We start from the raw sequence: 72,089 nt of genomic DNA on the forward strand, positions 1-72,089 counted from the left end.
GTTGAAGAGAGAAGGAGAGAGGAAGAGGTCATGGATTCCAATCCCTCCCACTAACATTCTAACAAAACTAACAACTAAAATTTGCAAATAAAATAAAAACTTTAGACTACATCTGAAAATTGATATCAGAATACCTGCTCTTTATTGGCAGACCGGCTTGTATCAGACAAGTCCTGTAATTATATAATGCAAGATAACTTGATTTGAGTAACTATTAATGATTATACAAAAAAAAAATGAACAACTATAATAAGAAAGTAGAAAGCTTACTTGAATAGAGTCAATCTTATCCTTTAGGGATGCAATTTCTTTTTCAAAAATCTCCTTACTTTGCAATTCATGGTCCTTCTTCTCAATGCTGGATTCTTTCATAGTTAATGAAGAATAGTCATCAAAACCACAAATACAAATATGCATGCATAGGAAAAAGGCAATAAAAGACAGAAGAATGAACAAATAGAGCAAATCATTAAGAAGCATGGTTATCCCACAAGTATATTATCATCCACCTTGTCTTTCACTAGCTTATATAACAGAGGCCAGAGGTACCTGAGTATACAACTTTTAGTGAAATATTTGAGTTTCAATGAACTCAAATTGCATTAAAGATATACGTCCCTTAGTTTCTACATTGGAACTTCAATATCATAAAAATTAGTAACATTTTCACGGTACAGGGGACGACAATCACTTTGTATGGAATCATTCATTGAAAGTCCCTAAAATGTCATGTAACTAAACCAGACCAACATTCCATTTCAAGCGAGAGAATCATATAAAAAAAATATTTTGAAAAAAGTGATTAAGATTATAAAATTGTTCAAAAACATATAATATGAACATTCTATGTTCCCTCGTTTTCATTTCCACAGAACAAGACAAACACAAGAACCAAGTTGTCGCAAAAATCTATTTTTCTACATTTTTTTTTAAAATTGCTCAAACTTGTCAACTTATCTAAAAAAATGTGAATGGTTTAAAAAAGTGATAGTATTTTTTTCAGAAAAAACTTAAACAAATGAAGTTTGGAATTTTAAAGCAAAAGAAAAAAACCCATCTATTAAAATCTTCATCTTTCCCTATCAATTTTCATTTTTTGTTGCATGTGACAATTTTGTAGTCTCAGACATTCAAACCAACACATAGAAGTAGAATATATAAGAAATGAGAGAATGCATGCGCGTTTTCATTAGAAAATCATCTAATAGAGAAACCTTTGACTTGAGTTGATCGAGCTGCCATTGTTGGTATAGAGCAATAATGATGAACAAGGAGAGAACAAGAGTCAAGATGAAGAATGATAAATCATTTGGACTCAAGAGAAGAATGAGAGAGTCAGATTATACTTGAAGTCCCCGCCCAGTCCAATATTCTATGCTGCAAGTGCAAAGTTGTGCATTCAACCATGCCTGCTTAGGAACTTGAACAAACCTATGGTTTAGCCTCCTAGGCTCTTATTTGTCTATTTAAAATTAGTTTTATTTTGACAATTAATGTAAGAAAAGTTAATATTGAAGATTGGATTGATTATAGCCTTATAGGAATAAAATTCTAATTTTAATTAAAAAATAATAGTATATTGATATATTTAATATATTGCTACTAACTTTTATCTTAATCTCAATAAATTTACAAAGCCTAACAATAAAGTCACGATTCGTACAATATTTATTTTTTCATAATTATTGATAAAAACTAACAAATTTTTGAATGCTACTAACAAGTAATTTCAAGACACTAATTAGAAAATTAATAAATAAAAATTTATATAGAGATACGAAAAGAATCTTGTTAAGTTTTTTAATTTTTGATATCTTACCCAATGTCTTAATACTAATCGTTAGTGAATTAAAGCGTTTTTGTGGATTGTTGCAAAGGGTGGGCTAAAGACTAATGTAAAATGTGAGAAATGCGGTTTTACTTCAGATAATCTTTGTAGCAGATGTGGATCTCATGCAGAAACTAACTGAGGTCCATCTGCAGAGGGATTGTTCTATTGCGACCGAACTTTAACATTATCTCACTAAGGGAAAATTGCCTCATGACTTCTTCTCAGGTCATATTTTAAGCTGGTTTTCATCTAATTTGATTTCAAATGTTGATATTAAAATTATGGACTGACACATTTGGTTTGGTGTTACTCTATGGAGTATATGGAGATTGAGAAATACGAAAGTTTTTTAGGGTGTGCAGCCTAGTTTGCAAGCTGCTTGTTGTCAAATTGGTAATTTAGTCGATGGAATTAAGGAAAGTAATAGAAATAATTTTACCCATAGGCATGTATGTTTTGATTATAAGCAAATTGGATGGACAACTTTAGAGGAAGGTTGGGTTAGAGTTAATGTAGATGGGTCTGTTAGAATGGGTGGTTGCCAAGTCTCATGTGGGAGAGTTTTTAGAAATGAGGATGGTTTGTGGATGGAAGGATTCGTGTCCAATTTAGAAGTATGTAATGTACTTATGGCTGAGTTAAATGCTATCTTGATGTGGCTTGGCAGAGGAATGTGTCAAAGTTGTGGATTGAAACAGATTCAGCCATGAGTCTTGATTTGATTTCAAAACCTCTATTGGTAACTCATCATTATACACCCTTGCTGCGAAAAGTACAACAGTTCCAAGTTAAGGATCACTCACACGTATAGAGAAGGTAATTGTGTTGCGGATTGGCTTGCAAGATTAAGACATACTCTCCCAATGGGTTTTCACTTGTTGGATCAACCTCCAAAGTTTTTCATTTATTGTGGACAGGTTTTTTTGGGTATTTTGTTTCTGGGTAAAGTGCGGTTGTAATTTGACTTAGACCCCTTATATTAAAAAAACTATTACTTGTTAGTAGTTAGTATTTTTAATAAAAATTTAAACTTAAATTATAAACATTTTTCTTTTGAAATGAATTTACAGTTTTTACGTTGTATTTAGTTTATATATATATAAAATAGGTTTTAGTGTGAACAAATAGTGGTAAATTTTCAATTTATACTAAAGTATTGAGTATATATTTTTTGTAATGTTATTTTATCTTTGTTTGTTTGAATCAAGAAAGGAAATTTTAAAATTCGAGTTGAAGAGAAAAAAAATAATTGAATTCTAATATCTCAAAATCATTTATCTCTCTTTTTTTCTTCTTTATTTTATCTTCAATCAAATAAAATAATTTCTATAACTAAATTTGCTTTTTTTTTTCTTTTTCCCCTTTTTTATTTCTATTTAACCAAACAAATCATTAGAAAAAAAGTTAAAAATAGATTTTTCATATTGAAAATAATATTGATTATATTAAAAATAAAAATAAATATAATACTTTATTTTTAAATAAGACCAGTGATAACTGGGATCCTGAGTGCATTAGATAAGAAATTAAAAATAAAAATTTTCCATTAAAAAAATGTTATAAATTGCTACTTAAACTTAAACTTAAAATCAATTTCTTTTTTTTTTATATTTATTCAAAATTTAAAAATAGTTAAATAAATAAAAAATATCATATTAAAATATATAAATTTAATTTTGATATATTAAAATTAATAGTATACTATAATCGACCTCAAATTATTGAAAAACTAAATAATGCTTCACTTAATTGGACCATCCCCGGACCCCGGTAAAAGAACGTGGAGCTGATTTCATTGTGATACACACTATTTACTTTGGGCCTTGTTATTGGGCTTGGGAAAGCCCGTTCTCAGTTGGGTAATTAGGTGAGATTGTTGAATTTATTCGGGTCAAATAGTTTAACGGGTTAACCCGCAATGAACCCTTTAAAAATAATAAAAACAAAATGAAGGGTTTTAGAATTAGGGCTTTTTCAGTTTTCCTCTTCTGAATCCACCGCCACTGCAGCGTGGACGGAATCGGAGTGCAGCCATATCAGCAGCAGCAGAAGTCCTGTAAGTGCAAAGCCACACCTTCCAAACTCACATTTTAATTCCAATTGCGTCGATAATATAGTTAGAACAATGTTATATCGATTTTCTTAATGCTTTCATCATTGTATTTTTATACATTTTCGAATGTTATAATCGAGATTAGATTGATCCTAAGTAGGATAAAAGGATTATATACTGTTGTAACGCAGAGGAAAACACTTGGCTACTGATAGCTTTAATAGAACCACAGTTTGCAGTAGAAGCTTCATGAAGATGCACTCTTTATTGTTGTTAATTTTCTGTGCTTTTTAGGGTTCTGAGAAGTAGTGTTTTTTGGCAGTTCAAGGGATTCATTCTATTGGAAGTTAATTGTTCACTAATTAATAGTTTCTATTGCATATGATAGTGATCTAATACATGTTGACCCTGTCGTATTCTTTGATTCCCTAGGTTATTCAACTGATGAGATTTCTGCTTGCGGTAGTTTAATTTGATGATAGGAGTAGGACCTAAGAATATGTATCTCAATTTTTAAATAATATTTTATACGTTCCTCATTATTGTTTTCTGTTTTGGACCTTTTTCTTCTTCTTTTCTAGTGAAGTGCTGCTCTAGTTTGAGGCACAATGAGATTGGAGAAATGCTGGTTTTGCTCTTCAACCATATACCCTGGACATGGAATCCAGTTTGTTCGTAATGATGCAAAGGTACAAATGAAGTTCACTCCTTGCTAACTTTGGAATAATCTTCAATTCATCATAAAGAATTTCTTCTTTTATGAAAGATTAAATATTTAAAAAGTTAGTCGGACCTTCCCCTGGTCCTTTTCTGTAAATGCTACTTCAGAATTAGTAATTATGTAATTGATTGTTCTTGTTGGATCAGTTGAGATTTACTGTTTTAAAGTGGTGGCTCAGGTTCCTCATGATTCTTTATTTTTTTGTTTTGCAGATTTTTCGGTTTTGTAGATCTAAATGCCACAAGAACTTTAAAATGAAGAGAAATCCTCGTAAGGTAAAATGGACCAAGGCATATCGTCGAGTGCATGGAAAGGATATGACACAGGTAATTACTTGGATATCAGATACCTGCTTAATTTAATTGCCTTGATTTGGGCAAACTTCACAGCTGTTATATTTTTGTTTTAGGACTCAACTTTTGAGTTTGAGAGAAAGAGAAACAGGCCTGAAAGATATGACAGGAATCTTGCGGAGAATGTCCTCAAGGCCATTCCTAAGATTGATAAGATCAGAGTCTCGAGGGAGGAGAGACACCATAAGAACAGGTCCTCTTTGACTTAACTTGTATATATGTATATTGAAAAGGTTTACTTCGTATTTTCTTTTGGCCTTTTACTGAAATTTTGTAAAAACTTCAATAGGATGAAAGGCAAAAAGGAAAAATTGCTGAAGGAGGCAGTGAAGGAGTTGGAGCAGGGCATCAGTTTGGTCAAAGCTCCTTCTGTGCTTCAACAGGATCCATCTCTCACTTTACCAAAGATCAAAGTCAAGGTTTCCCAACAGCAATCAGAGGAGAATCATGCCATGGAAGAGTAATTCTAACAATGCTGCACTTAATTTTTGCTATTTTAATATTTGTTGCTAAATTAGTTGCCTGTAAGGTCCAGTTTACCAGTTTCGTTGTGATCATTAGTGTGAATGATGTGATTCTCAAACAAGATTTCAAACATTTGATGTATTTGTCTCTTGAAACTATGGTTCTCTGAGATAGTCAACTATTATAAAGGAAATCAGAAAGTTGTTGCTATAGCCTAATAAAATCTTCTTGGGTTGGAATTGGTGGGTTTGCTGGGTGAAGAAGGAGTCATCATTGAAGTAATAGCATGTTTGTTACTGTCTTATCTTTTAAAAAATTCCTCTGAAGTTGGTGAAAATTACTGGGTGACGAAGGAGTCATCATTGGAGTATTTTTTTTCTTTAAAAACAAGTTGAGTTAAATGTGCACACAAAAAGCATTGGAGGTATGCCTGTTTCTAATCTCTCTTTTTAGTGGTAAAACTAAATGTGTGGATCAAGTCTATTTATTGAAGCAAATGAAAATTGAAAAACATGCTAAAACATTTTAGGGAAAAAGTTGTCTAAAAGTATTGATAATATATAGTAAATCGTGAATTTAATGATCGTATACTTGGAGTTTGAGTTTTACATTGATTGACTACTGTGCGAATTCAAATTTGACTTGGACATGTTTAAATTTATCCCAAATTAATTTGTGATTGGAATGAAATTTATCCCAAATTCTAATTTAAAAACAGTACACTGACAAACTAATCAAAAGAGTCATTCTTTAGTGATGCCTATTTTTCAATTAGAAGTTTAGAACGATAGGAAAAAAAATGTAATTTCAATCCTTTGCAATCACGGTTAGAAATGGCATTTTATTATCCTAGTCTCCTTGCAACTTTTTTATTCGACTTCAAATTAGGTTAAATTACTCTTTTAAAATTACTCTTTTAGTTTTAAGAAGTGATGGAAACTTTTTAATTCTTATACTTAAAAGAATAATTTGTTTTAGTTTTTACATATAATTTTTTTTGGCTTTATATTTACTTTTTTTTGTTGTTCTTTGTGGTGCCTACTGTTTAGACTCATAGGAAATCAAAGAGATTTAAAATGGTTTTTAATTATAGGAACTAAAATATAAAACCCTTGTAACTACAAGGATCAAACGAGTAATTAAATCATATTAACGATTAACAGAATATAGATATCAAAATCTTAATTTTGGGCAATAACTTTAGTCGTATCACCTGGGCTCGAGTGGCGCAAATCATATGAGAATTGCATATGAAACACAGAAATAGTAGAATTATTAATTATATCGCTTTCTCTGGACCCACGAGAAAGTAAAGATAACATTAATTTATTGTATTTTGAAGTAATGCATCATTTCAATTATTTTCTTTCTGCTCCTTCTGTGATATGACTGGTATAAATTGAAGTGCTCTAAATGGAAGAATTAGGTGAAGTGGAAATCAGAGGTCCTTCATGTGTGACCTGGTAAATAATTGATATCAAAAAAATAATTTGTATCTAGAAATGATATTTTAAAAGTAAACATAAAAGAATCGATTTTGTTTTGATGATGGGTATTGAGTAGAATCACTTGTAAGGTGAAAATATGTAATAGTACTATGTTTGTAAAAGCTCAATCATGTTCATTAAAAATCTTAAGTTTTGTTCTTATCTCAAAATTAGTCATCTCATGACGAAAATACTTTTTAAGTGAATGGATTTAACGCGTCTTCATTTAGAATATTTCTTTCTTAATCTGTCCTGTTGACTTCTTACTATTCTAATAGCTTGTTTGTAAAAGTCGTGGAAGTATTTTTAAGTTAAAAAAGTTTTTAAACATATAATTTTACTTCAAACTCATTGTAATCAAAAGTAGTTTCACAGGAAATCAATATAATTTAATATTATGTTTACACATATGCTTATTCAAATACATACTAGGTTGTATTTTAATATTGCGCACAAGTGTTTGATTCACTTGAAATTTGAGAATTCCACCAGTTTTTTCATAATCAGTGAAATTATTATAAAAGCATAAATACTAGAGCCTGGTTTTTAAGTAAGCTCTTTTAGGTACTTAAATATTTCCCAATTGTTTGAGTCTATTAGATAAATTTTTCCAAAAGTACTTCCAGAAGAAAAAAAAAATAAAAAAAAATCTCTTTAAGCTAAAATTAACTAAATTAATAATAATCTTTTCGAAAAGTTAAAATATAACTGTTTTTTCAAATGCATATACTAATTTTAGTTTATGATTTTTTTTCTTTTTTTCTTTTTATTTTCTTCTCTAAAAGTGATTTTAAAGTTTATCTAACATGATCTCTAGTTTGTTTACTACGTTATTGCTTTTGTGAACTTTGTAGTTAAATAATTTTAACAAGTTACATAAGATAGATATTGTATAATTGTTTGATTTTCTACTAATTTTTCACCCTTTTATGTAAATAATAACCTAATGTTAGTTCACAGTCAATAACATCTTCACCATGCATCTAGAATAATACTCCATAATAAGTCAAAGAACAACATGCATTGATAGATGGTGAGGGCTTATATAGACTATTATGAAGCCCTTTCTTGTAGTTGAAATATTCATAAGCTTTTCCTCGATTAGTTAATAGTGGATGCATGTTATGCTGAATGAAAATAACTAACTTTTACATTCTTTTAGGATGTATGCATGCTATGCTAAATATAAATGTGTGTATTCAACACGTAATCGCACACACACACAATCTTATATTTTTTTAGTAGTACAGGTTGATATTTGTGTTTATAGTTAAAATTGTCTAAAATTGTGTAGGACATTAGCAAAAAAGACAAAATTGCTAAACACTCAGAATCCTTGGTTGTTATTCAATTTTACACGACAGTTTTAATCAATTGAACTATGGATTACTCTTCTATCAGGACTATTAATTTGCTGTCATGTCGTAATTTTCCTTTCGTTGGGTTGATGTTAATCTGCTCTTGTACTACTTTTGATTTGATAACTTAAAGTAATGGATTGGCTGCTCTATATTAAGAGTACACACATTGAATTCAGTGGTGCAATGTATATCATTTAATCCGTCTAATCTTTTCACACGAAACTCGTTGTCCATGTTGATTGTTATTTGTTGCCGACAATATGACGTGTAATAGATATATTTTAAGTTTAAATATGTTTTTTTTGTTTATTTTTAATATTTGTAAATTTATATTTTCTTAACTTTGATTGTCTACGTTATTATGATCTTAAGAACACTATAAATAAAAAATTAGAATTTTAAAGAGACTAAAATAAAAAAAATAAATACTTAAAAAAAAAAAATTTACATCAGTAAAAATGAGAAAAACGCTAGCCTAAACTACATGAACTCAAATTAAAAAAATAAACTTAAAGGATTAAAAAAAAAACGTTAACTTACGAACAAAAACATATTTAACTCTAGATTTTATATTATCCGACTGAAAATTTTGGGGGTTGAAGGATGCACAGGAATTCTTAAGTGTCATTTTCATCAATTAAATTAAATGTAGCTGATCTCCGTTAACAAGAAAAAGGACTCTTAACCAAACTTCGAAGAAGCAACAAAATCTTAATGACAAAGTATATATAAGTTGTTTTTAAATTGTCTTTCAAAACAAGACATTTATTATTTTGATAGTGCGTTGCATTTTTTTCTCATCTCTGGAGGAGATTAGCTTGGAAGACTAAAAATTGCACATGTTCAAGGAGATCAGATGTCGTTTTAGGCTTGATTATCGCTGGGCAATATATTTTAATGAACCCTTCAGGACCCACCATTATTTACAGGTCTTGGCTATGAAGTTATAAACTTGAAGGTTAGAAAAAGGAAAAAAGTAACAGAAAATTTGGTCGAGAATATAGGTCCCTTTGTCTATTATCTTTCTATTATCAATTTTGTTTTATCTATCAATTCCAATGTCTGAATAATGCAGCAAAAGAATGGCAACGAGAAAAGTTATTTGTTCCATAGTTAGCTGTAGGATGACACCATAGCCAGAATAACTTAATTTAGACTGATATCTTGTCATGCTCACCAAGTATGCAAGTAGCATAAAAATACTTAATATAACGAATTGCCAAATGCCAATAAACAAAAGCAATAGATCTAATTAAGAGTAGAAAAAGAAAAAAAAAACACATTGTTTAATCCACTTTATTGGTTCACAGAAATGGACTGTATTCGTTTTATATCCTCTTTTTTTTTTTTTTTTTTAATTTCTAGTTACACTATCATAAATCATAGTTAGTTCCCAAACCATGTTGGTAATATGCTTCTGACAAACGTGTATCTTAAGCTAGTCATGTTTAATGTTTGAAGAAAACGCTTTGAATTATTGCTAAAAGTGGAAAAGGTTTCCATTTCTTCTGCTGAGAAATTGCATACAGTAGTATAATGCATACACTGACATTTTTATTTAATGTAGTTTTTTAAGTTAACATCCTGGGCACATTAAACTGTTTTGTTTGATATACCAGCAGCTGAAACCTCCCCCGTAAAACATTGTGGCCCTCAGTAACGCATTGAATATGAAGTTCATATAAATATGTCCACCATAAAGTCCACGTGATGTAACATTAATAATCAAAGATTGTTTAGTACTTCAACAACCATAGTGTGTGTGTTAACATAGACTCAATAGCCCAAAATTGCATCTTATTCAGAGCAATTATAGTACAGTCAACGAAACAGCTTTTTGCTGTAATGATTTTTATAAGATAGATTGTTCTAGATATTCGGACAAGCATAAATTTAAAAGCTACTACTAGTCTACACTGTGTTTCTTTTATTAGGATTATTTTTGAATATTAAAACAAGATACAAGATTTTTATACTTATGAATGATTCTTGTACTTAAAATTGGGCGCAATTATGGCTACTGGCACATGAGCCCAGGCTCACATGGAAAGAGCACCAGTTCTTTTAAGAGACCCAACTGCCAACCTAAGTTACTTATGTCAGAGACAAATTTCTCATTTACTTCCCACCCCTAGTCCCTCAGTGTGTACTAGTTTTTGTTTCTCATTTTGTATAAGCCTTTAGGATCATTCACTAGAGGCAATTAAGTGTAACTATTATGCACGACATTTTTTTTAAAAAAATTTAACGCAATTAAATATCTAGGTTTTAAATCTGAAACCTTTAATAAAGTTGGATCAATTCCATATTAATTGATTAACTTGCTAGTCAACTATACAATTTTAGATTGTTTTTACACATTTTTTTTTCATTTTTATTTTATCTTATTTTGTTTTTCTCTTTCCTTTTCATCAAATACTTTTTTTTCGGGGTAAATCTGTCTCTTTCTCAAAGGGTGTTAATATAAATTAAACTATTAAGGTCAACACTAATACAATATATCATTCTGTTATATGCATTATACTAAATATTTGATATTATGATGGTATATATCAGTTATGTATACCAATAGAACTATTTGTTAATACTATAGATCATTCTGTAAGGTAAACTCACAATATCTTTATTATCAGTAATTTTCTTTAGGTGTATACCAACAGAGGTTAATCTAATGTCAAACCATTTATTATAGTGCAGACAAATTTTCATAAAGGAAATAGATACTTAGTGACCAAAGTATATGAGATTAGCCAGAACTTAGTTAGGACAAACAACATACAAAGAGGACATGTTGTACATGTACTTGAATCAATGGTTGTAAGAAGATAGATGCTTTATGGGTTGAAAAACTTTTCTAGATTAAGATAATAAAAACTTGACGTACGTCTAAAACCAAAGGGCCACTCTGTCATTCGATTTGCATCTTGTATTCACTCAAGAGAATGAATTGGCTATGATAATTTGTCTTCACTCTTTATCATTCTCATCAATTGCAGCTTGTTAACATGCAGATGCAGTATTTAATGTTCCTTTTGGAACAAGTTTAACATTTGTTTTTCTCTTTTTCCTTTTTAACTTTTAATTCCCCATTCCCCAATGGACATTGATGAAGGGTACACAAAGAAAGACAATTCTTGGCCGGCTGACCTAATTGGTTTATCAATTCATTAATTACCAATATTCCAGCTCATATAGATACAATTTTTCATGTTTCATTAAGAAATGAACGGAACGGGGTCTAAGCTTTTAACTTCATATATTGCTACCGAGTATACTATATTTTATATTTTATATAAAAAAAAACATTAGGCAGAGAAAATGGACTATAATATTAATAATTAATATGTGTAATATATAGATATCGCGTGCCACGTTAGAAAATATATGTTTAAAAATATCTTCATATATGTTAACTATTTACTTGAGTGTCGATAATAAAATGTTCGTGTATAAGAATTATTACTCGTGTATACATCAAGAAAAGTTTAAATTGAATCAGGCAATGTTTCCCGGTAAAAGATGCTGAAGAGAATGTTTTGGTATTACATAAGACCAAGACACAAGAATTTCTTTTTCAGGTTGATTCTTTATCCCTTTTGAATTGTCACACTCACGTTTAGTTGTATATCGCCCTTAATTTGTTTGGAATCTTCGTTCAACTAATGCAAAATTAGCATGAAAAAGAGAAAGAAAAAAACAGTGGGATCCAAGTTATCCAACTCGTCTTCAATTCAATTCATTATGAAGGGGAGAAAAAGAAGTACGTAATCAGATCACAGCATGAACATAACAAAAGTAGGAGCCTATATAGTATAGGGTGTATCGTATTATTTTGTTGGCTATTTCAGAATTTTCAGTTCCACATTACTTATCAATATTAAAATTCTCAAAATCTTCTTAAGTTAACTTGTGTTTTGAGCACATGATATGGGATCCTCCTACTTATTTGTACCTTATTAAAGGAAAGTTGAAAAGCAAAAACTTTGATGCAAAGTCAGCATGCCTTCTTCCTAGCCCACGGAATTAACGTTTATCATAAGCAATCTATAATTTGTGATTCATAATGAGGTTATATACATGATATTTATTCTTTAACAAGGAAACTGGGCATGCTCCTGGAGGACCAGACCTTATGGGGTCCATAAACCCAATACTTATGCCTTCACACTTGTACCTCAATAGAGAAACGAAAGTAATGATGTCCTTGTTGCGCTGTTTTATGTTGTGTTGTTGTGTATGACAGATTCCCCATTCTCTGTCCATTCCTCATTTATTTCCACTCTTATCTCATCACATTCTTATATATTATGCCACTAACACCTTAATTCCAACAAAAGTATTTTAACGTTTTTTATATTGATCTTATGAGTATTTAAAAAAAGTTGTTTCCAAATACACATCTATATACATGTTCTTTCACTTCTCTTTGAAAATTGTTTGTGTCCTTTTCAATTGAGGTTCATTCAAGTTATTCTTCAAGTCATGCCAAGTTGTCCTAATTTCTGAACACCCGGAGGTTTTTATTTTTGTAAGTTTTAATGTGATAAGATTAGAATGTCAAATTTAGACCATTTATAAATAATTGTATGGTTAAAATTAAATAATTTTAATTCTCACTTGTATGTAAGTTCACAACCTTTATGTCTGTAGAGCTCCAGTAAAACAAATTCACCATTTAAATTTGGTGGGGGCAAATAAAAAAGAAAGAAAGGGAGGTCAGAGGGAGAGGATGGAATTTGGAACTGTTGACCAAAGCTTTAAAAAAGAACAATGCTCTATATCCTTTTATATTATCTTCTTAATAATTCTCTTAATATTTTAAAAACATAAGAAAAATTCTATATTTTCTTCATCAAATAATTAGGAAGATTTTTAAGAAAGTATTATAAGATGATTTAGAATTATTCTTTAATAATCATTGACTTCTAATGATACATATTCAATTGCCTTTCTTTCCCAACTGCAGCCACATGATATTTTGTAATTAAAGGCTGCAACAAGTAGAGGAGGGGCACTAATTAAAAAAAGTAGTCCCACTCCATTCTGATGATATTAAAAGAAGTATTTTATTCTGGATTTTATTATCTAATGAGAGTAAACTAGATGAGAAAATTTAGGGAAATTCCTTTGTCTAGCTAGTATAGTGCTTCTTTTTTTTTGTGAGGCAAAGCTAGTATAGTGCTTTTAATCATAATTGTATAGGGAATAGGAGTTGGTAGGTCTACAGGCCAAATTTATTTTGTGGGCCAACATTTATTCATGGTTTCCCCACTAGCATTTTCATTTTTTTTGTTATCACAAAAAGGGTAAAAAGTTGAACCCAGAAAATAAAAGGTAAAAGAACCACAAAATTACCTTGTATCACATAATTTGTTTGCTTCAAATCCCTACCAAATATTGGGGTTTTGATTGTCGTTAATAATGAAAAAATTTAGCTTACCTATATGTGATATCCTTCAAGCGTTTTCAAGATGCTTTACCAACTCTTGCAGAAAATTAGGTTTGATGGCGAGACTTTAAATTTAGAAGGATGGTGAGTTTGAGTCACTGTCCAACGCGTAAAATAGGATTCTGAAAAAACTTACTGTTTTTGTTTAGCAAGTGGTTAACAATAACGTTGATAGTTAATACTTAGATTATTAGAATCAACAATGTGCTGAAGTTAGCTAAGCGTACCCGCATTAGACAAATACAAGTAGGGCGTTTGTTTTATTCGTGTAAAATCCATTTTTACATTTTTTATGAAAACCATATATTTTTTAGTGAAAATATATAGTTTAAATCAATTTATATACAATTATGTGCAATTATTTGAAATTAATTTTATCAAAATAAATTCTTCTCACCTTTAAACTATTCAAACACTAAATACAATAGTTATACAACTTGTCAAAATTGGAAAAAAGAAACAAAAGAATGAGAGAAACTAGAAACAAAGCGGTTTTGATTCTTTATTTATTTTTTTTTTACAGTTGGTAGTTACTATCAATTATAATATATTAAAACATTTTACAAAAAATAATATCCAAAAAAATATCATAATTCATCAATGATATTGGTCCTTGGTAAAGATGTCTTGTACACTTGCAACTTCGATTCTTAATTAAATGTCAAACCCGATCGAGGTGCAAAATTAACTTACACCATAGAGTAATAATTCATGGACACATGCACATTGAATATGCTTAGGATTTGGAGAAGTTTCTTTAGAAACACTTCAAAAAAAGAAAATAATGTGATAAATTTTTTATAAGAATTTTTCATTAATTAATTTATAAAAACTCTCTTATATATTTTCTTTAAAAGATAAATGACATCAACAAATTAACTAATGATTTGTCAATATAAAATTCATTTTAGCTTACGAAAAAATTTATTTAATTTCTTTTTTTCATTTTCTTCTCCTAAAAATACTTCTAGTGAAGCTTATTCAAACAAGCTGTTCATATACTCTTCATTAGTTCATTTGTATCTTTTTCTTATCACACTCAAGGGCAACAGACTTACACTTATTTGAGGGTGGACAAATGTATCCTCTCATTTTAATATAATTAGTATATTTTTCTTAAAATTTTATATTTTGCACTCCTAATCTTATATGTTTGAACCCCCAAATTTAATTTAATAAAATTATAAATATTTATTTTAAAATTTCATATTTATACATATTATTTTTATGTTTGAACTCACTATCTCATTTTCTCACTCTATTTATATGTTTAATATTTTTTATTTATTTATTCATGCATATGATAATTATTATTAAATTCTTTTTTTAAAAAAATTTATTGTTTCAACTGATTTTGGGTCCTATATGTGTTACTGGTCACACCATATTATTTATGTTTTTTGTTTTACTTTTTTATATCTCTTTCCAGATCCAATAAAATATAGGTATTCATATATTATTTTCTAAAACATAACATGATGATTTCAAAGAAAGTACCGAAAAGAAACTGAGGGTAGAGAAGGATAACCTTTTTGGTAAGCCTTTTATTTTCATCTTTTCCTAACTTTCAAATTGTAACGTTTAACTACCCTAAAATAATTGTAGTTATTAACTGGCAAAACAGATTAAAAAAGTACCCCACCTAGGTTTGTGCATCATTCTTTATTCCTTTCCTCATGTAAATTAATTAATATATTGTTACTATCATTATTATAGGTATAGATATACTATATTTTAAGGTAAGAGAGAAGAGAGAGTCATGCTAATGAAAATTAAATGGTAATGGTCCTGTTGGAGAACAACATTGTCTTTCTCTTCTGTTTCTCCTCTCATTGATGTTGCTTCTTCCCCTTTTCTTACCCTTCAGAAAAAAAAAAACCAACACACTTCAAATCCATTCTTAGAACTCACAATTTCTCACTGAAAAACAAAAATCACTCATCACCCTTCTGTTCCAAAACTGCAGATCTCACACCTCTTATTATTATCTCTATGCAAAATGAACATGTCAGATATGATATCTTGTTTCAACGAGAACGCAGTGAATGTGTCACACTCCTCATGTTCTAGCTACTCAAACAACGCTTGCATATCTCCAAGTGTTACACCTTCAACTCAAAATTCAGTGTCTTCTGTCTACAAAACCACCCTCTCAAACCAAAAGCAGCTTCTGATCACAGTCACGTGGTGCAAGAGCCACTCCAACCAAGGACTCAACGTAACCTTCGGCGAAGAGAACAACAACCCTTTGGCACCATCTTTCAGACTCAACACCAATTCACGCTTTTTCAGGAAAAAGAAAGGAAGCAAAATGTTGGAATCCGAAGACTCAAAAGTTGAAGTCTTCTGGGACCTCTCGAAGGCCAAGTATGACACTGGCCCTGAACCTGTTGAAGGGTTTTACGTGGCGATTCTCGTTGATGCAGAAATAGGCCTCATTCTCGGTGAAGATGTGGCCAAGAAGTTCAAAACAAGAACCCTTTTGGGCAATGTTTCGCTGTTATCACGGCGTGAGCATTGCTCGGGTAACGCCGTTTACGCAACCAAGGCTCAGTTTTGTGACACTGGAACTTGGCATGACATTTTGATCAGATGCAGTGGCGAGAATGAAGGACTCAAAGCTCCTGTTTTGTCTGTTTGCATTGACAAGAAGACGGTGATTCGTGTGAAGAGGCTGCAGTGGAATTTCAGGGGCAACCAAACGATTTTCGTCGATGGGTTGCTTGTGGATTTGCTTTGGGATGTTCATAACTGGTTTTTCAACCCTGCTTCTGGGAATGCTGTGTTCATGTTCAGGACCAGGAGTGGCTTGGATAGCAGATTGTGGTTAGAGGAGAAGATTGCACAGAAAGATAAAGATAGAGTTGAATTCTCCTTGTTGATCTATGCCTATAAGAACACATGAGGGAACTCATTCTTCATATCAGATCACAGGAATCCTTCACGGTAGACAACTGTGCTGGAGTATTTAATGCAGTTGTATATTAAGGACTCGAAGTCGAGACTACTTTTTCAGATAAGGGAACTTGTTCATGTTGATTTTTTTAACACCTTTTATTTTTTCCTTGTGTATTTTTGTTTTGTTTTGTTTTAACTCTTTGTTTTTAGTTTCCCCTTTCTTCTTGAAAGGATACATACTAATTATTTTTTATGATAGGAAACAGAAAGAAAATAAATTGAGTGATATTATCAGAATAGTTAGTTGAGCTTGTAACCTTTATTTCTCTGTATTCTTCCTTGGGACCTGAATGGTACTGATACTTTGTTTGACTGTTTGAGTAGTGTCTAGTACTGGATTCTACCAAAGATAGAGAAGAAAAAAAACAATAAAAATGGGTTAGAAGGTTTCTTTATTCTTATTTTGTTTTTCAGGATAGAGAATCGAACAAAGTGTTTAAGACATGAATATCAGTGAAGATTTGCTAAAAGGGAAAATGAGATCTTGGTTGGCATAATTGAGTTGCTTTTAGCCTTTACAGGAGAATAAAGTTAAGAATCTTGCGAATGAATTGAAACCACATTATTCTACCTTGTCCTTTACAATTTTGTTTGTAGCTGTTCACTGTAACGTTGCTCAAAAGGCTCTTAAAAATGATAACCATACACTGTGGAAACAAGTACTCGACAAGGTATGATTTATTTCCAATTTGCTTCTCAAAGCAACTTAAATTTTAAACGCAATCAAGCTTATTATAGCAATTTACAGAGCACTTAGGCATGAACAAGTTCAGAAGGAAAATAGTTATGCTTAGTTGGGTCACTTTCACATTATGACCAAGCTTAAACATTTTAAAATAATGTTATTGTCCTTGGTGGCATGGTGGAACCTTACATGATGGTGTAGTCCAATGTCCTTAAAATCTATAACATGTGTTCGTGATTCTTTGGTCCCTGCAATTCTCTAGTCCACACGCAAAAATGATCAATGATTGCCCCCACTTTCTGTTGCATGGTAAAAGATAGAAATAGTATTGTTAGGCAGAAAAAAATGATCCTATTGTTTTATTGGCACTTCGTTATGTTGGGAATCTACCTATAGTATAGGGTATCATCCTTCAATAGATGTTCTTTGATTGAGTATGTAATTTTTTCTTACCTAAGAGCATGTTCTCCCTTTTCGGCTAACACCAATGTTCTCCCACTTCACACACATTTGCATTGCGCAACCTATAAAATTGGAACATAAGTTCAAATTTGCTTTCAGAGATTCAACTTAATATCAAATCAAACTTAATGTTGAATTAGTACATAAGTTCAAATTCTTGAAAATCATTATTAGTGCAATGACATTTTTAGTGTTACATTAGAGATGAAAATGCATACTTTGACAACTTCTTTGACAAGATTTATTTTGGAATATAACATTTATTTTACTTATACCTGTTGACCCAGAAAACCGTTGCGGCTAATGTGTTGCACGTTGCTCAGCACACGCTCTACACACACTCGCACAACTTATAAAATCAAATCAAATCAGTGCATAATTTGACAATATTTTCTGGAAAATATTTATATATTTCTATTACTAATACCGGATGACATTTGAAATTTTAGTTCTGGTTCAGTAATGTTCTCTGCATTACCCAACACTCATTCAACAGACATAGGCACAAATTATAATATTAAATCAGCAGTACAAACAATTCAAAATTTTGGAAATTATGTACTGGTTTAATATTAATTAGTGACATTAATATCAGTACATAAAAGTGCCATTGTACCAATAGAAGGCTTTTCCAATTGCTTTGTCCAAAACATGATCAAAGGAAACTCAGCACCTAATGTTTCTATTATCACCACAAGGACCATTTTCATCATTTTTGATACTCACATAACAAAATTTTTCTATTTTTTAATTTTATATAAAGTTATAGACACACATTAAGAAGTACATTTAATGACATTTGATATACTATTGGACCAGTTTATTTAAACTTAAAAAAATTAATTTTTTAAAGAATTATATATAAGTATTTTTCAAGAAACAGATATGATTTACTATTTTAAGGAAAAAAATTAGACAAACACATAAAAAAACTATAAAATTGCTTATTTTATTTTTAAAATAAATTATTTTTAAAAATAAGCTTAAATAAATTAGTCCATTATTTTTCTCACTTTTCTGACGAGTATAATTAAAAAATTATTAATTAACATTATTTTAAAGTTTTAAATGATAGATAAGTGGAAATATTTTTTATTTTAAATGACGGATAACAAAAACGGAGGTAGTAAACATAAAAAACACATAGGAAAGATGATTTGGGCTTTTTTTTACTTTTCCAGGTAAATTGTGGGTCCAAGTAGCGCCGATAAATCTATGGTCCAACGGTTTCATTCCTAAGTTGATCTCATGCGTACCCATTTGTTAAGCTTAAGAAAGTATTGGGCCTCGCTTTAGATGATTGCCGTAACAGTTTGCTTGATATCGGAACTCCTTTTTAGATAAAAATAATAAAATAATAATATGATTGGTTTTTTTAGATAAAAAATCATTCAAATTAAATATAAAATAATAATATGATTTGATTTGATTCAGTTTTAATATAATATTAAATTTTAGTCAAATCAAATTAATTTTTTATTATTTAATTTAATTTGATTTCGTGACTTTTTATTTTTTTAATTTATTATTATAATTTAAACCTATAAACTAAACTTATGTAATTATTATATGTAGTAAATTATTTTAAAAATAAATTTTATTTTTATTAAATTTTGTTTAACATATTTTAGTTAAAAATTATTATTTTTACTTCTGTTTAGTATTAATATAAAATAATATTACCAACAATGTTTGTAATATAATAGTAATTTATACATCTTTAACATTATTTTTTAATAATATCAGTGCATTCCTTTTTAACATATGAAAATAAAATATATATCTTGATTATAAAATAAAAGTAATAAATTATTTAATACTTATTATTAATTATCACAATAAAAATAATATAATTATAATATATAGATCAATTTGATTTTGTTTACTTATAACAAGATTTGAAAATCAAAACACTGCAGCGAAAAATATGGAGTTTTTTAAATTTTTGTTTTTTTCTATTTTTGGTTTAAGCGATTTTCTATTTTTTTTTATCGGTTTTGTGATTTACAAATAATTTGATTTGATTTTAAATACCTCTACTTCTTAGTAGGTGTCCCTTTTTTTCAATATACTAGTTTCATTAGCCGTGCAACTCACCGGCAGGTTCTCAATTCTAATTATTTTGTTTGTATTTTTTAGATTTACTATAATAATCCAATTGTTTTATGTTTTATGCATTCAGTTCTATAATTTTTTAAAATCCAAATTTAGGAATAAATATGAATTCATATTAGACAATATAAGAAAATAAAATTAAAACTTTAAATAGTCATAAAAAATAGATAATTACTTGAAACTTAATTGAAAGAAAAATAAATTATTGAATTATGGGGTAGGAAGATTGAAATTCCTCCAATCGCTAGAGGTGAGACTACTATTTCCTACCAAATGCTTATATCAAGGCTCTTCCAGAAAGTTAAAACATTTTAAATAAAAGAAAATTAAATTTGTCAACGTAAAATAAAATCTTAAATAATTTATGTAAGTGATAATATAATAAATAAGAAAGGAATAATTATTTTTCCAAAAATTAATTTAGACACTAATTTTGCATGGAGATCATAATAGCGATTGCATTGATTTAATTTGATTTTTTTATGTAATTATATATATATATATATATATATATATATATATATATATATATTAGTTAAAGAAAATATCATTTATATTGGACAAAAACATTTAATAAAAAAGTTCATTCTCGTGAATTAAGTGTATATTTTTCTTGCTTTTATAAAAATAGTCATACTTTTGTGTTTAGTAGAATGGTGTAGTATTTAGTAAAGTAAACACAGGATTGTGTAGCTGAGATAGACAAAAAGAATTCATGTATTTGCATTTACATTTAACAAATAAGAATACATTTGGATAAGAATGAAACTCAAATGTTCAAACCATGGTCAATAAGTAAATGATAGGAGCAGGCAGTAGCACACTTTTCAGCCATATCATTTCTTTATCCTTTAATGAATAAATACATGCGATTTCTAAGAAGAAAATACATTGAAATAATTACAGAAAATGAATATGAATACAGACATTTATCTTCTTTGAAAGAATTAAAACTGCAATAAAACTACAATTATATATGATTGTATGAAAACAGAGTGCTTCAACAAATGGCAACGCTAACACTTAGAGAAATCCTAATAAAGACCATTAAGTAAAGTTTCTACTTTCTAGACGGCATAAGTAAAGTTTTTAAATTAAGTTGTTGTCATGGTCTATTTGTTTTTTAATAATGGCATATTCATTTGCAGCTTTATCTATGCTATGTTTTATTCAGGTTTGTTTTCAACTTGAGACATCTCCACACAAATAATAATTTGAAGTTGAACCATTGATGATTGCTTGCTTCTAGGCTTCCAATCAACATAAGGTAAACACAATAAATGATTTAGTGCAAGAGTTAAATTAGGACCCAAAAATGTAACAGGATCATACTCAGATATGGGAAGCACTGATGTTGGCTATATAAAAGGACTCACAATAACTGATACAAAGAAAGAAAAGTATTAAATGAGGTTTATTTCAATTAAGGTGAATGCATTTTCTTTTGTGTCTAGAAATGTAAGAGAATCCATTTTGCATAGGTTGGGGTGGATATTTCCTGGTTACGCACAGACAAACTAAAAAAAAGGTTATGTTCCAAACGATAGTAAAGGTAATATTCATTATTCAATACCCTTTATTGTCATATGTGTACATTATTTAATATATTAAATTTAGAAGATAAAAATATATTACATTAATAGAACTTCAACTGTATAATCACAACTAACAATTGGACAACGATCGTTTATCAAACTTTTTCAACAAAATATAATTAAATTGTGGAAACCATTGATGAATGGATAACAGATAACTTTCATATGGAACACACCAAACCACTGCATGATTGATTGATTTTTCTGTTAGTTAAAATTTGTACAATTATTTCGTAGGAAATAGAAACACTCCTTACAAATTATGTTTTTATGATTTAATTTTCTAATCTCAGAATTAGAAATGTTAACTTCTTATTAACATTGCGATGACATCTTCTCTTTGAATAGGAACTTTGTATAAGGGTCAAGGTACCACATGTATATAAGTTAAATTATAATTAATAAAGAATTTAGTTATTATTATTTTTTAAATGTTTTACTAAAATCTTGACTATATACAATTGCAACTTCTTTTTTTTTGTATTTATACTTTTATTTATTTATTTATTTATTTTATAAAAAATGTGTATAATAGCACATTTTTAAGAAAATTAATTAGCGTTATTAATATTTTTTTTTGTGAATATCGTTATGAATCTAATCATGACTTTTTAAATTATTTTATTAAAGTCGCTCACCACTCTTTTCTATAAAAAAAACCCTTCTATTTAATCAACAATTTTCTTTTTACAGAAAACGATTTTTTTTTTATGTAGTACTCATTTTTAATTTAACTACGATAAACTTATGGCTAAAGTTTAAAAGAGTGAGACGTCGGTGGTGAAAAAAAATTGCATTACGAAAGACGTGAATGTGTATAAATAGGACTTTTTTAATGAAAATAATTTTAAAAATATTGTTTTGATTCAATTTCATGTATTCAATAAAAAAATCATGAAAGAAAGTAGTGATGCCCACACAAGTTTAAGAAGAATTTTTTTTAAAAAAACTTATGCAAAATTACAATGTTAATAAATAATTGAAGAATATATATATATATATATATATATATATATATATATATATATATATATAAATTAAATCGTGATTTCTGATTTATTTTATTAATTTTTATAGTGTGATTATTTTTATTCCAAAAATGATAGTTTTATATAAAAAATAATAAGTGATGAATTATAGTTACAATTTCATTTTAGAAATCGTAAGTCACGGTTATGACTTTTTTTTTTGTTTTGTTTTTTTTTAAATCAATCCATTTAGTTAATTTCCAATAAAACTGTAAAGTATCTAGATTGGTAATATGAAAAACAAAATAGAAATCATTGCATGCCTAGAAGCAATGAATAATTTCAATTTTTCTTATATTATTCATACAACAATTTTTACAATATTTTTTTTACTCTATCTCACTTCATCACATTACACATATGTGTATTATTGAACCAAGTAATATAGTACAACATCACATCAAAAATCTTAATGCTTTTGAATATATTAATTTGTTTTCTTATATTACCTTCAACGGATTAAAAAAAATTAGTGGAAAAAACTAATTTATAATATTTTATAAAAAATATTACAATATTTTGTAAAGGACATAATATTTTTTAAACAAAAATCTAAAATAACTAAGCTTCTTATCATTATAACTGTCCTTTATATATTTTTATATTTTAAAACTATTTTATGATTTTTTATGGTTAATACTATCAAATTAAAAAGGTAAAGTGATAAAATTATTATTAATTTATTTTTATTATTTTTTAATAAATTTTTACATTTATTTTTCTAAAAAAAAATGTTTAATGGGAACACCACAAATTTTTTTTTATGGGTACAAAGATAAAATTTATTAAATGTATTCAAATAAAACAGAAATCCATGTGGAGGCAAATTCCCCCGTAACATTGTACGTATGTGCATCCACCACTAATTAAGTACATGTTCAAATAATTTTAAACTTCAAACTCATTCATTGAATTTCCAATAAGCTCTAGTTTTCTTATTTAGTCCACTAAGTTTTCCATTGATGGCATTATGGCATGATATTGAAAAAAATACTCCACATCTCATGCTTTTGGATAACGTACGTAATTCGTTTAATCATATAGTCAAAAGTAAAAGATTAATTCATTTAACTGTTCGTTTCATCATGTTTCGAGGAAATAATTGTGTTCGTTTCATCACGTTGGCCAATTGATTCAGTAATACTTTCTGGTCATTCTTCTGAGTTGTGTGTAATTACTGTGTATCTTAAAATGGTGAGTTATAATTAGGTCAATTTTAACTCTACAAAATTGATTCAGTAGATAAGATTTGCATCTCACTTATTACTGTATTTTAATCACATTATAATCAATGTGAGATCTCCAACAAACAGTGTAAATGTCACGTGTGGAAGGAGTGGAATGAGAACTGCCTATAAGAAAAAAAGGTGTAATGAGAACTGCCTATGACAAAAAAAGGTGTAATGAGAACTGCCTTGTGAATGTAATGGAAGTTGTAGAGACCGCGCTTCAATTGCCGCGACGGAGAAATAGAAACAAGTTGTGTTGTTTGTTTATCTGTAACATTAATATAGTTCCACATCACCTTATATATATATCCATCCCACTTAAATTTATATATACAAAGCGTGCAAAGGTTCAAAGGGTGATGAAATCTTATTGCATTTGTTAAGATATGTCAAATATTTTATTAGTTAATATTAGACAATCAAATATTATGTTAGTTGTAACTTAGGCTTTATTACAATCGAGGTAATTTGTGCATATGTTATCCCTTGTATATCAAACTTATTCTTTAAATCTTTTTATATGGTATCAGAGTCGAACACCAACATCCTCTCCAATATAGGAATTGGTGCTTCTTTATTTCTTTGAATATTTCTGATGGCTTCTTCTGATAGAAATCAATCGACGAAACATGATTCTGGGACTTCCCTTGCTACCCATATACACAAAGCGCTCACCCGGCTTGACAGCACTAACTATGTCAAGTGGTCGTTGAACGTGCAGAACAAGATCAGAGGCAAAAAAACGTTGGGGTTACATCTCTGGAATAAAGGCTGCACCAAAAAACAAGAAATTCGATGAATATGAAGCTTGGGAAGATGAAAACTGCCTAGTCAAGTCTTGGCTTCTGGACTCCATGACAAAAGAAATTAGATCCCTCTTTATTCACTTAGCTACCGCAAAGGACATCTAGGACACTGTGCAACAAACATACTCAGTCAACCAGGATGCGTCCAGATCATATCAATTATATCGTGAGGTAATCTCTACTCAGCAAAATGGAATCTCTGTTATTACATACTTTGGTAAATTGCAAAGATTGGTTGGAGTATGATACTATCACGAATTGTACCATGGAATGCCCTAAAGATGTTGAGAAGTATAACAACATGATAAGTTCTCAACGAGTTTGTCTTTTTGGCTAGCCTGGATTCATATTTGGATACTATCACGAGTTCGTGGTCGTATCCTTGCTACCATTCCCCTTCCAAATGTTCAATCAGTTTATGCAACTGTTTGTGCAGAGACAAACCGCCAAGAGGTTATGCTTGATAGGGAGTATACTATGGGGACTGCCTTTGTTGTTAACAAGTATTCTAAGAGAGGAATTTGCAAGTGTACCCACTGCAATAGGGATAATCATGTCGTGGAGACATGTTTTAAACTCCATGGCTATCCGGACTGGCATTCAAAAGGCAAAACTACTCCCAATACTAAGGTAGACGCTACTTCCAAGAGTCATATTTCTACTCGGATTTGTGACCAAGTCAGGTATATCTAACTCTGCTCTTAATCTTTCTATTGTTACTAGGGGTAGTGAGTAGGTAATTGATTCATGTGCTATTGATCATATGACTTGTGATCCTCATAAATTTACTAGTTTTCCCCAAATTGTTCTAAAATTGTTATTATTAATGCCAATGGGGTCTTATCTCTTATTGAAGGTGTAGGTATTGTATGCCTCTCACCCTTCTTATCGATTCTTGATGTTTTATTTGTTCCTACATTAAACTGTAATCTTCTCTATGTTAGCAAATTAACCAAATCACATTCTTGTGTTGCCTCATTTTATCCAACCCATTGTCTTTTTTAGACTATCCATTCCAAGGAGAAGATTGGCAGTGGTAGAGAGAGTGAAGGATTGTATTATCTAGAAAATGTCTCACAATAAACCCATAAAGGAGAATTGGCTTGTCTTGCGAATAAACACATATAGATAAAAACAAAAAGGAAATATGGCTATGGCATAGACGATTGGGACATCCCTATTTTGGTTATCTAAAAAAATTGTTTCCATCGCTATTTCATAAATGCAATATTTCTGATTTTCTTTGTGAAACTTGTGTAATGGAAAAAAGCCATCATGTTGTGTTTCCTTTAAGCAACAAAAAAACTGATTTTCCTTTTTCATTAACTCACGTAGATGTTTGGGGCCTTACCCCACAATTTACGCATAATGGAAAAAAAAGGTTTATCAGTTTTGTTGATGATTGTACTCGGGTAACCTATGTGTATTTGCTTAAACATAAAAGTGATGTGTGTGATGTGTTTTATTCCTTTCATCAGATGATAGCTACACAATTTAACATATATATTAAGGTTATTAGATCAGACAATGGAAAGGAATATTTTAAGACTGAATTAATAGAGTTCACGAACTCTAATGGTATCTTGCATCAAACCACATGTCCTTATTCACCACAACAAAATGGAGTGGCTGAGAGGAATAATAGACATATATTAGAGGTGACAAGATCACTTTTGATAGATGGTAATGTCCTTTCTCATTTATGGGGTGAGGTTGTGAGCTCTGCAGTTTATTTGATTAATCGAACCCCTTCTAGTGTGCTTAACTTTAGAAGGCCTTTAGATGTGTTATCTGATCATTGTATCCTTTCTTCCATGATTTATTTACCACCTCATGTTTTTGGATGTGTTATATTTGTTCACTTACACCCACAATGGAGAGGAATATATTAAGATTGGATTAATAGAGTTCATGAACTCTAATGGTATCTTGCATCAAATCACATGTCCTTATTCACCACAACAAAATGGAGTGGTTGAGAGGAATAATAGACATATATTAGAGGTGACAAGATCACATTTGATAGATGGTAATGTCCCATCTCATTTATGGGGTGAGGTTGTGAGCTCTGCAGTTTATTTGATTAATCGAACCCCTTCTAGTGTGCTTAAATTTAGAAGGCCTCTAGATGTGTTGTCTGATCATTGTATCTTTCCTTCCATGGTTTATTTACTACCTCATGTTTTTTTGGATGTGTTATATTTGTTCACTTACACCCACATCAACGTACAAAGCTTGAAGAACGAGTTATCAAATGTGTTTTTGTTGGGTATGGATCAATTTAAAAAGGTTATTGTGCTTACCATCCACCATCAAATAAATTTTATATCTCTATGGAGATGACATTTAATGAGCATAATTTTTTTATGTTGATTCTACACTTTAGGGAGGAAATGAAAGTGAAGTGCATAATCATGATGTTAATATGTTTGATATCTCGGATATAAAATTATATTGTGAAGATAAATTATCGTGTGAGGATCATTCTGCAGGAAGTAAGCCAATCCTAAAGATGGACAATTCTTTTTTGGATAATACAGTGTCTTCTGATCCTAACCAATTGGCTCAATCTTCTCCATAGGTTCGACTTGACTCTTCAGAGGTACCTTCTGATCCTATCTCTGATAATACTAATGTAGATGAAACTGATCATGAAGTTGTTTCTCTTGATCCTACCCTTGATAATACTAATTTAGATGAAACTGATAATCAAATTGATCCTGGTCTGTGTGAGACCACTAGCACACCAAACACTGAGTCTACTATTTTCCAACATAATATTCCACCCCACTGTAATCGTGGTCAACCTCCAGTTAAATATGAACTAGACCTCCAAGTCAAAGTTAAATATCCCATTAGTGAATATGTGTCATAACACAAGTTATCCTAATCATATGCATCATTTGTATCTTAATTATCTACAATTTCTATTCCTAGTAATATATAGGAAGCTTTAGCAAATCCTAGATGGATCGAAGCAATGGTTGATGAGATGGAAACTTTAGAAAAAAATAACACTTGGGATCTTGTGTCCTTACCAAGAGGGAAGAAAACTGTGGGCTGCAAATAGGTGTTTACAATCAAACACAAAGCTGATGGAACTATTGAGAGGTATAAAGCACGACTTGTGGCTAAAGGTTACACTCAGTCTTATGGTGTAGATTACCAAGAGACATTCCCATCGATAGCCAAGCTCAACATTGTGAGAGTACTTCTGTCGCTAGCATCAAATCAAGATTGGCCTCTTTTACAATTTGATCTGATGAAAAATGTTGTTCTACATGGAGAAATTTTAGAAGAAATTTATACGGATTCCCCACCAGGCATGACAGATTAACATGGAATAAAGGTTTGCAAATTAAAGAAGGCTCCATATGGATTAAAACAATCCCCAAAAGCATGGTTTGGAAGGTTTACCAAGTCTATGAAGGCTTTTGGCTATAGAGCAAGTAGCTTTGATCACACCTTATTTTTGAAGAGAGGAAAAGGAAAAATTACAGCTTTGATTATATATGTAGATGACACGATTGTTACAAGAAATGACCAAGATGAGATTTCTAGTTTGCAACAATACCTTGCATCTGAATTTGAGATGAAACAACTTAAAAACCTCAAATATTTTTTGGGTATTGAAGTAGCTAGATCAAAATATGGTATTTTTCTATGCCAAAGAAAATATACTCTTGACTTACTATCGGAAACTGGACTGCTTGGGAATAAACCAGTTGATACACTAAACAAGATCATACCCTCTTTCAATGCTCAAATTCAGCAAGCATAGACGGAGGGAGACACCAAAGGCTAGTAGGACAACTAATTTATTTGTCCCATACGCGTCCAAATATTACTTATGCAGTGAATGTCGTTAGTCGATTTACGCATGACCCACGAAAGCTTCATATGGTTGCTGTCGAGAGGATTTTGAGATATTTGAAGTCCACTCCTGGAAAAGGAATTTTGTTCTCAAATCATGGAAACTTAAAGATAGAAGGGTATACTAATGCAAATTGGGCAGGTTCAAAAGATGATAGAAGATCTACCTCTGGATACTTTACTTTTGTAGGAGGGAATCTTGTAACTTGGAGGAGTAAAAAACAACATAAAATGAGGGATACTTTTGTAGCAAGATCTAGTGCTGAAACAGACTTCAGAGGCATGACACACTCGGTGTATGTGAACTTTTGTGGGTTAAAAATGTGCTATCAGATTTGTGCTTTAAACCAAATTAAACTATGAGTTTGTACTGTGACAATAAGTCGGTTATAGCAATTGCTCACAATCTTGTCCAACATGATAGAAAGAAACATGTAGAAATTGATAGACATTTCATCAAAAAGAAACTTGAAGTTGGAATAATTTCCTTTTCCTTTGTAAGATCTGAATTTCAGTTGGCTGATGTTCTCACCAAAGTTTAATGAGTCTCTATTCAAGTTGAAAATGTGTGATATTCATGCATCAACTTGAGTTTGAGTGTTAAGATATGTCAAATATTCTATTAGCTAATATAAATTCCACCATATGAACGTTAATTTAGCACAAACATATTTCTTCCATAGTTGTATCAAATTCCCCGTAGCTAACTAGGTTTAATTAATAAATTAATTAATCCGTCCATAAATTGAAGTCTGTGCAGTAAGCATGATCATCCCAATAATAATCCATTGATGGTAGTAGTGGGAAAATATCCAAACTCTCAGCCATTCTATCCAAGAGACCCGGCGTGTTAAACAACGCCTCCTCATCGAAGAACATGGTTGAAGACAAATCCAAATTGTTTTTCTCTGTGCCACTAGTACTGTTGATCACATCACATTTTTCACGATCCAGCAAACTATGCATGCTCTTCAAGTGCAAGGACGAGTCCAACACCGTTTCCTTTGTTGTTTCCTCTAATGATGGAACCTTCTTAGCTCTCGTAGACTTACTTTTGCGGCTAATTTTCTTGTGATGAGAATTGGAGATTGGTCTGAGACTCTCAGCGGCTTCTACTGCAGCTGCTCGAATATCTTTACGTGAAGATAATGAGTTAGCGATTGGAAGAAGGGAAACTGAGTTTGGAAAGTTTAGAATTGCTGAGGTGCCCCTAATGGCTAGGGCACCCACATCATGTGCTCTAGCTGCCATTTCAGGTGTAGGGTATGTCCCTAACCAAATCCTTGTAGTTTTCTTTGGTTCCCTAAGTTCACAAACCCACTTTCCCTTCCTTTGTCGGACACCCCTATAAATTGGGTGCCGAGTTTCCTTGAACTTTTTTCTTCCACCTTTCCTTTTGTGTGATACTAGTTGTGAAAGCGACGGTAGTTGTGAAATTAGGTTAGGGTTATTATTAGGAGCTGTGCATGGTGATGATTGGGAAATGGGAGAGGAAGATTGAATTGGAAATGAAAACGGGGATTCGATCTCAAAATTCATTGTAGAGCGTGTGTGTGATGGAGATATAATTAATAATAGAAATTGAGTAATTGAGAATGAGAATTGAAGTAGGAGTCTGTATAATTTGGCAATAGGAATATTTATAGGATAGTGCATAGAATTGATATAGTGTGGCATTAGCAAATTGGAGGCTTTTAAATAGGGAGGAGGAAAATGTGTGCATACAATGATTTGACCATCACATGCGCTGAACACAATTTACATGAGTTTTTTCTTTCTTTTTTCACACTAGATTGAATCATTGATGTACTATTGTTTTAGGATAATGATACGTAGACACTTTCAAATATCAAATATTTCATCAATATTTTTAACTTTGTTTCCATCACATCATGTTGTTTATTAAATTTATATTTGTCTCTATTTATCTTCGGGTATCATTTGATATTGGATGTTTAAATAGTTTTTGTTATTTTATGTTTGGGGAAAAGAGAATTTTTTTAGAGTATGTGTTTTTAATTTTGTTATTAAAAGAATAAAATAAGAATAGTGTATAAAAAATAATTTTCGATAAATATGATGTTCTTACGGTTTGTAAAATGATGTTTTTATTATATAAAAGGTGTATCAAATGAGGAGATGAAAATGTGAAAGTAAATATTCATCATATGTATAAAATGAATTGCTAGGATTAAGTTTTCTCATTTAATTTCTCATTAGTCTTTTTTCTTTGGGGAGAATGTTCTCATTAGTCATTAGATACACTCTTTATTTTTTTCTATTTTAGTTAAAAGAAATTACAAAGAATATCACCCCCAGCTTGTAAGCAGTCAATTAACACCCCTGACAAGTAAAAATAACGCAACACAGAACGGAAGGCACAAATTTCACGCACACAGAAAAAAAGAAAAAAAGAAGAAGAAAGAACTGAAGGCACACAAATAAGTGTATTGCGTAGCTGAAATGATATTTACACCCCTTATATGTTCCTTGTATGTTGATGTGTATCAAGTGACATATATAAAATGAATGGTTAACGATAGCTTTAATAAAATAATTTTAATTAACCATTCACGTACAGTTGTTCAACAAAGATTAAATCCCCTTACATCTCATGCTTTCATAGTTTCATTAGATACATCCCTTACGTGGATTAGCTGATAGATGAGAGTACAAGAGAAGTAAATCTCAACCATATATTTAAAATAAGTGGTTAAAAGTAAATTAATTAACATAATCTTAATTATTTATTATTTATGTATATATGATTATGCTATTGAAATAAACACTTTGTCTCTTACATTGTAATTATATACACTTCTTAATTACTCAATGAGTATCAATTAATTAATTATGTGTTTGAATGGGGGATTTAAAAATTTCTAGAAAATTTAAATACACAGCATTTTGATTGCTTTGATTTAAATTCCTTTCATTTTGTAAATATTTTGTTTGGATGAGATAATTCAATTTCTTGTATTTTAATTTTTTTGTTTGGGCAAAGTAATTCAATTTCAATGAAATTCAAATTAAACAAGAAATTATAAATTGTAAGGAACAAAAAAAAGGTAACATTATTTAATTTAATTATCGAGTATTGGAATAACGAGGATATCACCGTCGTTGATAGCAGTGCTTCCCATGGAATTAACATTCATCAAATCAGTGAAAGTAGTGAAGTACCTAACAGCAACGACAGCGAGGGTATCAACAGGGCGAACAACATAAGAGAGGTAAATCGCGGGGAGAGAGTTATCGGAGCCGTTGAAGCAGGTGCAAGGGAGAGGAACGACGAGGTTTTGGCCCACATCAGGATCGGAAATGGAGTTAGCCTCACGAAGCTGGTCGGAGGAGACGAGACCAACATAGGCAACGTCGACAATGGAGGAGGGTGTTAGAGGGGCGGGTCTTGTAGTGAGTAGCGACGGATTTGCGAATGTTCTCAATGCAGGAGCAGGAGATGGGGACTTTGAGGAAGAGCTTCGAGGGGAGAATGTGGTGCTCCATGTCGAGGTAAGAGATGTTGATGGCATTCGTGGTGAGAAGCACGATGGGGTCGATTTGGAAGAGTGAGTAGGCTCTGAGGAAATTGAAATTCTTTGATTTTTAACAGAATTTCATATTACTCATTTTTTGTTAATTAAAATCCCCTATTAAAATTTCATATATTTAATTTCTCTTTAAATTATTATCCAAACATTAAATTTAAAATGACAGATATTTAATGTCTCATTTAAAATAAATTATTATATTGAAAGTATCCATCTAAACATAGGATAAAAGATAAAATTAGAGGTGACAACGAAATGAGTCAAGGATGAGTTTGATTATCCTTATCCCTATGCATACTATCAGTAGACGGTAGAGAGTTTAGAGTTGGATTTAAAAGAAATCGGTATGATGAAAAATTAAAACTCAACCTCATTCTTGTTGGGATTAAAGAAACTCACAAAAGAACATGTGGATGCATTTTTATTAAAAAAATTAATTTACCTATATATAATTTTCAAAAGAATCACAAAGAAGTTACTAATTGTATTTTAAGTCAAATAATATATAAAAATTAATAAATAACATGAATTATAGAAATAAAAAATTAAGAACTAAATTATTTTTAATAAATTGTGTATTCTTGATTTCATTATTTTTCTGAATAGTCTTAATTTCATTGTTTAAATAATATTAATTTAAATTATTTAGTTATTATAAATTTAACTTATTAATTTATATTTATAATAAGGTTAAATTATTCATTTGGTCCCTATAATTTTATGATTCTTACATTTTTAGTTTCTATAGTTTGAAAGTGGTTTTTTAGTCCCTATAGTTTACATTTTAATTATTTTTTAGTCTCTATAGTTTAAAAATGTTCTTTTTAGTCTTTATAGTTATATTTAATTCTCTTTTAGTCCCTATAATTTGAAAGTGATATTTTTAGTTCATATAATTTATATTTTAATTACCTTTTAGTCCTTATAAAAGAGATTAAAAAATCACTTTTAAAACTATAGGGACTAAAAGAGAATTAAAATATAAACTATAAGGACTAAAAAAATCACTTTCAAACTATAAGGACCAAAAAGATAAGAATCATGAAATTATAAGGATTAAATGAGTAATTAAAATATAAACTATAAGGTAAGAATTGTGTGCGTATAAATTTTGGTCATATGTTTAAAATAGATGATTAAGGTTAAAATTATCTAAAATAATCTTAACTATGCACATATAATCATATGATAAAGATTAACTTTTCCTTCCTCTCACCAAATAATCTCTTTTTTCTCTCCTAATTACATCTTTAGCTTTTGTATCTTATGTCCCCCTAATTTGAATAACATATGATTTTAGTTTCTTGAGCAAATCAAGTTCCCTTGTTTTTAAAATTAAACAAATTTAGTTTTCTTATTATTTTCCTTTTACCTATATCTCTCAAAATCTTATGTTCTATCAAATACTTGAGAAACTATGATAGATTATATATATATATATATATATATATATATATATATATATATATATATATATATATATATATATATATATATATATATATATATATTATTTAATAGTATATATGTAGAAATATAGCAAAAAAAATGATAAAGAAAAATTGAAGAATTTGGTAAGCTGATGATATTAGAGTTAATTTGAAGGCGGGCTTGAATTTGAAATTTAAATCAAAGTTAAAATAATTTAATTGATTTAATTTGTAAAATATTTTAAATAGAAATATACGAATTTTAGAATTTTAAGTGAGAAAAGTAAACAAAAAAGACTTCATTATAATAAAAAAAAATCTTTTTCCTGGCGAATTTCTTTTAATGCATAAAAATTACTATAATTAAGATCTAAACAACCATTAACTATAATAAAAAGATTAAATGCCAAAAAAATAATAAGATATTAAAAAGTGTAATAAAACCTGTATTTTTATCTTCTTTTTTTTGTTAAGGTATTTACCCAAAATAGTACGCCATGTGCGTTGCATCATGAAAAGATAAATTATTGCGGACTTGAAATTATACGTACAATCATGAAATTCATAGTGAAGTATTCGAAAGTTCATGCATGTGCATTTATTCACGTTTTCTGAATGTTGATGAGTAGAAGACTATTTTGAATGATTTAATCATTTTTTATTTGCGTTCATACTGTTGTATTTAGTTGATTCTGAGCTAAAGCAACTTAGGTTATGTTTATTATGTACTATTTTAAGTTTTTAACTTAGTATATTCATATTTTACTTTTTTTTTGTATACATATACTACTTTATTTATTAAATACAAATACTAAAATTCTTCTAAAAATATATATATAACAATTTGACAACGAATGTTTTAAATGTTAATTTATTGATTGAATTATGCTTATAATCTTATAAAATATCTTAAATTAACTTATTCAAAATTTAATAATTTTATGAGAAGATTTTACATATTTCTTTATTTTAATAGTTGTATGTAAATTATTTAAATAGACTAAAAAAAGAAAAAATATCATTTAATTTTATTTTATCATCTTGTAATATATAACAATTTTTATGACACAAGATAAACTTATATATGGTTTATTCTGATCCTTATACTTTGTATATTATGACTAACTTTAATTCACTAAGTATAATTGATAACATTTCAAGTTCTACTTAAGATGGATCTCACACAAAACTTTGAATATGATTTTTTTTTTTTTTTTTGTACATCCATGGTGGTGGGGTTGCACATTAATGAGGATTTTGCTTTTTGCTAAGGCGCTTGATGTAGGCTTCATTGGTGTGTTTTTTTGGTTGGTATGGTGCGAGCTTCAATTCTCGGGTTGGGGGTGTGGTGGTGGTGGTGAAAAACGTAAAATACAGAGGGGTATACATGGGCATGGGATTGATGCAAACCTTTATTTGTGTGGGAAGAGGAAATTAAGATTGATTGAACCAATTTCTCTAATAAGCTCACTGAATTTATCAAAAAATAGTAAGGATGAGTGATTATAGAAGGAAGATAGCTAGCTCAAAGAATTTTATATTAAATTTGCTTTATCATCTTTTGTTGGAAACAATTGATATAGGAGATTTAGATGAGAATGCAACTATACGATATTCATGATATTGAAAATTTTATGAATATGCAAAGCACCTTCGAAAGCACGCATTGGCATTTTCGTGGCAGGTTTAATTAGAGAAGAAACCTTCTCTAGTTAATTTCTTCCAAAAGGGTACGGTGTGATCCATGGATCCCATGATATTGTGTGCACATTCTGTTTTATCCAATCTAGGAATTGTGATCACTTTTTTTTTTAATATTTTGTATATATTATTTAATATTTTGTCTACTCAAGGATGGGCGTGCAGGTGGTCTTTCCTCGCTCGGGTAAACAACACTACTTATAGCATGGTTCTATAGTTTAAGGGAAATTAACCAAATGAGATTTTTTTTTTTCTTTGTGTGTGTGTGGCATGTTGTTGTTTGGTCACTGTGGATCGTGAGGAACAATATTCTTTTTAAGGGTAGTGTTTTTGAGATGGTTGATCTTTTGGACTTTATTAAAGTGAGATCTTGATATTAGTTCAGTTCTAAGGTAGAGAAGGTTTATTTTTCTTTTGCATAATAGTGTTTGAATCTTATATTCAATATCAAAAAATCACTACTTAATGTGTATGAGCTCGAGTACATCTTGTGCTTAGTTTAAACAAATTTATTCGATCTACTTATAAAAATACTATTGATAATGATATATATATATATATATATATATATATATATATATATATATATGAACACACCAATATTCAAGATAATGAATAACATATATAATGATAATTATATAATTCACCCCGATCAATGCAAATGGATAAATTGGTTAATTTTAATTAATAATATCATTATTTTTAATTTAATTCCAAAATTATCCATAACATTAAATTGTTTACCTGATACCATAAAAAAAATTATTTAAGTGATGGTTAATTTTTAAAGACAACTTTTTTCAACTAATGAACATATTTTGTATTATAAATAACTCAATAAATATATTTGCTTTCAAGGAAAATGCATATTATTAATAGATCTCATAATTAATTAAGACTAAAAAGAAAATTTGGTAATTAAAACATTTTAAATAGTCTTTTGTTTCTTATAATTATGAAAAAAAATTATTTTTTTCTTATATATATATATATATATATATATATATATATATATATATATATATATATATATATATATATATATATATATATATATATATATAATATGTAACAAAGAAAATATCACCATAGCGCATGACTTTAATTGAAAATATAGTGAATAATACGACATAAAAAAAGTGTGTGACTTTCTTGATTTCTTTTTTAGCTAAATAATATCATCATCAACATGTATATAAATTCAATTTGAGTAGGATTTCAATACTCCCAAAGCCTACGATAATTAAGCATAAAAAAACCCTACAATAATTAAGGTCGTGATTGTTTAATAAGGGAAGTATTCAATTTTTAATAAAAATATTATATAGTTTCGAAAAGTATATCGATACTTAATTATTAATTTAGATTATTAAATTATAAATATTATTTTAATTTTTAAATAGAAACTTATAGTTATTTAGTTATTGACACGTAATTAAATAACGGTTATTTACGTTTTAAAAATACACAAATGATAGAACAAAAAAATACACAAATAAAAATTAAAATAATGTTTATATATTCAATGATTACATTTTGGTATTTTAAATTTTATAAATTAATTTAGTATTTTATTCTCCCGTAAGTGAATCCAAACCATAGACCACGTATTAATAACTGTAATTTTTTTTATTTGCGTTGATTAACGAATGATAAAAATATCCGTAATTTTATATTATTTTTTACAGATTTTTTTATTAATCTGCTTACATATAAATAAAAATATTAAATAGTTTTTAAAGCTTCTACGACAGTAAAAATATTTATTCTTTTAATATTTTCAGAAATTTTTTATAGAGAAATATAGCATTTCTCTAAAATTATTTTAAATTTTTATGCTAGTTGGTAATTCCTGAGTCGTTAAGTGTTGAAGGGGTTTGTTATATGCTGACTTTGGAGGGTATGTGTATGTTTTTTCTGTCTTTGTGATGTGATTGTGATTGTGCTTGTGCATACTGTGAAGTTGATTGGAACGTACTTAAAAGCAGTGTTTCTATACTTCTATATCACATATTCCATCAATTTCTATCTTTTTAACCAATATTCTTACACTATTGATTAAATAACTAAAAAAATATTTATTATATAAATTATAAAAAAGTGTAAAAAAGTATACATAATATAATTAAGAAATTATACATAATATAATTTTTTATTTGCTAACAAAAATATTTTTGTTTTCTTAATCAATATACTTAAGAAATAAGACACTAGTTAGGTATCACCAAACTTTTCGCTTTCGCATATGAATGGTTACAGCTGCAGAAAGAAATAAAAGTCGATGGATGAGAATTGAACCTCCCACAACCACAAGAACTATCAAAAGTACGTGAGAGAAACAGCTGCTAATTAACCTTACTTTTATCATTCATGACAGTCATTTTTAATTTATATAAAAATGTATTTTATAAGACAAATATTCAAGATTATAAAAAATATATATAATTACTTTTAATAGATAATTTAGATTCAGGAAGAAAACATTATAAATTTATCGAAAATAAATTGATTTAAAGTCACAATTCTTATATTTAATTGTGTAAAAATTTAGAACTTTAAGTTAAAATTTTAAGATGTTTTATTTATATTTATACCTAGGCAAATTTAAGGATAGATATACATGGGACAGGGTCATGTTTCAATGAAAAAAATTTGATTCACATGCAAAGAAAAGATGGTGGGGGCGGGGGTTGGGTCAGGGATGACACTGGTGAAAATAATTACATTAGAGGAGTAATGATAAGTGTCGGTAATAAAGATAACAATAGTAATAATAGTATTAATAATGGTGATAGTAAAATTTAGTATTAATTATAGTAGTAATAATAATAGTGATAGCTAGAATTGACAGGGATGATAGTAAAAAGCTAACAACAATAAAAATAAGAAAAAGTAATTAGACAAAGAGTGAAAAAAAAAATTTACCCCACAATGAGATCTGTCGTGATTTTGGTGAGTTTTTGGGACCTAATTCACCTAAACTTTATAATTATTAAAAAAATAAGAAAAAATAAAATTGTGAGGTTGGCTTAGATTTTCTTTTTGTTTCAATTTTTTGAAAATTAAATAAATTTTATGACAAAAATAAAAAAAAATTAGGAAAATAATACAGTAGAATACAAAATTCAGATCGTTTAGAGTTGAATTTAACTTTTTTTTATTTATATAAAAGTATTATATAAGTTATTTAAGGTTTTTACTATCTTTTAAACTCATTTAAATAAGTTGAGAAAATTTATTGTTTCTCTTTTTTATTCGTTTAAATAATATATTTTTATTTATATTAATAAATTATTAATTCGAGTAATTTTAGATTTAATTTTTTTAAGTAAAATTTTAAATTTAAATCTTTAGAGGGAAAAAAAAGTATTTGGACACATTGATTGATATCATGGTAAAAAAGAAATATATATCTTTATTTATATCCCTTCTCTCTCATTACGTTTGTGGGTGTAAATTTATAAATTGGGGTCTAACATGCAAATGGGAAATAGTTTTTCAACTTCAACCCAACTTGACATTATTCCCTAGGGCAATGATTATCCGATGTAATAATTGGTACGGTGGCAACTGACATAGTTAGGAAGTGAGTATTTTTGAAATTATTCATATCAAAGTCACGTTCATGAACCTAAACTACTTTTATCTAATAATGTCTGCGTTGAATACATGAAATCCGGAGATGTGGTGACCCATATCATACTCCGGAGTATGTGAACGCCACTAAACTATTTTCAATTCAAAGGTTTTATTAATCACTTTAACTCAACTGGCGTGGGATAACATCAGATTATTGTTTTAATTAGTTTAATCACATCAAATTTAACTTCTAAATATATAAGTCTGTTATATGTTCAGACCAAGATTTTTATCATTTATCATCGTACTACTTAATTTCAATATAATTGTCTCTAATAAAAAAATCTCAAATAAAATTATCTTTCATAGAAAGATATTTATGATCTATATAAAAATGTCTTTAATTCTTATGAATTAAACATTAAATTTTATTAGTATGGCATAAGCATCTTACACATTTATTTTATAGGCTGAAAAGACATTTTTTTTCTTGTTTAAATAACTGAAAAAATAATGAATAATTAATAATGTCTTTTCAGTTTTGAAAGTGGCGGCTAGCGAGCCTGAGTGTGCTAATTAAAACGATGGGTACAGCACACAAATGAATCCGTTGAAACGTTGGTGTAGGATATGGTATTTTCTTTTCCTCATCTCAAACTCAACTAATATATTAATCATCATGAACTATATATGTAATTGGCATGAAACTCTACCTCATTGGGTTGCAGTTTACTGGCATTATCAAGAACTGTGTGGCTGTGAGCATCAAGGGAAAGTAAATACTCTGATGAAATTAATTAATTAGCTGATAATTATGTATTTGTTTTAATATTTGATTAGTTTTAGATATTAACTGAGTTTATCAAGTCTTTAGGAGATTGTTGTCGTTGTACTTATTTCCCCTAATTTGTGCCTTTGTAGTTTCTTTAGAGTTTTGATGTATCTTACTTATTTATTGATTGATTATTGAATAAAATGAGTTAATTTTTTTCTCATCACGTAGTAACATACTCATCTTCACTGCATCTCATGCTCATGCACGTGGGTGGTGAAAATGGGAATAGAAGTGTTAAAATATTAATTTTAATAAAGAGAACACAAAAGATGCTGACGATTTGATGAAAGCTACTTTAAGAAAGAGAATACATAGAATGCTAACTATATATGAATGTACCAATTGGTGAGTGGTGAGTGGTGAGTGGAGAGATTCAAACCCAAAGCAATTAACAAGTTTATGACGATTTGATGAAAGTCTATGTCTATTTGCTAACAACGCGATTAAGCAATTAACAAGTTTTTTTTTTTTTACGTCGCTACTAACACGTTTATAGAGTGGTGAGTGGAGAGATTCAAACCCAAAGCAATTAAACACGGTCTTAGTTTCCAAAATTTCAAGGCAGCATAACTTCGTGATGATATAATTAATTTTTTTGACAAAAATATAATTAATTTTATGGTAAACTTTGTGAAGTCAAGCAAATTATAAATTTACTCACATTTTATTAAAACACCACCAAGCAAGTTGGAGACCCAGCAAAGAGTGCGTGTAACATAAAAAAGGAGAATTGAATGATTATTTATCTGATAATGTTACTATTTTTAGAAAAAAAATTAGTTCTGCGGTAAACTTTGTGAACTCAAGCAAATCAGAAACACAACATGTCATTCACAAAATTTATACACACGTTATTGAAACGCCACCAAGCAAGTTAGAGACTCAGCATGGAGTGCATAGAGCGTAAGCGTATACTAAAGAATGTTAATGAGGATTTGCAAAAATAAATAAATAATTATCATAGTGGTAAGAAATCAAATAAACATAATGGGAATAGAAAGAGATAAAATAAAAGTGGAGAGTACACTTAGTAATTAAATATGCAGGATTGAAATGTGGGGAAAAAAAGATGAATAACGAGATATTTATAATACAATATTAATTAAACTAACTAATAAGACAACGATAAAAAAAAAATCACATTGAAGATTAAAATAAACAATAGAAACAATAAAGAAATAAATAAAATAAAGAGTTATCCATTAATATTTATGATTATTTTATTTTTTTATTATTTTTTGTAAAGTCAATGGGTTGACTTTGACTTTTCAACACTGACGAAGTGCTGACATGACGGGTCTAGTCATCATCCTAAGTGGTAGGGTGCATATACAAGGAAACAGGATGTAACCATAAGTAATTTTATTTCACTTCACAAGGAAATAGGCTAGGCCCATAATGAAAGTTGGTGCATGTGTTAAAAAATGGGGTGTAAATAATGTTTTCTATTTTATTTCAGATTTTGTAAAATTGGGCTAGGCCCAAAACGAAAAAAGGGTGCATGTGTTGAAAAATGAGGTGTTGATTTGTTGGGTTGGGTTGGAACCGTATTAGGACAACCTGACCCAACCCGTGATATGCAACAGGGTTGGAAACCCTAATTGCCTCACCCAAGAAATGGCCCGGTCAAGGAGGAACCACCACGGAGGGTGGCGTGCCGCCCCTAGCACCACTAGTGCAGGGCCCAACAATACGACACTCTTATAGGGGCGGTGGCGGTGGCACAGAGATTTCAAGGTGGTGCAAACAAAAAAAGAAAGAAAAAACGAAGGTGAAAAGGGCTCTTAATGCCATTAGGGAAGGGCCAAACGGAGAATGGTGATGGCGGCGCTCCTACACTACCACAAGATAACAATAAATGGTGGCGGCGGTGTGGACAAAGGCATCGTGGCCTCATCGAAGTTGGCAAAAGAAAAAAAACAAAAACGCATCAAAGAAGAAGCATTTGAACAACCAAACAAAATAAAGGAATAAGAAAATAACAAAATAAATCTATGTAGGCCTTGCCAACGGCCAAGGTAGATCACCATGGAGGTTGGCGCGATGATAGGAAAAAAAAAGAAGGAATGAAAAGAACGAGAAAAGAAGAAGAGGAAAAGGGAGAGCAAAGGGAAAAAAGAAAATAACAAGAAAAGGAGACAGGGAAAGGAATGAGGGATACCTGGAGACCCTTCTCCATTCTCTGACGATGGTACCAAGTGTCGCCCTTCTGTTGGTCAATGCTTTGTCCTTGAGATTCGTACTGCTCTGTGCATTAATTGAAAAAAACATTAATATTACATCAATGGTAATTAGGCATGTTAAGCCCCAACATAATTGTATTCTGAAGTCATTTTTGCACTCATGTGATTTATTTTATTATTCTTTCCTTTTAAATTCAATTCCTTTCTTTCTTCTTATTTCTATTATACTTCATTTTTCTTGCTTGCAAATTGGGTATTCATCAATGCAAGTACAAAAAAAGTCTTTGTTGACTCGACACTCGATCTTCCATTTTAATCTTTATTACTTGTGATAAAATTGGTACACTTGCCAATTAGTTAACAACCACCTAAACCTTAATGATAAAAAAAATTCAATTCCCAATGTACATGCACCTTATCTTTTGGTTTGAAATTCTACATTCTCCCCCTCAAGCCAAAAGAGAAAATTCCTTCAATCAATTTGAGAGTGAACAAACTCCCCTTCCAACAAAAGTCTCTCCCAACACTTTGCAACATTAGAAAATTTCACTTTCTTCTTCACTTTGCTATCATGATTCCTCTTCAAGGCTTGTCCGTACAAATAGCAAAGGTTATCTTTATTTTTTTGTCCTCGCAACACCAAGTGTCTCCCCTTGTACACCTTGAATCCCCACTTTGAACCAACATATTTGTACCCTCGTGATGTCTTCTCCCCCATCTCGAACCTTTGTGTGCTCTCATTCATAGCTCTGATACCACTTTTTGGTAATCAACACTTCCACAAACAAAATTACCCACACCCACAAGGATCGTGAAACACACACAAAGATTACACTGTAGGAAAAATAATAACAAACACAAGAATTTAACGTGATTTGACACCTCTTGCCTATGTCCACGGAATCGTCTTAAAAATTATTTGACTATCACAAAAATGATTACAAGATTGTAACACACCCTAAATAGTGTATCACTCTACAAATCCGAGTACCTCACTCATGGTTACAAGAAATGATAACACTCACACACAAAAATATTTTTCTCTCAACAAAGTGACTTTGTTTCATAATCTCTCTTGTCACACATTCTCTCTACATGTGTGTTGTTTCTTCACTAAATCTCTTCTCTATTCATAGTGAAGATTACCACCAATTATAATAAATAAGTTAAATTCTCTCGGAAGTTGAAATAAAAATAACCTCCAATGAATTCATTCAACTAAAGTTCATCTAGTAAAATACAATTTTTACTTTGTATTTAAACCACCTAAACTTTAGTGATAAAAAAAATTAATTTCCAATATACATACACTTTATCTTTTGACTTGAAATTCTAAGATATATAACATACAATACTTCAGTTCAATTATCAAATTCTGAGTCATGTGGGTTTTTTTTTTTTTAATCTGTGACGATAATGACACTAGATAGCAAGGAATAAAGTTGGATATCGAGAATCTTCTGCTTCGAAATCAAGTTCCAAGTTGGCCCCATGTTAATAGTTAGAAAAAGGTTATATTGCTTTTGCGGAAATCTGTGAGCTTTTTGTGATTTTCCATGTCTTTTTGACATGGAATACAACTTGAAACCATAATTCATTAAGTATTGTTTATAATCAAGCCATGCATGTTCCGCACCATTGATTCTCATTCTCTGCCATGGAAAAGGTGCTTTTTCTATTTAGGCTTTTTTGGACAAGGCTCGTGATGCTATTCTCTCAAAGTTAATGATGACCAAAAAGGGGAAGGTGCGTTTGTTTATTTAGGATCTGGCTTATTTAGAAGAATTTCAAAGTGAGTAATGAAAATTTCTCAGTATTATGCTCACACATTCATCACTCCTTTAAAGCCAATAAAAATAGCTAAATGGTGATTCACAATACCAAATACTAACTCCTAGAAGTATCCATCAATTAGAAGGCAAAAAGAGTTCTTCATTATAACTCATAATCCATACTACGAATTCAAATTGCACGAGTGGTAGTAACAACTCATAACAAAACTAAAGATACCGGACACAGGCACAAACATACACTAAACAAATTTAAAGAGGGAATCTTTATTGCTTGAATATCTTTAGGATCATGCTGGGGCCTTCACAAGAGTAGATGGGAAATCCAGTAGCACAATATTCTCAATAGCTGCCGAAAACTTTGTCGAGAACTCGACATGATTTGGGTGGCTCTGAAATGCAACAAAGTCTTCTTTCTTGTTGAATGTCATCAAGAATGCATGAGTGAAACCTTGTCTCAACACATCTAGGCTTTCAATGTCTTGTCCCCTGTTCAACACAAATGCAAGCATATCATAAGACACTGTTGATAAAGTACATGAAATTATCCATATTAAAGGCAAAGACAATAAATTAAAACTCCATGTGATACCCCAAAAAAGATTGAAAAGTTATAACATCTTTAACTACTTATGCTTATTTCTGTTAATTTAACTATCCTAAAGAACTGTCAGTGGTGTGGTATGGTTAGCAGATAATGATATTCTTTAGGTGTGCAATCAGAGGTTCGATTTCTAAGTCATCTAGAAGAACATTTATTAGAAATAGTTAAACCTTAAATAAATATCTGTACTTCGAGTGATTAGTCTCTGCCTTCTGGTTAAGAATACACTGAGTTCAACAAACAAAAAAAGTCCCCCCAAAACATTTATATTCTTCTCCAGAAACTACAAGGTATCGAAACAGAAAACATACCATTCAAAGGACTTGACAGCACCAATCTCCGTGACCAACTTTTCCATCCCTTTTGTGAGCTCGTCAACGGCCACACCTTCCTTGAACTTAACAATTACAAAGTGCTTGAATTCCCCCATAGCTAGCCAGCTTACCCGTGAGCCAAAGCTTGTTACTACCAGCCTAATATATATATTCACAAAATATGCGCATCAAACCTACTGGTCTTGATCTTCTGTTCATTGTCAGAACCCCATGACACTCCTTGCATTGCTGCCTAAATTAATCAATTAACAAAAGGTAGTAGTAGGAGACAGCATCCACGGCTGAATCTAAGGAAAGGAACTAATACTTTCACCTTTAGACCCACCAATATTGTGCAACTTCTTTCCATCCCATAGTGAAAATTGTCTCGTGCCATTGTCGTGTGGCACATGAATGGGGTCATTGGTGTCACCATCCATAGACAAGTTTGAGTGATAATTGGCCTCATTTTGAATCACGAAGCATTATGATTATACATATGGAACAACTTTTCTTGCTTCAGTAGCTTTTTTTGTGCTATGCGCAGAAAAGCAGTGATAGATGCTGGACTTTTCTCCATATCCTTGCCATGTGCACCGCCTACGTAAATTATTGAGCTTGGATGGACATATGCCGCTATTACTGATCGTTAAGAAATTCTTACGAGGATTGTCTCTTCTTTATATACTCTAAATTAGTTTTATCTTTAATTGATGTGAGATTTGAATTTTTTCTGATCCATCCTCTCCTACCCAACAATCTTAGATTCTTAGAATATAAATTTAGGCCTAACTTAACCCAAAAAAATTTAAGGGATGAGGATTATCCTTATTTATATACTCTAACTTGATTTTATCTTTAACTACTGTGGAACTTGGATTTTTTTCAATAGACAGTGGTTTAAGATTTCATTATATTCACATCCGTGGAAACAATCAATGGAAAGAATTCGTGTTCGATTATCATCTTATATAAAATTTTCTTGAATCAACAACAACCCTATATTATGAGTGAGGTTAGTATATGATAAACACCTGTAATATTTTACTCATAATAAAAAAAAGTTTAACTTGTTTTAAGAAAGTAATAGATTGTTTTAGAAGTTTTATACACATTTTTTAACAAATAAACAATTATTGAGAAAACAATACAAATATCAGTATGAGAGAGACAACACAATTGGAGAAGCCTGCTGCTGAACTAGCACAATATCGGTATGCAAGTTAAAATATTTATCATGTATAATGTATAAGTTGAAATTACTATGATTCAAAAGTGAATATTCAAATTTCTAACGAAGGTAGACTTTAAATCTTCCAAATAATTTTGTTAAAAATAATTCTAAGCTTTTTTCTGTTTTATTTTTATATTTTTTAAATTTATCATTTTTTTATTTGTACAAATCAAACACAATATCGAAAGAGTTTACAAAGCCTTGCTCAAATGAGCTAGACCCTCTTCACCCATTCTTCCTTTTTTGCCTTCCTACATTATCCTTGATATTTTTATGTTTTTCATTTTATTTGGAAAACTATATACCACAAAGTTAAAATTAACTCGGCTTTGTGTTGTGCCTTGGCGTTCCTTCCAACCCTCTATCCTCTTGATCCAAAGTTCAGGCCCAAATTATATAGAAAGTCCAAACCTAGTAAACCTCAACAGCTGGACCAAAATAAAAGGCAATTGTTATATCCCTTCTCCTAATTGTTTAGTGCATTTCCCTCTTCATATTTTTTTTTCTCCATATTTCCCTTTTCTTATAGGAAAATTGAAACATATTTCCCTTCCTCCCCCACCTCAACCTCCCCGATAACTCTCACTACCACCACCATGCACACGCCAATGCCCACTGTTATGGTTTTTTTTTTTTTTTTTTTGCAGGTGTCTGATTATGTTTGCGAATTTGACTGGCCGGAGTCTGGAGATGCATGTCGATTTTGGGCTTTGTTTGTGTTAGTTTTCTTTTGAATTAGATTTGTGTTGTACGTTTAAGATTATGTGTGAGTTTGAAATAATCATGGATGATAAATCCCGCGTTGGATCTGTGTTGGATCTATGTTTGAACCTCGGGGAAGCCATGGTGACGCATTGGACTTTCAAGTCAGCATGTTGATTTTCAATATATCCCGCGGCAACTTGGAGGAAAAACAAGAAAGGGAAGGGGGAAAGGAAAACGGGAACGAGAGAGATAAAAATATAAGGAAAAAAGAGGAATCAAGACCTTATTCTGGAAGGTGGCTCATGAAGCTCTGATGACAAATGCAGAACGGAAAAGACGACACATGTCTTAGTATTATAGCCTATGCCCTAGATGCAGTGCTATGGAAGAGACTTGTCTTCATGTCGTGACTAATGTTTGGAATCAGATAATTCGTAACATGCTTGAAGGAAATCATGTGGCTGATACTAATGACCAAACATGGAGGAGATATGGTCAACTCTATTCTAAGTTATAATTATTGTCCTTCTTTTTTAGTTAATCTAGTGCTGGTTGAGATGCAACCAAATAACGTTTTGTAATTTGCAGTTGCCACCCTTAGTCACCAAAAAAAAAATTAAAAATAGAAGAGTGCATTTACTTATAATTTAATTCAAAGTATAAATGATCTTTTAATTTTTTATTGGTTAATATGAAATAAATAAATAGATGTTTGAAAAATAATACAAGTAACATTTTTTCTTCAAAAATCATCATTTAAAAATAAAAATATTTATTTCAATCTCTAAAGTTATAATCTTCCATTACTTTCGCTCTGATTAGTTAATTTCAAATAATAAAATAAATATTTAGATACACGGATGAAGGTGCAACTTCAACATTACCAATTGAGTACGTGTTTGATTTGAAGAATTACAATTGAAATTATTGTAACACATTTAATGAAGATCTAATAAATAAATAAAAAATAAAAATCATGATCTTTGAGTAAAGTATTTTTGTTTAAAAAAGTAATTTTTCATCTTATTTTTAAACATACTCTCATTCTACTACCTCAAATGTCAACCACAAGTATCCATTCCACGCAAGACAAACGCCACGTCACCACCAATTCATGCATGATTCTAAGACCTAATCGTTGAGTAGTCACCGTGGCTTACAAAAGAAGAAATACGTACAGTACTAGAAAATGCAAGATTAACTAACTACCTGGCTCACACATTTGCATTTGAAGTTATGTTGCTTAAGTTTAGTTAGGAGGAGAGATAAATAGGAAGAGAGATAAAAAAAAAAAAGTAAAAATAAATTTTAAGAAAATAATGCAAGTAAATTTTATTATTTTTAAATTTATTTATCATCTTTATCATTACTATCAAACCAACAACACTCATTTTTATCCTCTCAAAATTGTTTCCAACGTTGGAAACAAACACAAAGTGAATGCCTTTCGGTTTTTGCATTGCTTTGGCATGTTTTTCTCATTATGCAGTTACTGTCAAGGTCAATTAGTAAATTTGTGAAGAACTACATAATGAATAAAAAAATTGTCAAAGAACAGTGTTATTAATCAATGGATCAGTATCCGCCTATCCGGTTCAACAAAGGGTCCAATCATCTAACCTAATTCATAAGGGGAATTTTGAACTATGCACACTGTGGTTATTAAGCTAACTGAATAACAAAATATAGGGTTGATCTTTTTTTTTTTTTTGCTGAATCGATATAGGGTTGATCTTTAATATATATGAATATAAACAAAAACTCAAATGCTTAATAATAAAGAGGCCAATATATTTAGAGAGAGATCAATATCTTCGAAATAAAATAACAAGGAAAAGATAAATATATATCATGAAAACAAAATCAAAAAAGAATACCTGAGATCGATGTTGCCCATCTTAATTAACATGTAATTCTAGCCCTTGATATGCTCCCCCAAAGCCCTAAGTCATAGGTTATGATCCAACTATGGCCTGACTCTCCAAGCTTCCTAGAAGAGAGTAGGGGGACCCTTGGTGATGGTGGTCCACATATTAGTCGCTGTAGTGCTAAGTGTTTTATATGATGAAAATCCTACCGGCCAGAGCTAGGTGCCACCCAGGAACCTATGGGCTACGTTGACTTCTCCCTACAAAATGTCTTCTTTCTAGGTAAGTACCACATACAACTCCCAAAGCTCCTGGAAATAAAATTATTGCGTACATATTTAGATTAAAGTTTCTAAATTTAAAGTTTTAATTTAAGTTAATTTACAGAGTATAAAAATGCTACTTAACTCATATTTTTATAAAACTAAGTTTTCATGCAAAAGCTTTATGTGCAAATGTATTTTTGAGAGTAATCAAACGTGTCTTCAAAATAAGTTTATTTTTTAAACTGAATTTGCTCCAACAAGCCAACATAGCCATGTGTTTATGGTCTTCACCAATTTGTGTGTAATAAATTTCATAATCAAGTTTTTCCATTATTTACAGTACAGCAAAGAGTTAATGACGTTGAACTAAATATCATATGGAGGGAGGTTAGTTGAAATTATGATAATCCTACACTATGTAATAGAAAAGCGGGAGAAGTGGTTATAGAAAAAAGAAACGAGAAGTGGGAGCACTTGAAGCATCAATCAAGTTGACCGTAACGTTTATTAGTTGATTCCCCATTGGAGCGTGTTTTAGCTTAAGATCGATCGATATACCAAAATATATACTTAGAAGTATATTTAAATTGTAATAAATAATATGTGCATTCACAGAGTTTTATTCAATCACAAATCAAAATATGCAATAGGTTTATTCATTTTATAATAATAACTTTAAAAACTATACTAAATATAATTTCTAATCAGTTACCAGTTTCATCCCTATTAAACTCTTTAAATTATTGGTCATTGATATAAATTTTATTTTTATTAGTAAGCAGTAAATTCAGATGATAAAAACTTTACAACAAACTCATGTACAATAACCAACTGAGCAAGACTTTTTACCTATCATTGTGATTGATTATAAAATATGAAACAAAACTAGTAATTTTTCACTTTTATATAATGGAAAAATTCAGAGTACTATAGTTTTGATGTTTTTCCATCAGGCTTATTGCACTTCCTTTTACATATTTAAAAACAGGTTTTCTATTATTTTTCTCTCTATTCTTGTACACTTCACAAACAGTGTCAGTGTTGAAAACAAAAATTCCTCAACTTATAATTTAACCTACGATTAAACAACTAAGTCTCCGATTAACGAGTTTAATAGTATTAATCTGTCCAGAGAGTGAGATCTGTTTCACAGTCAACCTGGTCCCAATCAAATGCTCTCTTCATAGACGGTGGAGTAATGAGAAGACCCTCTGCCATACTATCTAACAAAAGTGGCATATTATAGAACGCCTCTTCATCAAAAAACACTGATTTGGCCTCATCAACGTTATTCTCAGTCTTAACAAAATCATCAACCAAACAAGGCTTAGTCTTGACCCGGGAATTAGATGGTGAAGAACTAGATAATGTTACGGAGGAATAAGAAGGGCAAAAAATCGTTGAAACTTTTGAAGCAGCAACTCTTACATCAGCAGCAGAAGATGACTTTGCAACCGGAAGAAGAGAAACCGAATCAGGGAAATTGAACAGTGCAGAGGTGCCCTTAAGTGCTAGGACAGCCACGTCATGTGCCCTAGCTGCCATTTCTGGCGTAGGGTATGTCCCGAGCCATATCCTTGACTTCTTGTTCGGTTCACGAACTTCACACACCCACCTGTTACCGTTCCTCTGCCGAACCCCTCTGTACACCGGGTGACGCGTCTCCCGAAACTTCTTTCTCCCCGCTTTCCTCTTGTGAGAGATCAACACTCCTGCCTTCCAAGTTTCGGCATGCAGTGATGAATGGTCCGGTGAAAAATTCGGATTGCATGCAAATGCCAATGAGAGCTGGCTTTGAGAAGAAGTGGATGATGATGATGAAGAGGAATAATTATAATAAGGAGATTCACTCTCTACTTTGTTCATTTTAACATCCATGGCTATAGTGATGAAAAATAAAATTGCTTATGTGTAATGGAGATGTGGATGTTATCATGTTGGGAGTGATATATATAGAAGAGTAGTTCAAGTTCAAGTTTCCTAAACCAAATATGAATGGTGAAAAGAGAAAAGAAAGCATGAATTTAATATATTATACGATAATACGACGATATTTGGGGAGAGCGAGATTGAGTCGGAGAAGGAACACGTGACACACATTTTCGGAATCAAATTTAGTCACCGAGATTGATGACAAAATTTAGAAATTAATAGAGAATACATAATTATTTATTAATCGGGCAAATCACCTTCAATAATGTTAAGTCTAAAATTTGTAGTGCTTGAGAGGAAAGGAATATTAGTGGCAATTTATCTGTCACTCACCCTTAAAGATTTTCTTTATGATTAAAAATCATCTATTTTCACATATTTTGTTTTTCATGAAAAAGAATTATTAAATAAGAAGTAAAATTTATTAAAATGAATTATTTTTAACAAATTCTAGCTATGAATGCATGTTATTATCATAGAACGTTTATTAAGAGACTCAGATCCGACATGGATATAGTGTAATTAAGGACAGCATGACTTGTTGTTACTTGATAGTAACTAATTAAATATTAAAAAGATAAATAAGAAAAGGAACGTACGTTTGCATCGATGGTGCGTGGAGATAAAGATGGAAGAAACCGGACAAAATAAACATCCGGAAACGCTGAAGATAGAACCATCTCGGGAATCCTTCAAGATCATCGTGGAATGGTTCTCACTACAAATGGAAAAAAAATATAAAACATGTGGCAAATTGAAAACGTCACATTAAATTGATGGTGGAATGGTTGACCTGAAAACATTTTTTGCTTTTTATATAAGCTAGGTTGACCTAAGAAACAAAATATAAAGTAACATATACTCCACATAGCATGAGGATTGATGTTGAGGAAAGGATTAAATGGGGTTTGATTCGAATACGACAAGTAGGGTCGGGTCGCATTGCATGTCCATTGTCCAGAAATGTAGCATCCAAGTTTGTTTTGACTAATTACGCCAAATATTTGATCAGGACTACTCGCCTATGAGTTTAAATTGCCATGGTGTGATGAACTCCAAATAATAATTAAGATTTTGTCAAACACACCCTGTGTATACCAATTCAACAATGACTTAGTAACTAAATATCAAGTGGTATTTTAATAAATATATTTAAAAGTTTTACATGCATGGTACTTGATAGAGAGATAAAACTAGGACTATTGTAATTAATCTAAAACTAAAGAAAGAAGCTAAAAGAAAAGGAAATTAATGCTGTTCAAAGACTAACATATATTGTTTTGTCATTCTAAATTAGCATTTTTTTTCTTTTTTTAAAATTTTTCTTATTTTAATCCTTATAAATTATGTTTATTTTAAATTTTGTCCTTATTATTAGTCTTTATTGTAAAAAAGATGATATGACAAACAAACTAATAGATATCATCATGACACATTAGTAATCAGAGTCATATCATCATTAACTTAGAAGAAAAAAAAATTAAAATAAACATAATTTATATAGATTAAAACAAAAAAAAATATTTATAGAGATGAAAAAATATTTAACTTTTAATTTATATATTAAAATGAAATAAATGTTTAATATTAACTATACAAAACTCCGTCTCTATACTCTCCATGCCTTCATATATACTTTTTTTCTTTTTCAACTTTTCTCTTTGTTTTTCCTTTAAGCTTCACCCTTCGTTGATTTTCTTACATCCTTAATTGCTTTTAAGCAATTGTGGTTATAATGATAATGACAATAAAAAAAGTGATGATAAAAATGATGGTTATAATGACGAAAGCCAACCAAAACCACACTGAACAATACAATAATAATGGTGATAGTGTTAGGGTCAATAATAGTAGTATTTGTTAGGAATAATTCAAAGTTTTAAAAAGCTGTAAACTGGTAGTTATAAGGTTGGTTAAGTTTGCTTTCTTATAACCAACAAGTAGTTACTATTAACCTGCTATATAAGCAAGGTTCCTCCTGTAATCAATAAAAAAAATGAATAAGCAATTCAATTCATTTTTTCTGTACAAGTGTAATAGTTAACATGGTATCTAGAGCTTATACGAACCTGACCTGTGAAGATTAGAAAGAGGGAGAGCAAGCTTCTGTTGACACAAAAAAAAAAACTGAGGGAAACCCTTCTTCTTGAGATTCTTTTTGTGAGAACTGTGATTTGTGAGTGATTCTTCATTGTTTTCACCATCATATCTGTGATTGTGGTGGCTGAGTGGGGTTCTTGATAGTCAAGAACGCGGGTAGAGGAACCTCTGAGATAGCAATTGTGTATAGGAAAGTGAAGGAGGATCAAGGTGCAACATGGCTGGCTCAAACAGTATCATTCAAGGATCTTTACCGGTTTTCGATGGAAAACTGTTTGATGATTGGAAGGTCAAGATGCTGGCAATCTTTGGCTTCCAAGATGTATTTGAAGTGGTGACATTTGGGTTTGAAGATCCTGGAAGGAAAGCCACTGAAGAACAGCAATTGGATTTCAAACAGAAGCAAAAACTTGACTGCAAAGCTCGATTTCTCATCTACCAATGTGTGAACTCAAAGATTTTCAACAAGATCTCGAAGGCCTCTACCTCTAAGGAAGCATGGGAGATTCTGATGAAAACATATGGTGATGGAGAAAAGAACAAGAAAGTGAAGCTACAGACTTTGAGAAGGCAATATGAATTACTATGCATGGAAGAGAAAGAATCAATTTCAGATTACTTTGATAGGATTCAAGAACTGGTTAATGCCATGAGGTCGTGTAACGACAAGATCCCCGATGAACTAGTGGTAGACAAGATCTTGAGAACATTGCCACCACGATTTGATCATGTGGCTGTTGCAATTGAAGAGTCAAGGAACTTAGATGACATGGAGATTGAAGAATTGCAGCACTCCCTAGAGGCACAAGAAATGAGGATCAATGAGAGAAGATCCAATCAAGAACAGGCACTTCAAGCAAGATCCAACTACAAAGGAAAAGGGAAAGGACCATGGAAGGGAAATAAGCCATGCAGTAATCAGAAACACCAAGATCAAGGATATAATGCAGGCAGTGAATTCTTTAAAGGAAAGAAAAGTGATCAATCACAGAAGAAAAATGACAACTCCAATGGCAGCAAGGAATGGAAGTTTGATAAGAGGAAAGTGAGATGCCACAACTGTCAAAAACTTGGTCATTATGCACGAGACTGTTGGCAAGGAGAAGGTGCTAAAAATAAGCCAAAGAATCAGGCAAATCTGGCACAGGATGAAGGATCAGATTCTGAAGCTGTAATGCTCATGGCAACCACAAGTAAGGAATCCTCCATTGACACCTCTTGGTACTTGGATTCTGGATGTTCCACTCACATGACAGGGAAGAAGGAATGGTTCATCAGTTTGGATGACTCATCAAAGAGCAAAGTCCGGTTTGCAGATGATAGTAGTCTCACTGCAGAAGGCATTGGCAGAGTGGCTTTCAGAGACACAAATGGAAAAGAAACAATCATTGAGGAGGTTCTATATGTGCCTGGCCTAAAAACAAATCTGTTGAGTCTTGGGCAACTACTGCAAAAGGGATTTGTTATGACAATGGAAGACAATTGCCTCAAGGTATTTGATAGAAATCAAAAGCTGGTTATCCAAGCAAATCTGTCCCAGAACAGGACATTTAGGATTGGGATGAATATTCTGAAGCATCAATGCTTTGCAACCTCTGAAAATAAGGAGGAATGGTTGTGGCACCTCAGGTTTGGTCATCTCAACTTCAAGGATCTACACCTACTTACTAGCCACAAGATGGTTGAAGGATTACCCTATATTGTAGTCCCTAATGAGGTGTGCAGAGAGTGCATTGAATGCAAGCAAACCAGAGGAAACTTCAGCAAGTTTGTTCCTACCAAAGCAACTGAGAAGCTAGGGGTCATCCATTCTGATGTGTGTGGTCCTATACAAACAGAAACTCCTGGAGGCAGCAGGTATTTCATCTCTTTCATTGATGACTTAACTAGGAAAGTTTGGATTTATTTGATTAAAAGGAAGCATGAAGTCCTAGATGTCTTTAAGAAATTCAAATGCTTAGTTGAAAAGCAAAGTGGAAAAATGATTAAGGTACTAAGAACTGATGGTGGGGGTGAGTATGTGTCAAAAGAGTTCAAGGAATTTTGTGAAAGTGAGGGGCTAATTCATAAGGTCACACCACCTTACACACCTCAACACAATGGCACAGCTGAGAGGAGGAACAGAACACTGCTAAACATGGTGAGATGCATGCTTAAGAGCAAAAACCTACCATGTTTCTTGTGGGGAGAAGCTGTATCAACTGCTGCATACATATTAAATAGATCTCCCACTAAGAGATTGATAGATACTTCACTAGAGGAAGCATGGACTGGAGCCAAACCAAGTGTTACACACCTGAGGATCTTTGGGTCAATATGCTACAAGCATGTTCCTGATCAACTTAGAAGAAAGCTTGATGATAAGGGCATGCCACATATCCTAATTGGCTATCACTCAACTGAAGGCTACAAGCTGTATAATCCAGAAAGTGGTCAAGTATCCATCAGCAGGGATGTTATTTGTGATGAAACTAGAAGCTGGAATTGGAATTCAATTTCTAGTGAAAGTCAGTCCAGGATATTGTTAGAAGAAGAAACACCTCCAGCTGCACCAACTACTAACCAAGTTCCTAGTGTAAGGAAATCATCAAGGACAAGTCAGCTACCAATAACTTTGAGGGACTATGAGCTGTTTCAGGATTCAGAAGTCAACTTAGAAGGAGAATTGATCCATTTTGCACTCATAGCAGAAGCTGAACCTATCGAATTTGACAAAGCAGTGACTAATAAAATGTGGGTGAGGGCTATGAAGGAGGAGATTGACTCTATAGAAAAAAATCAGACCTGGGAATTGGTGGATCCTCCTTCAAACAAGAAGCCTATAGCACTAAAATGGGTTTATAAAGTGAAGGTTAACCCAAAGGGGGAAGTGGTGAAACACAAGGCCAGACTTGTAGCAAAAGGTTTTCTGCAAAAAGCTGGAATTGATTATGGTGAAGTCTATGCACCAGTGGCTAGGATTGAAACTGTCAGATTTGTTGTAGCCATTGCAACTAATGCTAACTGGTCCCTGCACCAACTAGATGTTAAATCTGCTTTCCTAAATGGTCCATTAGATGAAGAAGTTTATGTGCTTCAGCCACAAGGGTTTGTAGTGAAGGGTTCAGAAAAAAAAGTGTACAAGCTGAAGAAAGCATTGTATGGCCTAAAACAGGCTCCAAGAGCTTGGAATAGGAGAATCAATAGCTTCCTGTCACAGATTGGCTTCAAGAAATGCACCTCAGAACATGGATTGTATGTGAGATGTCTGCAGGACAGCAAATCAGAGACATTGATTGTATGTCTATATGTTGATGACCTCTTGATTACTGGAAGCAGTGAGGAAGAGATTACTGCATTCAAAAATCAAATGATGAATGAATTTGAGATAAGTGATCTTGGACTTCTCTCATATTTCCTTGGAATGGAGTTTAGAATGACTCAATATGGTACAATGATGCATCAGTCCAAATATGCACAAGACCTACTGAAGAAATTTAATATGCAGCAGAGCAATCCAGCAAGAACACCAGCAGAGGTTGGCCTTGTGTTAGAGAAGGAAACTGATGAAGAACCAGTTGACCCCACTCACTACAGGAAAATAGTTGGGTGCTTGAGGTACCTATGCAATACAAGGCCTGATTTAAACTTCAGTGTTGGGCTAATCAGCAGATTTATGCAAGAACCAAGGCAGTCTCACTTGCTAGCTGCTAAGAGGATTATGAGGTATATTCAAGGGACAACCAATTTTGGAATTCTATTTCCTAAAGGTGGCGCTGACATAGGACCAGAATTGACTGGATACTCTGATTCTGATTGGTGTGGGGATAAAAATGATAGGAAAAGCACTGCAGGATACAGTTTCTTTTATGGAGGAGCACCAATCTCTTGGTCCTCCACCAAGGAACCAGTGGTAGCACTATCATCCTGTGAAGCAGAGTATATTGTAGCCTCAGAAGCTGCATGCCAAGCTGTGTGGTTGGATGCCCTGATTAAGGAGTTGCAGCTGGAAAAATCAGGAAAGGTGAAGCTGTTGGTAGACAATAAATCTGCCATTGATTTAGCAAAGCATCCAGCTTCCCATGGAAGAAGTAAACACATAGAAACAAAGTTTCACTTCCTAAGAGAGCAAGTCAATAATGAAAAGCTGAAGATTGAGCACTGCAGAACTGAAGTTCAGCTTGCAGACATACTCACTAAGGCTTTGAAGCTAGAAAGATTTAGATGTTTAAGAGATTCCATTGGAGTTGTTTGTGTAAATGCAACTTTGAATTAAGGAGGAATGTTAGAAATAATTCAAAGTTTTAAAAAGTTGTAAACTGGTAGTTATAAGGTTGGTTAAGTTTGCTTTCTTATAACCAACAAGTAGTTACTATTAACCTGCTATATAAGCAAGGTTCCTCCTGTAATCAATAAAAAAAGTGAATAAGCAATTCAATTCATTTTTTCTGTACAAGTGTAATAGTTAACAGTATTTGTAGTAGAAACTACAATAATAGTGTAGTAATGATGGTAAAGATGGTAATAAAATATTTTTCATTTGAGTTTAATATTTAATTAGATACTTAAATGTTTAACTTTTTTTATTCCTATAAGTATATCATTTTTTTATTTTTAATTCTTATAAATTATATTATTTTTTATTTTAATCCATGTAAATTAATGATAAATCGACACTTTATAATTACATGATACGATAATATCATTATTTCTATAACGAAAACTTACAATAATGATGAAAATAAAACAAACAAAATTTAGAATGAATAAAATAAAATAAAAAAGTTAAGGATGAAATGAAAACTAAATTACATGAACTTAGAATTAGGTTTTTTTTTCTTGCATTGTTCAAATGACTCAAATGCAATATGGGTCGGTACGCACCCAACAATGGTGAATTGGCGACACTTTTTTTTTTGGGGGTCTATAAGTGAATTGGTGACAGTGACACTGGTAAACTGAATTTCCGTCAGCGGACCCACTTGAGGTGCTGACAAAAAGTCAACGTGTGGTTTTGATTTAAAAAGGTTTTGACTTTTAGATGCGCTTCAACTTCGAACGTGTGGAGTATGTCTAGTTTTGACTTTGTTCATTCATTCCACCCTCCCTGCTAAACGTGGATTTTTAAAAACAATTTTACTATTATCTTAAAAATTATGACAAAAAATATAAAATATTAATAATTAATATTATTGATACATTTTAATATATTTTTTGAAACAAATAAAAGTTTATTTATTTACTCTTAATAAATGTTCATGTCTGAAAACATCATATAAAAAAAATAAAAGATTTGAATTCAAAATCAACATCAACCTCTCATATTAATTTTATCTAACTATGAACTTAGAGTGAGCCATATAGCTAACTTCTCATTTATATAAGATATCTTCCGATAATATGGTTCATGTGTCTCATTAATTTCTTTGGGTCATGTCATTGTACAGTTTCAGTCATGTCTGCTTTGTACCTAGTACAGGATACATGGTTGTGTACTCTGTTGCCACATTTTAAGGTATTAGTACGTATTGAACCTCCAATCAGACATCATTTTGATGACCCGATGCCACCAAGACAAGTCGATCGTTCTAGACAAAAATTAATCAACACTGAAATTAATAAATATTTCACATTGATAGTACCATGAAAAAAAATAATTACTTTTAGAAATAATCAACTAAATATCAAGCTCTGACCAGGTCCATGACACCAAATCTTGTGGACAAAGCACAATGAATTCGGGTTCCAAAACCATTTGGCCTACAAACAGTTAGCATGTTTGGAGTCACGGTGAGATGAACCAAAACCAAAATTATCAACTCAGGATAGATACAAGATATAGTTGCTTTTTGAAAAGTGTGAAATGGGATTCCTAAGTGATTGTCAAATACACTAAGTGTCACTTTTATGCTTTTACACACGTTGCTTAAGATCATAATCTCGAAATTCACGCGGATGAGGACTCATGCCCATGTGACCACAATTCGGGGTACCGTTATGTCCTGGGCAGAGAGACCTGCATTTTTGTTTCACGAGAATTGTTATAATATAGAATTCAAAATATTCTTTATTTAATAAAAAAAAACTTATCTTTAATATCAGATTTTAATGAAAGATAATTTTAAATTTATTATTTTTAATTAAAAATAATGTGATTTAATAAAATTAATTAATTTTTAATAAGTGTGAAATTAATTTTTTGTATTTATAAAAGATAAGGAAAGAAGTTGAATAAACATTTATTTATGTATCTTTATTAAAATAGAAAGTATGAAATTAGGTGCCGCGTGTGCTCTGTGGACAAGGCAGTTGGTGGGCACCGCTACGTATTTGGCCCATACACATTTATGTAAGTTTTAGTATTTGAGAAATTATATTTATACAAACAATTTAAAGAGAAATAGAAACTGTTTTCTTTTTTAGAAAATAAATTAGGGATGTTTGATTTGGCTGTTTTTTTTTTATTTTCACTAGAAATAGAAAATGATGATAGAAATGCGTTTGATTGGATTTTTGAAACGAACCAAAAACTGAAAATAATAAAATCTCGTTTTGTTTTTGAGTGTTTTCAATTGAAACGAGTAAATGGTAAAACAAAAACGCGATATCAAGGAATGTAATTTTAAGCAAATTTAAAAATACATTTTCTTTTAAAAACGTATTTTCAGTGTTTTTATTTCTTAAAAGCAGAAAATAAGAAATCAAACAAAACATATTTTTAAAATTCTAATTTTTTGAAAATAAAAATAATTTTTAAAAAATAAAAACAAAAAATAAAAATATAAACCAAACACACTCTTAGGGGGTGTTTGGTTTGCCTGTTTTTTGTTTTCATTTTCACTTAAAACAAAAAATAGTGATGAAAATGTGTTTGGTTGGATTTTTGAAAAAAATTTCAGTGAAAATGAAAACAGAAAACAACCAGAAAATAAAAACAATAAAATTTCATTTTCAGTGTTTTCAGTTGAAAACAAGAATCTCATTTTGGATAAAATGAAAATGAGATAACAAAGAATTTAATTTTAAGTAAATTTAAAAATACAAAAAAAGACAAGAAGTCAATATATCATAAATTTCAGTGTTTTTATTTCCTAAAAACATAAAACAAGAAGTCAAATCAAACATATTTTGAGAATTCTAATCTTTTAAAAATAAAAATATTTTTCAGAAAATGAAAATAGGAAATAAAAACAGAAAATGAAAATGCAAACCAAACACACTATCTTCAAAGATTAAAATAATAAGAGGCCCTTACTCTTTATTGTCATCGTTTTCTTCTCTCACCCGTAGCCACCATATGGTTCTTGCTACTCCTCCACCTCCACAACTATTCACACCTGCAACCATTTGTAATTCCACCAAAATACCCAACAACCTAATTTTATATTTGAACAAATGTTTATTTATTAAAATTAAATTTAAAATAAAATAATTTACATTTAAAAACATTTTAAAAATAAATTTGTAACTAAACGAGTAAGAGAAATTTTAATTTAAAACAATTAAGCGTCTCCCACCCCCAAATCACATTCACCAATTCAAACTTGCTTTCAAAGTCTCCTACAATTTCCCGAGTATGTTTGGACGGAGGAATTTAAAATTCTGAGAAATTTTAAATTTTAAGAATTTCAAATACTTCAATTGAAATTCTTTTATTTTCAATATTTTGTGTTTGGATAAAAAAAGTTAAAATAATGAGGGTGAAAAAAAATAAATGAAGAAAAGAAAAGATATAATTGGTGTGCTAGTTATACGTGTTCCTCTATGCTCAGACCCGATCGATGTTCCACAATCTCATAGGGTGTTTCTAGAAGAAGACTGTAAGAAGGGAATTTCAATTTCTCATATTTTAGAAGGAAATTGAAATTTCAGATTTTTAGTTGTTTGAAATTATGTTTTAAAATTCCAAAATTTTAAATTCTTCACAAAAAAACATCCAAATAATGAATTCTAAATTACAAAAATTCAAATTCTCTAATAAATTACTTTCCTCAGTTAAAATTCTCTATCCAAATATACTCTAAATGATATTAATTAGCACTACATTTATCACCTTCTACGTTCAAACTCAATCACAAACAGACCCAGAACAATGATCCCCACCGGAAGGTCACTTCATAAAACGACATACGCTGAACCAAGACAGTTGACGGTTCTAACATATTTGATTTTTAGTTGGAAAGCAACAGACTCTAAAAGGGTGTTTTTGGTTTGTATTTTTATTTTTTGTTTTTAATTTTTGAAAATTGTTTTCATTTTTAAAATATTAGAATTCTAAAAATATGTTTGTTTTGACTTTTTATTTTCTGTTTTTAAGAAATAAAAGCACTGAAAATGTATTTTCAAAAGGAAATGTATTTTTAGATTTGTTTAAAATTATATTCGTTATCATCACATTTTCATTTTACTCAAAATGAGGTTCCTGATTTCAATTGAAAACACTGAAAATAAGATTTTATTGTTTTCAATTTTTAGTTCGTTTGGAAAAATATTTTAACTGAAAATGAAAACAGAAATCCAACTGAACACATTTCTATCACCGTTTTCTATTTCCAGTGAAAATGAAAATAGAAAACAAACAAACCAAATACTTCCTAAAGGTTCGATTTAGAAAATGAAAATAGAAAAAATAAAATATAAAAAAATTGTTAAATTAAAAAGAATATAAAAAATGTGATTCTGACATGAAAATATAAACTTTCTCTTCTTTTTCTTCTCTTAGCTTAAATTAAACTGAGTCTAAGATATGTTTAAAAAGTAAACTTTGGAAAAATTATTATTTAAATTTTAGTTGGTCTGGTTATAAGTTGAATTTTTTTTTTCTGGAAATTCAGTTTAAAATCAGAGAGAGAATTGCTTTTACAAACTTTAGCTATATTGGATAACTGATTTTAGGTCGAGAACTTACATTTAAAGTATGTTGGTAAAATCATGTCTTTTGTTATTTTTGGGTTGAAACTTGAAAGTAATCTTAAAAGGGGTTGGAGTTAGGGATGAGAATAGGTCAGGTCGGTCTACAGGGGCCTACGACCTGACCTACATAAAGTTTGGCCTAAACTGACCTATTTAATTAAAAGGTTAGGCTCAGGCTTTTTTAAAAGTCTATTAAATTAAATACATCAGGCTTAAGCTTATTAAAAAGCCTTATAAGTCTGATAGGCCGACCTATATATATATATATATATATATATATATATATATATATATATATATATATATATATATACTTATATTATTTTTTGGGTACAATTAATTTTATTTTTGAAACTAGCAGACTTTGATTACACACATTGCTGCTCCATAACTTCTATTCCTATAATCAAGTAAGACTTTAATTATAATTAGGTGTGAATCATGTGTCCCTTTATATTTCTCATTATTTTTATTGGTTTTCTTATTCCTGTTAATGTTTTCTTTTTTTTAACTTTTCTTTTCTTTAACATTCCTATTACCTTCCTCCTACTCCAAAATATTAAAGATTTAATGCGAAGAAGGCTTTTAAAAAGGCTATCAAGCTTTTAAAAAAGCTATCAGGCTAGGCTAGGCTTTTAAAAAGGTCAAGCCGAGGCAAAATAAAAACCTTTGATAAACTATAGGTCAGACTCAAGTCTCAAAAATTCATCGTAGGCTAAACTTAGACCTTTCATAGCCTGACCTAGCCTATTGTCTGACCTAGCCTATTCCCACCCCTAGTTGGAGTGGTAACTCAAACATACATTTAGACCACCGCTTAGCCCACGAGATAAAAAGCATACACTTAATACATATTTTAATTAAAATTAAGAGAGCTCAAAAAATATTTTTACTTTCAAAATAACATTTTTTTCCTTTTCATTTTATGCATTAAAATGCATAATTTTCTATTGAAATTCACAAACATACTTTTGTAACTTTAAATCAAATATATTCTTAATGTATAAAATAAAGCTCATTCAAGTTTTGTTTATAAACTTTAATTCAAACATATATTTTGAAATCCAAAATTAAGCATATCTTTAAAATCATATTATTGTTTTGGCTGAAACAAAAATCATATTATTCTGAAAATTTGTTTTTTAGTTTTCAAAAGATGTAAAAAAAAAAATTATAAATAACTAATCATACAAGAAAACAATATACAGAAAAAAAAGATAAAATACTTTCCAAGCACATGTTGAAATTTTAAATAAGCATAAAAAAAAGTGTACCATTAATTTCAAAGCAATTTACCATATTTTCTTGGAATTCCGTAATATCCATACTTTTGGTATTTGTTTCAATTTATACAAGGCTTTTTTCAATACACAACCTGTATTGCCTTTTTTTTTTATCACATATCTTACATGTTTAACATGTTCTTTTAAAATGTTACTTAGAAAAAAATACTCTAACATCTATTTAATATAATTTCAAATTATTTCAGTTTAAGATACAATAATCATACAAATTATGTTAAGAACAAATATCTTGAAGTAATTAGACTGTTTAAATATTTTTTTAGTCCTTTTAATTTGATTAATTATTTTTTTAGTCCTTAAAAAATTATTTTTATTAGTCCCTCAAATTTTCATAAAACTATTTTTAATCTCTTTATTTCTTTTTTTTCTCTAATGGTGTCACAATTTATGGCAGTTTTCTCACCACCAAGAATTTTTTTAATTTAATTTCTTCAAAAATAATCTATAACAGTTTAAATTTGTCAAAATATGTAAAAAATCACCACAGTTCAACATTCATGTGTTTATTTTTCTTCTTTCAAAACCACAAAAATATGTATAAAAAATGACAACCAATCCATGAGTCAAATATTTTGACAATTTAAAATCACCAAAAATTATTTTTAAAAAAAATTATAAATATTTATTTTGAAGGTTAAAAATGATTACAAATGTGAAACTATAAATATAATGAACAAAGAGGAGCTAAGAATAGCTTTTAAAAAATTTGAAGAACTAATAAAAACAATTTTGTTTTTGAAAGATAAAAAAATAATTACCCAAATTTAAAGGATTAAAAACATACTTAATCCTAATTAAAATTTGTTTTTCTTTATATCAATTAACTACTAGCATTATATTAGGTTGGGCCAGAGAAAACAAAGATAAGAATGAATTGAGTGCATAAAATGGAGCAATTGAAATGTAAAAATGGGTCTCAAACCGGTGTAAAAGAAGATAAAATAAAAACACACCATAAAAACATAGAGATGTAGTAAATCTCAACAAGTAATCAACTAGAAATGATGTGATCTTGCTAACTTGCTATAGTATTCTGCTTCAACTTTGGGCATCGCTGTGTGCAGATATTGGATAAGGACAAACTTGAGAAATCATAAAATGATGTGATCATAAACTAAGTGGTAAGTAATGCTGGGTATTGTTTTTTGCACTCTTTCTTTTCTATTTATACCCCTCCTCTTTTATAATTATTTTCTTATTGTATCCTTTTTTTAAGACTTCAATAATACTGGCGGATAATTTTCCTGCTTATTGTGGGTTTTTTCTTTGCAGCCATCTTTATTCTATTGGGTCTGTAGGGGTTGCAATTTGCAGTGTAAAGGAAAACGTTTGACCTTGTATAACAAAAGTCAAGCACGGACAAAATAAACATGAACTTTTCCAGTCATTACACACAAGTATCAAATCACTAATAGTTACATCAAACAAAGAAAGAACCCTATTCTATTCATTCCCACTTTTGAACCTCCGTTGTTGATCAAAGTCTGTAAACTAAAAAACTTATTAAGGCACCAAACTTATTCTTTCTTCCCTATTCCATGTGACATATTGTAGATCCCTCTTCCCTGAACAAATTAAGGACGTAAACCAATGTTTAAAATGTATTGCACCATAAATAAGGAGACTCATTCATATATTCAATCTGACAGAGTCAATACAGATTATATATATGAAATTTTCTGGAAAGTGATTAACAAACAAATTACTTACAATCAGATACAACGAAGTTGCTGCCAATGCGAGTGGTATTGCAACAGATGTGATCTTGTCATATGGCCCTTTCAAGTATGTGTGTTTATGGATATTCTGGAAATACTTTTGCTTCTCAATAAGTTTCTCTCGTGGTCTAAACGGTGGTTCTGTCATTCTGCATAGTGTAATCACGCACAATGTAATAACTACTAGTAGCTTCACATTATCTCAAATGCTTTTCCCCATTACAAACAAAGAAGGGGAAAATATGGCATGAGAAACAAAACATGAAGCTAAATCAAGCATGAAAACAAGAGAAGAAATGACAATGATTAAGCATTATGTAATATAATATAAATGCAGCACCATAGTACTAAACATAAAAACAACTCAACCAAAGTGGGTAATTGTACTTGGTGACCAACAACAAATATCATTTAATTCACTAATATTGTCCCAGAACAAAAAAAAAATTCACACACAAATGTAACAAATCTAGCATAAATAACATTCAAATATAACGAGATAACATATAAGATGCTATAGTAGAAAAACATTACATTTTTATTTTGGCAGGATAGAAAAGCATTACATTTTTATTTTGACAGAATAGAAAAGCATTACATAAACAATGGAATGCTTCAAAAAATGTCTCTCAAACTAATTGACAAATGACAAGCACCACCAAAGGCCTCTCTGACAAATTGAATCAACACTCAATAGAATGCTTCAGTCACAACAGTACCATCCTAATCTGCATATTTCCATACTTCATACCTACCTTGCTGTTAACAACAGATAGATAACCCCTATTAGGACTTAGGACACCCCCCCCCCCCCCCCCCCCCAAAAAAAAAAAGTTAATTTCTCACTCTCAGGATTGTATAATCAATGAATAAATCAGTGATTTACTCCCTAAAATCAACACCACCTATGAATTTGGTCCATTACAAAAAAACAAAAAAATAAAGTTCTTGACCACTATCCGTCGATTTGGTCCCCAAATTTGTTACGCATCGATCAATAAATTTGGTCTTTTAACTTCAGGGACCAAATTAACTAATGGTTGTAAAATTTTACCCAATAAATATGATCATCAAAGACAAACAATAGTTCACACTCGACAGTCATTGAGTACAAGTAACTAATCCTTAGCCGGCTGCTCTGCTCTATGCAAATACTATAATACTATACTACTACTTTGTAACTTCCCAAGACATTAAATTATATCAAATAGACCAGCCAACACGTATGTTCGGACACAATTAAAAAAAAAAAAAAACATTGGATCCATCGAAATACACACGCTATCACAAGGAGCAAATTAACAACAAATAAGATAGGCAAAATAACAAATTGATTGGAAAAATGAACTAAAATTATCAACAAAAATAAATAAATAAAGAAACAGAAAAGTCAAAGCAAAAGAAATTGGGAGAAGTCAGGCTCACGCAGTGTAAAGAGGAGATACTTGCTTTGCACGAAGGGTGTTGCAGAGGAAATGATTATTTCTAGAGTTGTCGATTGAAGAAGATATAGAAGTTTCAGTTTTACACGCCTTGTCGTCAATGTCACAATTTCATATCGCATATTCGCATCATGGCATGCCCCTTCTTGCTTCCTTGTCCAGTAGTTCCTAGAATCCTCTGGTATTTCACTTCACTTCTATGCCCATCTCTCTAACATTTTTTTGGGGAATTTCATAAAATAAAATAAAGTGCATTATCTTTCTATTTCTTTGACACAATCTTTTTATTTTTTAAATGATTTACTCGTATATTATGAATTAAAACTATGATTTTTAGAGTATAGTAACCTTTACATATAGTTAAAGTATTCTTTTTTTCATTTTGTCACACTTTATTAATTTTTAGATTAAATTATTTCTTATTTATTATTTATTTAATTAAAAATTAGTTTCTATAAATTTTTTGCTCGATATTAGATGCCATGTAATACATTTTAAGTTATCAATGATAAAATATATTGTTTTCTTAGAAATTTCAAAACTGAATTTTTTAAATATATTTTTTATTTTAGTTATTTTATCAATGTAATTAAACTTTGCTTACATGCTTTTAAATAAATATTTTTAACATTTCTTTTTTATAATTTAACTTTTTCAATTTGTATTGAATTTGTTTGATAAGAAATGATAGCAGCACACTTTTCAACAACATCTTTAATGGTATAACTAATTTTGGATTCTTGGATCACTAGTTGTGAACCCATGATATCATATAAGATGTAGATTTTTTTTTCTTTTTTTTTCTAGTGATACATCTCACTTTGGGTTCTTGAGTCACTTTTGTGAGTTTAACAATAAATTCTACTTAAATATATTTTATCAATCAATTATGGAATGAAACATTAAATTTTTATTTATTTTTTAAATGGGAGCAGTTCTTGAGGAGGAACCCAACTTTCATGTTGGAAATCTCCTTAACATGTATAGTGATAAATTTGGTAAAGAATGGTTTTTGAGCTTAAGAACCCTCATTAAAGAGTTATAACACATACTTTATTATTGGTTTGAATTTATAGAAAACTATAAAATTAAGAGAGATAGTCATTAAATAACAAACAGGACCTATAAAAATTATAATTTCCAATAAATTTCAGTCAATCATAAAAAGTGTGTTAGAAAATGTGTAACTAATATTTATCTTTGATTGATTTATGAATAATCCTAGAATGACATAGCGTGGAATGTTATTCTTCAAATTACTAAGCAGGCATGTTTGAAATGTATATTTAATAAACAGATAAGGTTTTCATGAATCACTGTGTAACAGTCTTTGTCTCTCTCTTTGGGCCTAAAAAGAAAAGATCGGGTTTAAGTAGTTTCAAAAATTGAAGTCTAACAATTTGACTTAGTTTTTTTTTTTTTTAAGAGACAAGCTGACTAACTTAAATTACTCTTGATTGATATTATTATAAATTCAAATACTCTTTATAATCTTCTTTTAACTTCTTTTTTTGTCTAAACCACAATAAAATTCTCTCATCAAGTATTTAACACGGTTACTTATTTTGGACTCTAATTTAAGACTTTTGATTAAGCTGAAACAAGTCACGCAAGTTGATGGTGATATATTCTTCTTCTAACTAAGAACAATGTTGCCAACAACAACAAAAATAAGAACAAATTTTAGGGTTTAAATATTAATTTTAAACTTGAGAAATTGGTAAATTCTAATCAAGGTAATAAAGCCTAAATTCCCTTATCCATTTCCACCCGAAGTAGTTGATACACTCAAATAATTAGACTTGGTGATACCTTTTTGTTTATTCCTCTAGTCATGATCAATTATTTGACATTCGAAATATTTTTTATAAGAAAGTTTTATACAAAATACATTGCTAATTGACCTAATCTTTGACATAATGGTTTTTTAGCGTGACGGTTTGGCAAGTTAAGATAGCTACACATTGCTTCATCAATACAAAACTCATGTTTGAACCGAGAATGTTAATTCCATAATGTATGAGGGTGGAGTTTCAGTGACCTAGAACAATTGCTCGAACGACAATGGTTGGCTCAACAAAGTTGATAGACACCAATAGGCAATAAGTATTTTTGATATTTAAATAAGTAGCCATTTTAAATATTTATTTACAATGACAATAATGAGTATTAAACTTAAGATCCCATATATACTATTCAAAATCTTCTACTAATAGATCGATTCTAATGGTTTAGTAATTCTAAATATTGAAATGAAGAAAATATACTTAAAGAGATCTACTTATTTTGGATATTATTGGACACTACTACAAATAAATCATTTTACGATGCTGGAACAACGACGGTTGTATCAAAACAGTCGTTGTTCCAGCAAGCGATGACAATTTTATAAAAATTGGACGCGTTAACGACGGTTTTATATAAAACTGTCGTAAACACTTTCAAAACGACAACAATTTTAGTCAAAACCGTCGTCGATAGGTCGCCTTTAAAGATGGGTTTGGATAATCGTCCTTGTATTCAATGTAACTTATTTAAAAAGCCTAAGCATCGCATCCAATACTCAAGCGCGCTCCTCTTAGGGTTTTCTCAATTCCAAATCTTCCTTCCTCTGCAACCAAGCATCACAGGAGCTTGTGAGAGGATTCCAGTAGTTGTTGCAAGAGTTTAAAGCCAAGGCAGCTGTGAAGGCCAGGTAGTTCTCGTAGGAGCTGTGGCGGTTCTTGTGGAGCCACGGCCACGCTTCGTGCATGCTTTGGTCTTCCTCTGCTCTGAACGTCGCCGGTGTTGGATTCAAAACGACATTGGCCATGCTTTCATCTTCCTCAGCTCTGGTGCACACAAAGCGCTTCGTGATCTGAACTTTTCAACAACAAATCCAGTGGCATTGATGCTTGGAATGAGGTGCAGAGAAACTTCAATCTTTGTATATATACTCTTTCTTTTGCTTGCTACTATTTTTTTTTGTTAGCTTAAAGAATGTTGTATTTGAATTTTTATTTATTGTGAAGGTATGAAGGATTCAAAGGAATTTGCTCTAGAACTATTTGATGCTCTGAGTCGTAAATGAAGGTTGAGAGCTGAGAAGATCAGCAGGGAATAACTGTTTGAATTCTGGAACTTTTGGAGGCATGGAGTGTGGATTGTCTATTTTTTGTAGACTAAATATTTTCAGTCTCTATTAGTTACAAATCTTGTAGATAACTTACATTGTTGCTACTATGTCTGTTTTCTGTAGGCATACAATTTGTCTAGAGACCACAAACTTGATCTTGAGATTAAGAAGGAAAGAATCTTAAAAGGTGGTGGTTTTATTCACGCAAGCTGAGTTAATGGAAGTTTAAATCTTGCAGGACCTATTGGTACCGTTTTTGTATGTTTTATTTTTTGTTCTTTACAAGAGAAGAAAATTGGTATGATCATATAATTGAACTATTTAAGATTTCAAATTTGTATATTTGCCTGTTCATTGTGTTGATTTCTTTGTGAAGAGGCATATTCCTTTTGGGATTTAGAGGGGTGGGGTGGAACGGAAATGGATTATAAAGTTTCAATTCTTTAATATGTTTCATGTTTTATGCCTATAAATGAGTAAATTAAATCAATTTTCTTTTAAAATTACACATTAATGCAGACATACGAACAACTAATTAGTCAAATTAACTTGTCTCAAATATCTTAAAGTGACACTTTCCTTGTGTCTGTTCTTTATATAGTTTAAGTATTACTAATTTGTTGAGTTGAAATTGACAAAAATGCACCAAATTTTGTGAGTATGATATTTGTTTGACGTATTGACATTTTTTAATTTTTTATTTAAAAAAGATATTCTAAGACGATTCTGAAAATCGTCTTAAAAATCTTCCAAACTAAGACAGTTGGATAACCATAGTAGAAAGTAAATATTTTTCACGACGGTGATTTCAAAGACGATAATCGTCATCAAATAAGCCTTGAAATCATCGTTGAAAGCTTTTATTCTGTTAGTGGGAGAAAAATGAATGTACGTGGAAGCATGGCGAAACATCTAATCATTTACGTTTATGTTGCTTCTTGAACACAAAAGATAGCTCATATTTAGATATGAGTATATGGGTTTGGATCCATCGACAATTCATTTAATTCATGAATCAAACTAGTTATTAGAATGAACTAATATGTCAGTACATTAAATGCGTGATTATTTGATCCACGGGTTAATAGACAATTTGTGGTCCATTTTTTTAAAAATATTTTTTATTATTGTATAATTTTATACTTTTATTTATTTAAGCCTATTTGATGTGTGGTTAAGATTATTAAGTATTTGAATTATTATTATTTGGTGTGTGTTTTTTTCTTAATTGAGTTTTTTTGTAATTTTGAGTAATGTGGATATAGTTTTCTTTAAAATTTATCTATTTCATAGTCCGTGTAAATTTTCTAATTCTATGTTAAATATTTTTCTTTTTTTTTATTAATTTTTAAGGTTTTCAATCATTTTTGTATTTTTTTTTTACAAATTTTAATCTTTTATATAAGTTTTTATTATAGCAAGGACTAATCTATCAACTCACCACCTAAGTGGGTTAGACTATACTGGGCATAAAGATGATCATGATCCATTTAATAAGTGAGTCAACTTGGTCTAGTCCATTTAAATGTGAACCATAATATATCAGGTTAACTAATTTAACCAACTACATTCATTATATGTTAAGGTTAGTTTGGTATGTTACATCAAGAAAACTATTCTTAAAGAGAGAAAGTGTTTGTTGTTCAATGTGCATGTTGAAGAATTAACTTATATCCTGTACGATGTTTTCGAACAGTTGAGGTGAAGAAATAAAAGAGAACCAAAATATACCACACATAGATTGGGTTGAAACATTAGTCCTTATTTATATATAAAAAAAAATCTTGTTTTTTTAAAGGCTAATTTTAACTTATGTATAAATTAATTTTAATTTATAAAAAAATAATTGATTTTATCTCTTTTATTTTATTCTTATAGTAAGTGTTTATTCAGACAAACCTTATATCCTAAACGAAAATTGTATGTATTTACCTTTCTATCACAAAATTACGCATCGTTAACCTACTTGTCCGGAGTTAATTCTTTAAAGAGAAACCTGTATTAATCTAGAGATACGTCATTTATTATATTTTTATTATTTTGGTGCAATCTGTATATACAGCATATAAAAAGTGATGGGTGACTAATCCTCAACTACCTTGCATAGGTAGGACTAGGTGATAACTGATGGATCAAATTCTTTCATTTCAGAGACGTAGTATGATTAATTAGCTAAATTGCACGGATACTGAACATCACATTTGGTCTGTTAATACCAAATTAAAAGGGGATATGGTTTATCCAAAATCAAATTCTAAATTATGGGAGGAATTGACCATATATGAAGACATTCGAACAAAACAAATTTGTGTCTACCACTTGTGTTTCTCTCCATGGAACACCTCAAACAAAACTATGATTTATAAGGTGATATTATTATAAACACAAACTAACATTGCAGATTAATAATTATTAATCACAATTAACGCGTTAATGGTGGTGAGGCAATAGTGGACCCCCCATTGGTGGTGTGCTCTGGGGCAGGGTCAGGTGGTTTTAAGTGGCTGTCTTTTATGGTGATAATTTGTTGATACGTTGAATTTCCAATCCAATTGACATGATCACATGAACAGAGAGGGGTCTTGAATTTGGACATGACTCATCATCATAACCAGAATAGCTTTTAGATTTCTCTTGACACAGACCAATTAGAGTATAATGCATACCATATTATATCGGTCTTCGATCTAAAAGGAAAACGATGACCCAATGCATGCATATTAAATGGAAACGGAAGCTTCGGTAAGTGCCTACTACACAATAAAGATCAGTCAGCATTATGCAAATGGTGACGTTCTTTACATAATGATATTCGGCCCCCACCTACTCATAATGTATATAGCAATGAAAGAAAAAGAAAAGGGAAGAAAGTAAATACTGTTTTATATAAGATTTAGACTTGATATGTTTTTAATTTTTATAAAATTAACGAGTTTTGATTTTTTAGTCTTTTGTAAAAAAATGTTTTTATCCTTATAAAACGAAATTATTTCTTTTTTTATTTCTATTGATTCGTTACTTGACACCCACAAGTATCTACGGTACAATGTTAACA

At 30.4% G+C, this 72,089-nt stretch overlaps 6 protein-coding genes and 1 pseudogene across 8 annotated transcripts; 2 read left to right on the forward strand and 5 right to left on the reverse strand.

The window, feature by feature from the left end:
- Positions 1 to 3,766: 3,766 nt before the first annotated feature.
- On the forward strand, positions 3,767 to 5,662 carry LOC114378613 (probable ribosome biogenesis protein RLP24). The gene is made up of 5 exons (XM_028337260.1): positions 3,767 to 3,887; positions 4,466 to 4,573; positions 4,818 to 4,931; positions 5,015 to 5,151; positions 5,248 to 5,662. The coding sequence occupies exons 2-5, from the start codon at positions 4,493 to 4,495 to the stop codon at positions 5,420 to 5,422; spliced, it is 507 nt and encodes a 168-aa protein (XP_028193061.1). The 5' UTR covers positions 3,767 to 3,887; positions 4,466 to 4,492; the 3' UTR covers positions 5,423 to 5,662.
- Positions 5,663 to 15,458: 9,796 nt separating this feature from the next.
- Positions 15,459 to 17,073, forward strand: LOC114379082. Its single transcript, XM_028337643.1, has one exon. It carries the CDS (start codon positions 15,720 to 15,722, stop codon positions 16,623 to 16,625), a length of 906 nt encoding a protein of 301 aa, XP_028193444.1. The 5' UTR covers positions 15,459 to 15,719; the 3' UTR covers positions 16,626 to 17,073.
- Positions 17,074 to 29,200: 12,127 nt separating this feature from the next.
- LOC114378999 (ethylene-responsive transcription factor ERF027-like) lies at positions 29,201 to 29,722 on the reverse strand. Its single transcript, XM_028337568.1, has one exon. It carries the CDS (start codon positions 29,720 to 29,722, stop codon positions 29,201 to 29,203), a length of 522 nt encoding a protein of 173 aa, XP_028193369.1.
- A 1,832-nt stretch (positions 29,723 to 31,554) lies between these two features.
- LOC114379000 lies at positions 31,555 to 42,750 on the reverse strand (annotated as a pseudogene).
- An 837-nt stretch (positions 42,751 to 43,587) lies between these two features.
- Positions 43,588 to 44,874, reverse strand: LOC114379293 (stress-response A/B barrel domain-containing protein At5g22580-like). Its single transcript, XM_028337929.1, has 2 exons — positions 44,456 to 44,874; positions 43,588 to 44,029 (listed from the first exon to the last, which is right to left on the reverse strand). Exons 1-2 carry the CDS (start codon positions 44,572 to 44,574, stop codon positions 43,831 to 43,833), a joined length of 318 nt encoding a protein of 105 aa, XP_028193730.1. The 5' UTR covers positions 44,575 to 44,874; the 3' UTR covers positions 43,588 to 43,830.
- A 4,761-nt stretch (positions 44,875 to 49,635) lies between these two features.
- Positions 49,636 to 50,409, reverse strand: LOC114379001 (dehydration-responsive element-binding protein 1B-like). Its single transcript, XM_028337569.1, has one exon. It carries the CDS (start codon positions 50,407 to 50,409, stop codon positions 49,651 to 49,653), a length of 759 nt encoding a protein of 252 aa, XP_028193370.1. The 3' UTR covers positions 49,636 to 49,650.
- Positions 50,410 to 64,073: 13,664 nt separating this feature from the next.
- LOC114379577 lies at positions 64,074 to 66,128 on the reverse strand. 3 transcript variants are annotated; one of them, XM_028338255.1, is made up of 3 exons: positions 65,923 to 66,128; positions 64,470 to 64,626; positions 64,074 to 64,324 (listed from the first exon to the last, which is right to left on the reverse strand). In XM_028338255.1, the coding sequence occupies exons 1-3, from the start codon at positions 66,039 to 66,041 to the stop codon at positions 64,277 to 64,279; spliced, it is 324 nt and encodes a 107-aa protein (XP_028194056.1). In that variant the 5' UTR covers positions 66,042 to 66,128; the 3' UTR covers positions 64,074 to 64,276. The 3 variants fall into 3 exon arrangements, with proteins under 3 accessions (XP_028194056.1, XP_028194059.1, XP_028194057.1); XM_028338258.1 differs by having other exon boundaries at positions 65,927 to 66,055; XM_028338256.1 differs by having other exon boundaries at positions 65,903 to 66,048.
- Positions 66,129 to 72,089: the final 5,961 nt, after the last annotated feature.

The sequence above is a fragment of the Glycine soja genome, chromosome 12 (assembly GCF_004193775.1).
Source record: "Glycine soja cultivar W05 chromosome 12, ASM419377v2, whole genome shotgun sequence".
NCBI lineage: Eukaryota > Viridiplantae > Streptophyta > Magnoliopsida > Fabales > Fabaceae > Glycine > Glycine soja.

Excerpts from the sequence above, each read along its gene's own strand:
- LOC114378613 (XM_028337260.1), top strand. The coding sequence starts at position 4,493 with ATGAGATTGGAGAAATGCTGGTTTTGCTCTTCAACCATATACCCTGGA. Across the intron at positions 4,574-4,817 it reads TTGTTCGTAATGATGCAAAG|ATTTTTCGGTTTTGTAGATC; the intron begins GTACAAATGAAG and ends TTTGTTTTGCAG. Across the intron at positions 5,152-5,247 it reads GAGAGACACCATAAGAACAG|GATGAAAGGCAAAAAGGAAA; the intron begins GTCCTCTTTGAC and ends AAACTTCAATAG.
- LOC114379577 (XM_028338255.1), bottom strand. The coding sequence starts at position 66,041 with ATGCGATATGAAATTGTGACATTGACGACAAGGCGTGTAAAACTGAAA. Across the intron at positions 64,627-65,922 it reads ACACCCTTCGTGCAAAGCAA|AATGACAGAACCACCGTTTA; the intron begins GTATCTCCTCTT and ends TACACTATGCAG. Across the intron at positions 64,325-64,469 it reads CAACTTCGTTGTATCTGATT|GGAAGAGGGATCTACAATAT; the intron begins GTAAGTAATTTG and ends TAATTTGTTCAG.
- LOC114379293 (XM_028337929.1), bottom strand. The coding sequence starts at position 44,574 with ATGGGGGAATTCAAGCACTTTGTAATTGTTAAGTTCAAGGAAGGTGTG. Across the intron at positions 44,030-44,455 it reads GCTGTCAAGTCCTTTGAATG|GGGACAAGACATTGAAAGCC; the intron begins GTATGTTTTCTG and ends TGTGTTGAACAG.
- LOC114379082 (XM_028337643.1), top strand. The coding sequence starts at position 15,720 with ATGAACATGTCAGATATGATATCTTGTTTCAACGAGAACGCAGTGAAT.
- LOC114378999 (XM_028337568.1), bottom strand. The coding sequence starts at position 29,722 with ATGGCAGCTAGAGCACATGATGTGGGTGCCCTAGCCATTAGGGGCACC.
- LOC114379001 (XM_028337569.1), bottom strand. The coding sequence starts at position 50,409 with ATGGATGTTAAAATGAACAAAGTAGAGAGTGAATCTCCTTATTATAAT.